This window comes from Pinus tabuliformis, chromosome 6, assembly GCF_031772625.1.
Source record: "Pinus tabuliformis cultivar Carrire ecotype Pingquan chromosome 6, CPIR1, whole genome shotgun sequence".
NCBI classification, from domain to species: Eukaryota; Viridiplantae; Streptophyta; class Pinopsida; order Pinales; family Pinaceae; genus Pinus; species Pinus tabuliformis.
Window position 1 is genome coordinate 811,094,486 of NC_142292.1, and position 72,089 is coordinate 811,166,574.

A 72,089-nucleotide genomic window follows, 5' to 3' on the forward strand; every position below is an offset into this window, starting at 1 on the left:
GTAACCAGCAGCAGTCAGCGAAAAGGAGCTCCCGTGCCTGTGCACGAAGCGGCAGCAAGCGGATCCGTCACCCTCATCCTGAAGCATGAGAAAAATAACGTCACAGCCGCACAGGTAAGTGCCTCACCCTGTTTCGTCAAATTACATGAATAATGCTTTAAAATGTGTGTAAATATGAAAATGAATGGGTTGAGCAAGTTGGGTAGCCATTCAACTGGCCACCACAACCAGCCCGACGGCCTCGTCCGATCCGAAAAGCTTTGGATGTGTCGACGAGGCAAGAAATGGACACGTGGGAAGAGTCTAGTCGGAGAGAAGCGGCGATCTAATAGGAGTGGCGGTGGTAGATATGCAGGGAATGATTCGACGGTCAGGCAGACATGCAGTGGAATGATCACAGGTGACGTCGGCCAACGGGCCAACGGGGACAGCTCACCCCCGCGCCACGAGTTCCGCAAAGATTCAAATCTACCGGCTAGATCGCGTATGGTGCACTACACTCATTTATTCCCAACCGCTTTGCAGCCGAGTATTCATCCGCAATTTCCTGAAGGTTGATACTCCGAGTTCTCGGCCTGTTCAAACGTCCTGTTGTTGCACAGAAGGCCCAGAACCACTGAAGCGCTCCCCAGAACCCGTGCACGACTTCTACAGGAAGCTGTGCTACAGGAAGCTCAACATTACGGAGAAATTAAACTATTCACATCAAAGGTGGCAAGTCTGGAATGAGGTAAGCCTGAACATAGTCCTCCCATGCAATTGGTTCGAAAGGTGGTGAAGTCGACGTATCAAAGGGGTAGAAAACCGTAAATTTCAGTCTGTGCATGAATTTGCAAGTGTCTTCTTATTTCTGCATGAGAATTGTAGTCGTAGTGTATATGCGAGATTTTTTACAGGGTTTGGTTCATAATTGAGCCACTGTAAAGGCTCACCTGTAGACAGTCATGAATTTATAAACTGTGTGCATGATAGAGGCGTAACTCTGCGCTCTGTCTGAGGAAATCCCAAATGTCCATCTTTTTATACACGCCAGCCAGCTTAGGCCACCACAGCAAGCTTTTACCATGTCGGGTGGTTTCATTAGGAAAGAGCCTACAGACTCAAAGAAGCTATGGGAAACCCCTGAGGTGGTAGACCTGTTTTCTCGTGCACGGTGGATGTCATTCTGTGACAAGCTTCAAGGTCACGATGATGAGGTTGCAGAGGAATTCTTGCGATCCTTGCAGCCAAAGTCCAAAACATTGGCTGTTGTCAACTTCAGAGGTTTGACCCTTAGACTTACCCCATAGTTCATTAGCAGGGTCACTGATCTACCGATGGGGGTACCTTGGGATAAGGAGGAGAGAAAACTAGGCCAAAAGGCTAAGAAGGAATTCTTTTTGCCGAAGGAGAAATTCTCAGAAGAAAAGAATGGAGTGCGAAGAACCAGCCTACAGCCGTTCTGGAGTGAGGTCAGCCTCCAAATTATGAAGTATATCACGTGCGAGGGGCGATTCAGCATCGTGTATGGATACCATTTTCGGCTGCTCACAGAACTTAGGCACCAAATGGACCTACCCTCAGAGAAAAAGTTGAGCATCCCTTACTTCCTCCTGCAGTCCATGACCAAGTGTGCCACTAAGTTGAGAGAGGGGACGCCAGATCAGATAGCCCATCATGGGCTCATTAAGCTCCTCGTGGAAGATGCACTTCACACGTATACCGTCCCTCTCTCCTGGGAAACCTTCCGAAATTTGACTAAGGATGATGACATCCGAGTGCTGGCTGAGGAGCTCACCTCCTCCAGAAGTGAGGAGAAGGAACCAATTCAAACAGAGAAGAAAGAGAAAGGCCAAGAAAACATGGCCAAAGCACCAAAGAAAGAGCATAAGGGAAAACAAGAGGAAAAACAAGTTTCCAAAACAGAGGGTGACACGACCACATTAACCCCAGGGAGAAACGAATACAGAGCAAGGTGGAAAGGACTGAAAAGGTCCATGTCAGTGAGGGCACCTCTAAGGCAGCCTCAGCAAAATTGAAAGAAAAATCACCCTCAGCCAAGCAGGCTAAAATGGTGCCATCTGTTTCTACAGGAAAATTGAAAACGGCTTCTACAGGAAGCTAGAAATCAGCCACTACAGGGATTTCTACAGGAAGTCCTGAGAAAAGAACACAGAAGGAGAATACAGCCGAAATTCTTGCTCGGGAGGCAGCATCTGTGCTGGCCACCCTAAGTACCTCTCCCAAGCCAAAGGAGAAACGCAAAAGGGGGACTCCTCTGTATTTCAAAGCGAGGAGAAGTGTGAGAATTAAAACTGGCAGGCCCCAACCTCCATCTAAAGACCCAATTACCATCAAAGACACCCCTACCTCGCCAAGGGAGAAGTCCCCCTCCAAAGTATCAGTCACTTATGAGCGGGGGAGCCCTAAGACAACTACCTGGAGGGAGAGAATGGAAAGGTCAGCGTCAAAAACCCCTCTACAGGATGTTGAAGCAGTTCTACAGGAAACTTTAGTCAGGCTCAAGGAGACCGAAAGAATGGAGGGGGAGGCAGCCACCTCACCACAAAGGGAAGCAGAGGTAGAACACATCATGGAGCCTAGCCCCCAGCCCAGCTTGAGCTCTTATTATAACTTTTTGGAGGCTAGGAAAATTATCCCACAAAAATTCACAGTACCGCTCTTCTTTGCATTGGAAGAAGAAAGAGTACGGACCCACACGTGGATGAGGATAGCTAAATCTAAAGGAGTAGCAGATATAGGCCCCTTGGAGGAACAACTCAAGGAGGCAAGAAGGGAATTAGCTATGGCCAAGCACGTGGGAAACTGCCAGCGAGTATTTCTACAGGAAGAGAATGAGAAGCTCAAACTGCAGCTACAGGAACAGAGGAAAGAAAGGGGCACAGCCTCAAAGGACACTATAGAAGAACCTCAAGGCAAGGAAGGAATGCAAGCTGGTCTTGAGGAACTAAACCAGCATCTACAGGAAAGGGAACTGCAAGCAAACATAGAGATACAAGCTCTCAAATAGCAGTTGCAAGAAAAAGAGGCACAACTGGCCTGCATGGCCAGTTGGGCTATGGATGCTCTACAATGAAGGCAGCCGGCCAAATCTTATGGCCTATACCTACGGAACCAGTGGCTGCAATTCCAGATTAATGCATTAGCACAGAGGGGTATCTCCCAGATCCAAAACCCCCAGCAGTTCACACATTTATGTAACAGTAGCTCCTCAGAGGACAAGGCCAAGCTATCAGAGTTCTACCTCCATAATTTGGCCCTTCCTAATGTAACTTCATGGGATCCCAACACAGTTGTGGGAGATATGCAGCTAATGGCATTTACCTCATGGTTAAACCACGAAGAAAAGAGAGCGGCAGAGGTCAAAGATGTTATGAACCGGGAGTTACATGAACCACTGTTAATCCGAGCAGAGCCAGGAGACCCCACTGCATTGATATCCACCCACCAACACCTAACAACCAACCCGCAGGCTTTACTAAAATATATGGATCAGCAGGCTCAGGCTATAGCACATTTCGAGGATATGGAGCGACTACTAGGGGACAATTGTGTTCATGCTTGCACCCGGAGGTGGAACACATTGTCCCACAGCCTCAAAATCAGGGAGTATCACACTCCAACTAGAATGAGGGAGGGCCTAGTACGGGTACCTCTCTACAAGAAGTCCATGCAGAACCTCCAGGCCAGCTGGATCGGCCTCAAGCTAAGCCCACCTTTGCTTCTGGGATTGGTAGAAGGAAGCACAGAAAAAGAAGAACATAAGCAATGGGAAGAGGTGGAAAAGAAGGCCGGGTTCCATGACAGTGAGGAGGATACTACTTCAGAAGCCTGGGATGTGAGAGTGGCGGTTAAAGCAATGAAGGACAAGGAGCTGGATTAGTTGCTCAAGGATGAGCAATCATTTTAGCAGGGGGGTGATGATGAGCCCCAAATTTGGTAACATTTTGGGCTCATTTGGCCTAACTACCCTTGTTCAATCCTTCATTTTTCATAACTTATGCATTATTTTCTAGTATGTTTATGTCATTTGTACGAATAATGGTAGTCACTATTCCCAGGTGGCTAACACGTGCTCATTTCAGGATTTTTTGACACATGTTGAAGCAAAACCGAGCAGACACGGGCTAGGAGATAGCCAAGCTTTGGTTGAGGATTCGTAGGGGGTTTGTCTATGGCATTAAATAGCCTTCCTTGGGATCTTCACCCCCAACTCCGAGCTCCAAAGGCCACCAAAACCGGATCTAGAAGGCAGCCAAGCAGATTTCTTGAAAGGAGTTGTTCACTCACAATTTGGGCAGCCAAGTCCCATAGATTTAGGAGGCCAGCTAGGGCCTCGTAGTGTATAAATGTTAAGGCTTCACCCTTCGAAAAAAACTTTTGAAAAACTCTTGCATATTCTGCACTACGTGCTGCTAGCTCTGTTTTGTTCTTTTGTAGCCATTATTGGCATAACTCTTGACTTATGATTATTTTCTGATAATGGGAAGCAGTCAGATTTGATATCAGCTCTGAGTTTTTTATAGGAGCCATAGCTCTCAGGGTTGGGCCCAACCTGAGAGCCTAGGGCCTCCTTATTTGTATTGTTATCTTTCCTTTCAGCACTGTGATTTTCCTTTTTTGCATCTGAAACGAAGTTTGTTGAGCTAGATTTAGTTGTGTTGGTTAAGTAGGTTATTCTTGACGAATAGAATTACTTCAGATGTGTAGAACAGATTGATAAGATAAAGATTGATAAAAGCTCCATAAAAGGGTTGCCTGCACTCTCAGTTTCACCTCTCCCTTATTGGATCAGGGGCTGGAATTGTGGAGCCAGTGCTGCTCAACAAAAACACTAGTTTGCTTGACCATGCTGTCATGCGGAAAGAGTCAATTTTGCGGACAAAACCGACCTCCCTAGAAGCTAAGGCTTTCTAGTGACAAACAAGATAATCAAGCACTATCTTTCCCTAAATATGCATTTAAAATACAAGCATCCAGGTGTTTAAAGCATACCTTTAGTCCAACGTTGTTTGTAGCAGTCCAACCTCCCCGATCCAGATGAACTCCTCCTTCTCTTTGAAACCTGCATTCACTAACAAGAAAACGATTACATAGCACCTGAATAACTCATAAAATAAAACATATTCATCATAAAGACCAAGGAGTATATGAAACAAATTATATATAACAACTTGTTGAGAAAAATGAACTTAATTGTATTAAGTGGAAACAAAAGAAACCATTACAACCAGTGCCTTGGTGTTGTGCAGGTCCCTCCCAGTGTCCAGCAAGAGTTCTCCTTTACTTTGATCAGCTCACCCACTTCCAAATGAAGCTAAGAAAGGATGGGAATCTCTCCTCTCAAGCTCTATAAGGGAGTCCTAATTTCAGCAGCATCTACCCTTAGGAATGTTCAGCTTTCAACCTCTCCTCCCTCTGGCCCAATGCCTGTATTTATAATGCTTTGGAGGAAGTTAATCAGGTCCACCATCAATGGGATAAGCCCCTCTTTGAATGGGATAGCTCCCCTCTTGATGAGATAAGTTCCTCTTTCATAGGGATACATGAACCATCTGGAGACGCTCAATACACGTCAAACCATCTTCTAGAATGCTCTAGAATCGACCACAAGTAACTTTTTTGAAGTAAAACTCGCGCCTTTTGACCTTTACAGGAGTACGCACCCACCCCTTTACAGACAGAGCGTACAAGTACGCAGGTATTGTGAACTTGAGGTGCGTACACGCAGGTAAGGTTAAGAGAAACTGCGTAACCAAAGTTAATTGACTTTTTAAGGACTTTCTCTCTTTCTTGGAGTTTGACATGAGGAGCAGAGGTATGAGACTTGCCAAGGAGGATAGTATGACAGTTGATGGAGCCATACTAACTGCAAATAGTCATGGTGACAAATTTTAGTGTAACAGATTGCCCCCTAAAGTGCGAAGCCTGTAGTAGATTAGGGTTTCATATCATCTAGGAAGGGTGAAGTACTTTATCATTTCAAGGATTATCTTGTGGAGAGCCCAGTCGGAACCTGCAAATATTCAACACAAAATACATATATAAGATCATATCATTGCTGAGGTAGGCATTCCCATACTCAGATTGAAAACTTTAACTAACAAACTAACTACTGCTCTAATATAGGAATGATTTCGCAGTACATCATAATCATAGACTCATGTAGACACAATATGGACGTAGCCATCTGTTTATAATTAGTCTACTGTATAATGAATACAAAACTCCTCGCAGCCTGGATGGTGGAAACTAGATCCAGGGTCTTCATTTCTACTTCCCGAAATGGTACGATTCTATCCATGCGAATAAATGAGTTGATGTCGAACATGGTAGAAACCACTTGATTACCAGTCGATGATGTAAACTGTTAACAAGTGTGAGAGAGACCACTAGTGATGTCAATGGTAAACAAAGTACCCAGTACGATCCATGAGATGTGAATGAATGTGTTGATGTCGAACATGTCACGGAATCCTTCGATCGAAAGTCAATGATGTAAACCGTCGTCAAAGACGAGAAACCTGCCATTGATGCATGCAGATTTCAAGGTACTGACGATTTCTAGGTCATATTTCTAGATAATGTGCTGATGTCGATAGAAAGCGACCCGTTGCAGGCAAGCCCACAACACGAAATCATAGATCAAGTTGAAGAAATGTAGCTGTAAGGACTGACTCAAGGATGGTCAAGATGGATGACAGGTATTTTGCATATGAATGGTTTATTTGCAGTGGCCTCTTGAACACATAACGACACGACAGATGGTTTGGTGACAATTTACCCAAAGTTAATACCCGGAACCGGCTGAAGATTTTCAATGTGTTTTGATCAACTGTTAGGCAAAGGATTTCCCAACCCAGGTGAATGAAAAGTGTCATGTTCAAGAGTGGTGATAAGGTTTCTTCTGAGACAAAGGATAACAAATAGGCTCATTTTTCTCTCTTTTCCCCCAACATTTCTGGCAAGTACCTCTTTATTTTTTACAAGCTTGAGGAGGATAACATATGCTTGATTATAAGCTCATCCTTCGGATGAGTCCAACTTAGTTTAGATTCGAACCCTAAGAAGGAGTGGTCCGTTCCTGTTTGTAATCGAACAAGTCCTTTACTGTGAATTTTTAACGAGTCCAGTATAGGAGAAACTCGGCATTTTTCAATTTTAGAGAGTCTGAAAAAACTTAAGAAGACTCCAGGGTTGAACTTTTTCGTAAATTTGTGTCTCCCAAGCCCCAAAAAGGAAAAAATAATACTTGAGAGAACCACTTAATCTTTTACGACCAAGGAGTACTTTCATGATTAGTGTCTCCGATCTGAAAAGTAAAAAGCGATCAAGGACACGTCGTTTTATTTCCAATATCGAATTTGAAACGACAAAAATCCGGCAATCTTTTCATGTTTTTACGGTCAGAAAAGGGCTGTAAGAGGACCGTCTTTTAATTCCATTTTAATGAGTGTAAAACAAACGCTCGGCAATCTTTTCATATTTTAGGAGTCTGAAAAGGGCTTAAAAGAGAACTCCAAGGTTTCACTTTTTCGTAAGTTTTAACGAGTTCGAAAAAATGATAAAAATGTACTCATGGTTTTCACTTTTTCATAAGTTTTAACGAGTTCGAAAAAATGATAAAAATGTACTCATATGGCCGACTTTCAATTTAATTTACGAGTAGGAAAAGACGGAAAGAACTCGGCATTTTCATTTGTTTTACGAGAATGAAAGATAGCAAAATAATCTCGGGATTTTCATGAGTTTAACGAGTCTTGAAAATAACTAAAGTTGACTCGAGATAGGTTTCATTTTTACAAAAGCTTGAAACAGAGAAAAAACTATGCTTCAAAGTAGTTTCATTTTTACACAAGCTTGAAACAGAGAGAAAACTGTGCTTGATGCCCCCTAAGCATAACTGCTAGAGCGCATGCCCCCCAGCTTCATTTCATTCAATTAGTTGGATGAAATGAAGGTTGAGTTACGAGATCATTTGAAAGACTCGACCTAAAACTGTAAGAAAATTATGCAAAAAACTGAAATAACTAACCTAAATATACAACTTAATATTTATGAGGTCTAGTCAAGCTCTCGACTCAATTAGAGGAGGATTTGTTTCATTTTTTAACGAGCTTGACACAGGAAAAGAACTATGCTCGGATTCGATTTCATGTTTACGCAAGCTTGAAATGAAAAACTATGCTTGTTACAGTTCACATGCCCCCAGCATAATGACGCAAAACGAGGTACATGCCCCCCAAGCTTCATTGCATTCAATGAGGTGGATGGAATGAAGCTTTACTTTCAAGATCTTGGAAAGACTTGTGGGAGTTGTTTCATTTTTTAGTGAGGTTGACACAGGAAAAGAACTATCCTCAAAACCCTTGTTTCATTTTCTAAACGAGCTTGACACAAGATAAGGAACTATGCTCATAACTACTCTCTACAATCCACCTAAAAAAAAAATTTACTCTAAAAACCTTGATTCATTTGTTAACGAGCTTGACACAAGACAAGGAACTATGCTCATGACTCCTTGTTTCTTTTTTTAACGAGCTTGACACAAGACAAGGAACTATGCTCTAAAATCCTTGTTTCATTTTTTAATGAGCTTGACACAAGACAAAGAACTATGCTCATGACTACTCTCTACAATCTACCTACTTAACCTACCCTTGTTTCATGTTTTAACGAGCTTGACACAAGACAAGGAACTATGCTCAAGACTCTTTGTTTCATTTTTAACGAGCTTGACACAAGACAAGGAACTATGCTCAAAAAGTTCGCATGCCCCCAGTATAATGATGCAAAGCGAGGTACATGCCCCCAGGCTTCATTGCATTCAACCAGATGGATGGAATGAAGGTTTACTTTCAAGATTTAACTTGAAAAGGGAGTTGTTTCATTTTTAAGGAGGTTGACACAAGAAAAGAACTATCCTCATCCCTGATTCATTTTTTAACGAGGTTGACTCAGTAACAGGAACTATCCTCAAAATCCTACTTTCTACAATCTACCTACATATCCTAAAATCTACCTGATTCATTTTTAATGAGGTTGACTCAGTAAAAGAACTATCCTCATGCTAGCTTGTTTCATTTTTTAACGAGGTTGATACAGGAAAAAACTATCCTTGTGGCAGCCTGTTTCATTTTTTAACGAGGTTGATACAGGAAAAAACTATCCTCGCACCAACTAATCATGGCTTCCAACTGGAAGAAAGACATGTCAATGGACACACCTTGATCATGGCTTCCAAGAGGTCTTCATCAAAAGGAAGAATACTTCTTTGGAAGGAACACATGTCAAGGGACTCAAAAGGGATAAGAACGTCGTGTTCAAATAATCCCATAGAGTTTTCCATGTCAATTACCGGATCTAAATCAAAGGAAGATGAGCAAACAGTAAGAGGCTCACGTACATCGGTAACTGAAAACATGGGACCGGTTGCCACATAATTAACCCGTGGCAGGGTAGATACCACTTTAGAATCAGGAACATTTAGGGGTGTCATATGATTGGTAGTTGAGACAAGACTAGGGAACGAAAGCTGGTCTACAGTCACAATACTGCCATTGTGAGGGAAAGACATCACGCGAAAGAGTGTCGATACGACAGCTTTCATTGCATAAACATAGTCTCGCCCAAGGAGTAAATTGAAATCCAAGGTACCTCGAACTACCATAAGATCAATACAGACAGTTTTACCTTCCAAGGAAATAAAAAACTTAGGAAGGATCCCTAAAGGTTCACTAATGGTTCTGTTAAAAGCTTTCAGATTCTGCGTAATAGGCGCAAGCTGAGGGGAACCCAAAGCTTTCCAAACAGTTGAGGATAAAATACTAACATAAGCACCTTCATCTACCTGAGTATGATGTATGTCCCTACCACCAGCCTTGACAATGATTTGGAAAGGGATGGAGGAAGGAAGACGAGGTTCTGTCAGTCTATTCCAATCAAAGGAAAAGACCTCAGTACTTGGAGGGGGTTCTGTAGAAATAGGTGAAATGCCCACCGGCATAGAAGAATCTAATGTAACAAGAAGAACCTGAGCGGTATGAAGTTCACTCTCCAAAGGGAAAGTGTGATCGATCGAATGTGAAATTGAATCGACCACTTGATCAACTAATGGATCATCAACCTGAGTGACATGAGTTTCACTCTCCAATGGAAGAGTGTGATTGACTGTACTTGAAATTAGATCAATCACTCCGTCAGTTGACGGTAGGTTGGGAGAAAGTTTACGGTAACCAGTTGGAAATTCTTGCTGTGGAACAGTAAGATTTTCCAACAATTTTGAGGCTTCATCCATGTGAGGGCAAATGTGAGTTTGATGACTCCCTTTGCATAACTTACAAGGAAACCTAACTTTACCCTTTTTCCTAGGAACCTGACTATCACTGGTTGATGGATCAATGGAAAGTTGATGAGATTTTTCTGACCATACTTCCAAGACCTTTGGAATACCAGGACAATTGACAAGGAAGTGGTCACCCTTACAAAGCCTGCAAGGGTATTTGGGTTTACGATGCATGTCGGAGTTTTCCTCAACACAACTAACACTTACAGCCATGGTTGGTTGGTTGACTTCTTTCTTATCTTGCTTCTTCTTCTTCTTCCCTTTCTTCTTCTTCTTAGACACTTGGTTACTAGCGTCAAGGCTTTTACCAAGCGAAGAGGAAGAAATGGAGGAAGAAGAATTAGGTGAAGAAGGTAAAGGGTCAACAGAAGGTTGGTGATGTTGAGATGGTGAACTCTGTTGAGGTGAAGCATTCGGTTGAGGTGGAACAATTGGAGTATTTGGGGCCAAAGAAGTTGAAAATAACCATATCGGTAAACCTATTGTAAATTCAGGTAATGACAAAGTAGCCATGTAAGGCGCACCAACATTTCCAAAGTAAGGAAAAGTACTAGGATTCTCGTTAGGAGGGGTTCCTAGGTTGGTAAATTCTGGAACATTTGCCATTATATTCAACTTCAGTGAAATTTATTAACAATTTAAAACTAAAATTAACAATGCACAATTCACACCTAACAATTAAAATTCACAATTCACACCTATGGTCTCTTAAAGTAAAAACAAACAAATTAACACGTGCTATCAAATCTAGGAGTCAAACCACACACAAACAGTAACCTTCCAGACCGAAAACACTAGTTGGTGATGAAATCCAACATCGCAGAATTCAGTACAGAAGTGGCGGGTGGAACAGTTACCCCGGCAACCTGCTTAATGAATAGACTGGACCAAGTTCCTCCACTTTAACCGTCTCGAGTGAAGTGAACCCCCCAGGAAATCCAAGTGAGTCTAGCCAACGTCTATTCCAGGTACAGTGGGATCTTCCCTCCACCGTCACCTTGGGTAGAACCCTAAAGATAATAATCACTAAGGTCACCAACAGCAACAAATATACCTGGGGGAACAGTCTACGATCCGATACCACGCAAGGGCAGAGTAACAAGCTCAATCCCCTTGCCGACTCCTTGACAATAATCCAAGGTTTACCGACAAGTGACCCCAGGCTCCTCGACAATGGTTAATCCGAGGTTTACCGTTTGTATTACGTGTATATCTGCCGTCATTCCCAATGAAGGAGGATTGATTCCCTCACTGGTTCGGACACGATCTCGTGCTTCTCCTTTAAGAGGAGCTTTCCCAGAGTATAAATGTAACAGTTGGATTTATCCTACCACAAGATGAGCTGCTTGTTTGGTTTTGCTGTCTTGGAGAGTTAATTACTCTCCTACTCCAAGACACTAGCCTAAGCTATGTTGGTGTTTCAGAGCCCTAGTAATGTAAAAATTACTAGATGAATTTTAATTAAGCGCTGTGTTATTAAGGCTGTTATTACTCAAATGGGTAAATGGATATGAAACCAATGGTGTTATGACCCGACTCAACTAAATGCAATCGAATATGATAATGTAATCCTTTCAATTCGATGAATCCTAACTAAAGTAAGGAGAGAGTTTCCATTCACTTCCAACAATGCAAAAAATTGATCACTAAGAGAAAATATAACAAATTCTCTAATGCACTAATTTCATCAAGAAAAACTAATGCAAATCAATTCCAAAATAATTTTTTTATTTTTATTTTAACAAAGCATGGAAAACTACTTAACAAAAATCAATTTTAAAATCTATGAAAATCTAAGAGAAATTTACTTAAAAGCAAAATCAATGAGGTGAAAGCCTGCAAAATATAATTCCAGGTTGTTTTACTCAGTTACAATTCAACCAAGGACTAGTTCATGCAGAATCATAAACCAGTCAAAAACAAAAATCAAAAACTTTTGTTCTTTTTCTTAAGAATGAAATTCACAGCTTTAACAAACAAGCTTTCTCAAAATTCCGCAAAGAGACAACACACAGGTAGGTTTCTCGCAAAGGTGGATTTTATGAAAGGTCCGACTCCTAAGAAGACTAAAAATACCAGGGATATCCAAGGTTTTACAACTTCTAAAGCCAAATTCACTACAGGACCAATGCAAAAATCAAACCTAGGGCTAGAACTTCTATGAATTTCACTAAAACCCTTGATACTAATGAAACAAGCTTAGATGAAGACTTCTGACAGGTAACCAGTGGATCTGGGCAGTAAAAAACAAATTATAAACAAAATCTAAGAGGCAAAAAGGAAAAAATGGAATTTTCTCAACTTTTGACAGGGTACGCAGGCAGCCTGTTTGCACAGGTGCGGCCACGCTCTCTGTACAAAGCTGTTGTGCGTACAGGTACGCACTGTGCTTAACGCAGAGGATGTGTACTGCTAGCAAAACCAAGAAAAATAAAATCTAACTTAACCCTAAGCTATTCCACCCAAATTCACAGTCAATCAGCCAAAAACCAGAAAGAAATCGACTTTTCTCAAATCAAAGTATCAATCAAAAGAGAAATCAATCAAATCCATGGATTCCCCAGTGGAGTCGCCATTTTGTCATGCGGAAAGAGTCAATTTTGCGGACAAAACCGACCTCCCTAGAAGCTAAGGCTTTCTAGTGACAAACAAGACAATCAAGCACTATCTTTCCCTAAATATGCATTTAGAATACAAGCAACCAGGTGTTTAAAGCATACCTTTAGTCCAATGTTGTTTGTAGCAGTCCAACCTCTCCGATCCAGATGAGCTCCTCCTTCTCTTTGAAACCTGCATTCACTAACAAGCAAACGATTACATAGCACCTGAATAACTCATAAAATAAAACATATTCATCATAAAGACCAAGGCGTGTATGAAACAAATTATATATAACAACTTGTTGAGAAAAATGAACTTAATTGTATTAAGTGGAAACAAAAGAAACCATTACAACCAGTGCCTTGGTGTTGTGCAGGTCCCTCCCAGGGTCCAGCAAGGGTTCTCCTTTACTTTGATCAGCTCACCCACTTCCAAATGAAGCTAAGAAAGGATGGGATTCTCTCCTCTCAAGCTCTATAATGGAGTCCTAATTTCAGCAGCATCTACCCTTAGGAATGTTCAGCTTTCAACCTCTCCTCCCTCTGGCCCAATGGCTATATTTATAATGCTTTGGAGGAAGTTAATCAGGTCCACCATCAATGGGATAAGACCCTCTTTGAATGGGATAACTCCCCTCTTGATGGGATAAGTTCCTCTTTCATAGGGATACATGAACCATCTGGAGGTGCTCAATACATGTCAAACCATCTTCTAGAATGCTCTAGAATCGACCACAAGTAACTTTTTTGAAGTAAAACGCGTGCCTTTTGACCTTTACAGGAGTACGCACCCACCCCTTTACAGACAGAGCGTACAAGTACGCAGGTATTATGAACTTGAGGTGCGTACACGCAGGTAAGGTTAAGAGAAACTGCGTAACCAGAGTTAATTGACTTTTTAAGGACTTTCTCTCTTTCTTGGAGTTTGACATGAGGAGCAGAGGTATGAGACTTGCCAAGGAGGATAGTATGAGAGTTGATGGAGCATACTAACTGCAAATAGTCATGGTGACAAATTTTAGTGTAACACATGCAATCATAGGTGTAATGTTTTTCATTTGTAGAAGTTAGTCATGCGTTTAGACCTTTTTAGATGTTCTTTGATTAAGTGTTGTACATGGTTCTCTTTGGAAATAAAGCTGTTGTTCATTTGTTTCATTGACAGTTTGGATAGATTAGCTAAGATTTCGATTGTATGCAGGATTTGGTTGATTCAATTAAGTGCACACCGTGCAGGGCATATACATCTTTCTCTCATCCACCTAAGCTTCGTCCAGGCCAGCTGCTCCATCTCCTAGTCAGCTTCTTCGTCTCGCAACTCCTCTTTTGTCCACGTAACCCTACCTTCTTGCTCTTCCATTGCCTTAGCCTTCCTTAAGACAAGTTAGCTCTCCACACCCTCATCACTTCATCCATCAGTCACTGGGTCATCTCAGACCCCTACCCTACCTCCCTATCCATTCATGCATCCTCTTTCACTCACCCATCTTCCAAAATCCAATGTCAGAACATCCTGTAGAAATTTCTGAACATCCTGTAGAAATCCCTGAAACATCCTATAGAACCCCTGCAGACTTCCTGTAGAAGCTCACAAGTGAGGTTGATGGATAACCAAACTTGGTGAAACTCTCTGGAAGAGTGCTAGGGACTCCTTAGACCCTCTCTGAACCTTCCCAACCTTTTCCAAGCATTTCTCCTCCTTGATCCACCCCTGCACAGTAAGAAGCCAGTTAAAAGTACATGTATGATAATTTCGATAACGTAATCAAAAATACAAAAAATATGTGTTCTTTAGATAGAGATAGCATAGGCATGTGCATTTCACCTTTGTAGAAGTAATGGCATCTTTTTCAATAGTTTGCATCCTCTCCTTTGCATCAGTAGGACTAGCTGGTAGAATTAGGGTTTGCTAGGGTTTATGTTACTCTTTGACTTTCAGTTTCTTTCTGCAAGTAGATCAGCTTCCTTTGAGTTAGCTTCCATCCATTAGGTACAAAGCTTCTTCTAAGAGCTCATAGAAGTTGGCTTGAGCCCCTAGCGGACTTGTGCCAGCTGACCAAGTGACAGCTGTGGCAAGAGCTAGTACTTTTGCATACAGCACCATCGCTTCCAAGTTTGTTACGAACTACCACGTTGATAAGAGTAAAGAAGGGAGTCCCAGGAGTTGCAACATTATTGCTGCAATACTGGAGCCCACCAATACTGTGCACACATTGTGCAGGTGGTGGTGTGTACATGTGGTACTGGTGTACATGTGGTATTATGTGCACATCATGCATGTTGTGTTGCGGGTATGTGGTACTATGTATGTGCATTGTGTAGTTGTGGTATCGTGACATGTGTACTCATTGTGTTGTACTCTGTGTAGTACATGTACTGTGTTGTGTTGTACTCAGGTGTAGGGACATGTATTGTGTGGTGTTGTACATCGGGTATAGATGTATTATATTTTGTTGTACGTTGGGTGTAGGTACATGTATTGTGTGGTATTGTACATCAGGTATAGATTTATTGTGTAGTGTTGTATGCCAAGTGTAGGTACATGCATTGTGTGACCGTGTTGTACATCAGGTATAGATGTATTGTGTTGTATTGTACACTGGGTGTATGTACATCTACTGTTTGGTGTTGTACATCAGGTATAGATGTATTGTGTTGCGTTGGTGTTGTACATCATGTATAGATGTATTGTGTTGTGTTTTACGCCAGGTGTAGGTACATGTTTTGTGTGGTGTTGTACATCGGGTATAAATGTATTGTGTTGTGAGGTATGTCAGGTGTAGGTGCATGTATTGCATGGTGTTGTATGTCATGTGTGGTTGTATGTGTGTGATTGTTGTTGGGAAAAGTATCCAATACGGAATGACCCTATCCCACTCTAAGGGTGATAGTACCTCAGCAACAACTGAATGCAAAGCTATTCAAGATTACTTCTTTATGGTATAAGAGAGGGAAGAAAAGGATGATCTACTAACCGTTATCTTGCGCTTAATAGTCGATCCAGTCTTCACTCCTTGCTGCTTGCTCCTAGCTCCTTGCTCTTTCACCGGCCCAGCTACACAAAGATCCTGTAAAAGCACAAGAAAAGGAAACTACAAGAAGCATACATCCATAATCGATTCAGGGATTAGTATAAATCAAATATACAAGCATCTATTCACCATAAAGACACATGCATATAGAAGAACCTCAAATACTTTATTGATAGAAGAAGCAAAGTTCTGAGAGAGTTACAACCATAATAGGCCCAATCCAGCAACACCTCCCAGCAGAAAGAAATCTCCTCTTCACCTCCTTCAAGCAATCACCCAATAGCTCTATACACAAACCAACAGCACTTCCTTGCTTGCACAAAATTCCAGCCTCCCTAGACCTCATGAGAGAGCTCTATATATAGGGTTTTGGAGAAAGGATGAGTCATCTTGAGACTGGCATAAAGCTGACTAGTGTCCTCTCCCACTTTAGTTAATCTTCAGTTCTTGAGTCCACTTGGAGATTCTTGCTTCCACTTGGAGATCAAGACCCTCTTACTCCTCACAAGGCGAATTCCTTGACCCAAGTGTCAGTTTGGAAGCTTCCTGGGCAGTTGACACCTTGCAGAATGACTGTGCCACTTGGCCAATCTCACCCAGCGCAGGTAGCCTTCATTAGATTTGACATTCAGCGCAGGTACAGAGTGGAGCAGTTGACATTCAGCGCAGATGCTCAGTGGAGCAGCTGACATGATCCAGAAACTGCTTGTTTTTTAGTGTTTTCAGGTGGAGAACTGATTTTCAATGCTGTGGTTTGCTGACCTTGTTCCTCTAGGGGTAAGAACAACATGTTTAGGGACTTTGGATCCCTCAGATTATTGACATTTCATGCTCCATGCTGTTAGGCACAAAAATGTCTATAACAGTTGCCCCCTAAAGTATGAGGTCGTTTATCGGGTGAAATGCTTTATCAGGAGGATCCGAAGTTCATTCAATCGCTGAGAGGTGCCCTGTAATAAAATACAATACAATACATTATTTTTCATTCTGCTTTCATGATCTAGCTGAGGCGGGCATTCCCATGCTCAGCTTTATAAATTCATTTTGGTACATAGAACAGACGATCGTCTGATGATAGACTGATAATTCTCTGCTGAAATTATCATCCTTTGAGTAGGATGATCATCTGCTGCAATGATGTACATATCAAATGTCTTTATATCCTGAATATATATCGCAGCCCGGATGGATGAAACTAGATCCGGGGTCTTCAATCTCGTTCGATCTTCACTCTAAGTACAAGTCGATCCATGTGAGAATTGCGCTGAAGTCGAACATGGAAAGACATCGCTTGATTACCGGTCAATAATGTAAACCGTTAACAAGCGCGAGAGGAATCACCAATAATGACAATGACCCTCAAGGTACTGCAGTACAATTCACGTGGTGTGAATAAAGGACTTAGCGTCGAACACCACGCAAAATCTTCTGGTCGAAGGTCATTGATGTATACCTGTCGCCGGAAGTGAGAAGCTTGCCATTGAGGCATGCAAGCTTCAAAGTACTGGGGGGGGTGTTCCTAGATCAACTTCTTGGATAATGAGCTGAAGTCGACAAGAAGCGATCCGTCAAAGGAGGGCCTTAATGAATCCCACATCAATGACACGGAACGGAGCTAATGATTTTAGTGGAGGTGAAAACAATCTGTGAAAAATGATTCAGGGTGGCGATCATGGGTGGATGAAAGATGATGTATGGCAGTGGATGGGACACAGTTGACTCTTTCTGAACACATCTCTTGAACATATAACGACACTGATGTGATGGATCGGTAGCATTACCCCAAATGTGGATGGTTTGGCGAGGACCATGGTGATGAGACCGGCGAATGAAACAACCCAACCCGATGTGATACGGAGGACAAAGTGTCATGTTCAAGAGCGACTTGCTACCATCAAAGCTTTGAGGTTCTCCCAATTTTTCCCCAGTCATTTCTGACCAGTACCTCTTTATTTTTGTCAAGCTTGAGGAGGATAACATATGCTTGTTCTATAACCTGCCCTTCGGGCAAGCCCATCGCTATGTTTTAACGAGCCTAGCGATAGGGAAACTCGTTCTCGTCTAAAGACAAGTTTGTCGCTATTTAATCATTTTAACGAGTCTAACGACAAGGAAAACTCGGTCCTTTTCATTTTTAGAGAGTCTGAAAAGGTACATAAAGTTAACTCCAAAATTCCTTTTTCGTCATCTAATCCCTTAAGTCCGAAAAAGTATAAAACGATACAGAAGGGATGAGTTTTCGATAGTTTTAACGAGCTGAACAAAACAAGCGCTCGATCTTTTTGTGTAATAATCCCTCGGGTCCAAAAAGATTAAAATCTAGAGGAGGGATAGCTCTTCCGGTCACTTTAACGAGCTGGAAGGCCAAAACTCGACAAACTTTTCATGTTTTACGAGTCAGGAGAAAAGAGCTTAAAGAAGACTCGTCTTTTGAGGAACGAGTGATAAACAGGGATAGCAGCAGATTCCAGGTACAGGTTGGAATTTTCCAATCACGGCAGTGTCACAAGGATGGCTAAGTGAAATCACTCCTCGCAGCTGTTCCTCAAAATGGGCAAACAATCATATGGAGGTGAACGATTGGCCAAATGAAATGGAGGTGGCGGGTGCAAACACGACCAAGGCTTTTATGGCTAATAAATTTACGATCACAATGGTTATTTACCGGTACTGGGTTCATTTTTTAAAGAGCTTGAATGCGCCAAAACACTGCTCAAAAGCTTATGTTTATTTTTTAACGAGCATGAACTATGACGCTAAAACTGCTCGGATCTCGCTTTTCTATTTTTTAACGAGCATAAATTCCGCGGTAAAACTGCTCGATTATACCAGTCATAAGATAAGAAATGTCTCTTGTGAGATAGCTATTTTTTATGGAGCTTTATCTCACGAAGCTATGCTCCTAATTTGGCAAATTTTGACCTTTGCCCCACATCCTCTCTTTATGCAAGTTCGGAAAACGGCTAGTCCCAAAAACAGATAAATAACCGCTCCTAGCTTGCACTCCAAAAGGTTTGCATGCCCCCAGGTATAAAGTACAATTTCAAGGCTGCCCCTACTTATCCGATAAAACATTTGTTTTAAAGGGTGAGGCTTGCCTCTTTCTGGTTACCCAAAGAATGGTTTTATTTGCTGCCGCAAATGAAACTTCTTTCTTCGGCGATGTCTATCATTAGGTTACTCAAAGATGGTTACTATTTGTTGCAGCAAAAGAATCTCTTTCTTTGGAGGCTGCCCCTACTTATCCTCTAAAACATTAGTTTTAATGGGTGAGGCTTGCCTTTTACCCAAAGAGGGTTACAATTTGCTGCCGCAAAAGAATCCCTTTCTTTGGTATTGCCTACCTGTTTAGACAAAGTTGAATGACCTTTGTCAGACAAGTAACCTTATCAAAAGAATCATGTTCCAGAACAACCCCTCTTCCTTTTCGGACGGGGTACGGACTAGTCATATTCTTCCGCGGAAATTCTACCTTATACCTAGGGTTTCCTCTGCCCGAAGCAGACCAGGATGCATGCCCCCTGGGTCCCAATCCCATCTTTCCGAATCACTCGCATTCATCGGGAAGGAGGACTGGGGGTGGAGACATTTCTTGGGTGAATAGACCATTGAGGGTTGGTATTTGACTATTTGCGATGCGTGATCCCGGAAATGAAAGTTGGTCTACGAGCTTGACCATTCTTCCTTCGTGTGGAAAACACATTACTCTAAAGAGTGAGGAGACTGTAGCTCCCATGCAATATATATAGTCTCGTCCAAGGAGTAGGTTATAATCCAAGGGTCCTTGAACGACCATCACGTTCATTTGAACGGTCTTCCCTTTCAATGTAACAGGCACATTGGGGAGGATCCCTAACGGTCGACTGGTTCCTTTATCAAAACCTGAGAGATTTCTCATCTCAGGCAAAAGCGCCGGGGAACCCAGTGCTTTCCAAGCAATAGAGGAAAGGATACTCACAGATGCCCCTTCATCGATGATAGTTCCAGCCATTATCATTCTATAAATTTGGACTATAATTCTGAATGGTATACTGGCTGGTAACCGGGGTCTGCCTAGTTGGTTCCAATCAAAGGACACAACCAAGTTGCTTGGTGGTGGGACCGAATACATGGCCGGATACAATCCTGACGATGTTCCTTCCTGTGATAAAGGAATGGGCGCATTGCCCTGATGTTCATCAGAATCTGTGTTGATGAAAAGAATCTAGATGGTGTCATCCTTTTTCTCTTCAGTGAGGGTGTCACTTGAAGATGAATCTTCAGTGACGGTGTCATTTGAGGATGAAACCTCTGAAGGAAGAACCGGGTCAACTGCCGTATCGACCTTTAGACTTTCGTCTGGTCTGGATTCAGTAGGTTCATTTTCAATGACTGACGCTTCAGCTGACCATTTGAGCAGGCCAGCTGTATTTTCAACCAACGAAGGACTTGGCACGAGTTTTTTGTATCCAGGAGGAAGTATTACCGGTGAAACCGGGTGATCTTCCAAAACTCTCTTCGCTTCGTCTAAGAAGGGACAACGGTGGATGGCGTGACCGCCTTCGCACAGTCTGCAAGGGGATCTTACTCCCTTTCTTTGTCTTGAACCTTCACTTTCGCTGGTTGACGGTAAGCAATCAACATGGCTATCAGAGGTTGATGCTCCCGAATTGTGCAAACGAGGTGACCAGTCCCTTAGTATCCGGGGAATACAGGGACAATCTCTATGGAAGTGGTCTCCTCTACATATGACACATGGCGATTTAGGCCTGGTCTGTGCTGTGTGTGGGTTTTTGTCAGATGTCTTTTGCTTGCCCCCAGTCGCCTTAGGCTCCTTCTTCTTCTTTTCTTTCTTCTTCTTTTCCTTCTTCTCCATGGGAGCTTGGCTTTTGCCAGCCCCACCTTGCGAAGACGGAGGATTAGAGGAAGAGTTATAAGAAGTGGAAGGCTGGTGGGCAGCTCTAGACTGATCTAACAGTTGACTCGACTGTTCAGGAACCATGGTGGTCTGAACTACATTAGTTGAGAACAGCCAAATAGGCAGGCCAATTGTCAGTCCTGGAAGTGACAATGTGGCCATGTGGGGCGCACCAACTTCTCCCCAAGAGGAGAATGGACTAGGACTTCCATCATGTGGAGTTCTTTGGTTGGGGCGTTCCATGTTCTCAACTTAAGATCAACGCGGGAATAGGAGGTGATTATGTTCCGTTTAAAATAAATTTTATAACGACGCTTAGACACAACTTTCTTTTTCACTTTTTAAGAGTCGAGAAAAAGCTAAAGATGACTCTAGTCTCCTTCGATGTTTTAACGAGCCCGAAGTGACAAATGCTCGGATGGACTTTTTCAGTTATAGAGTTTGAAAAAGGCCAAAAGAAACTGCTCTGGAGTTCTAGGCAGAGGGTGTGCCAAACTTTTCGCAAAACCACAGAATACGTTTTACGGTACGGGTGGTCGATCTTCGTGAATGCTGTGTTCACTGCATTGCGATCAGTAGGGCGGCCGACACGGTTTCCTATTGGATAAAGGCTTTATTCCTATAGGGGTCTCCCAATATATACGCGACGGTACGTGGGAGTACAAGTCCGTATTGATACTTATCGCTTCACCGTGGAGGAATCACCCAACCACTCAACGCTAAGATATCACGTTTAACGACGCCGGAACACGTCTCTAGCTTAGACCTCTAGATGTTTGCGTTATGTTTCAATGCATTGTTATGTAAATTCAATTTATTTTAAGGTTGATCTTGTTTAGCAGTTTGCCTTTATGGATCACCACGAGATGTATAGTAACACTCCTAAATGCAGTCTAAGATGATAAGCAAGCTTTTCAATCTTTCAACTTTGAAAACCTTAACTACTGAGGGAAAAGAAAGATGACACCTTTTCACATAGATCATAGAGCACACACTAATGCACTTTTCCTAAATCATCATGCAAACTGTCATAATGCACATGCACAATGCAAGTATTTCTTTTCTCTTTCTTAATGTTGGTGAAATACAAAAAGAAAGCTGTTGTATAACTTTGAATTCAATTTCAAGTGAAAGCAAACAAGCTTGTCCAAAATCAAAAGACACCTTAAGATTTACTTGTTTCGACACTAGAAATATCTAAATTCAAACCATATGACAAAAGTAAAAGCTCAATCAGCTATGAACAGCAAACAAACTAACTCTTAAGATCAAAACGACACTTTATCACAGGTCTAGATCTAAGAGGCCACAGCAAGACTAGTTCACTTTCGTTATGGGAAACTGTAAATGTACAAGAAATACACAAAGAACAAACACAGTTTCTTTATACAACCGAGGCGGAATAGTGACAAGGAAAGTTGGTTTCAGATAGGCCTACTGACTGGTAACAAACAGCAAAAACAAGAGTGAAAACAAGGCAAGACACAGCAGGAAACCCCAGCAGCACAAGGCAGGACTGGTCCAGCGCAGGTGGAACACTGCCTGTTTGACCTTTAGCGCAGGTAGCCCCTTCGGGAACTACGCTGAAATGCAAACAGCCTTTGTACAGCCTGCACTGAAGAACGAGACTTTCGTCCCTCTTGGTTTCCGGGTCACATATTGCTCAAAAATTCACAGTTTTTGCTCAAATCAGAAGCTATCAGTCAAGGACACACTAAGGAATGACAAGGAGGATGAAAAGATATCACTAAGAGCTTATTAGAGTCCTTGTGGATCAGCTCTTCAAATTATAAACTTGCCCAGAAACTGAGCTAGAGTAGCTGCCCTCTACTTTGTATTCGAAAGATTCGAACACAGTTCGATTCGGTACTCCCTTTGTTTATAAAATGAATAGCAAAAAACACAAGTAACCAACAAGATACGATCCCCAGTGGAGTCGCCAATTTTTTGTTGGGAAAAGTATCCAATACGGAATGACCCTATCCCACTCTAAGGGTGATAGTACCTCAGCAACAACTGAATGCAAAGCTATTCAAGATTACTTCTTTATGGTATAAGAGAGGGAAGAAAAGGATGATCTACTAAATGTTATCTTGCGCTTAATAGTCGATCCAGTCTTCACTCCTTGCTGCTTGCTCCTAGCTCCTTGCTCTTTCACTGGCCCAGCTACACAAAGATCCTGTAAAAGCACAAGAAAAGGAAACTACAAGAAGCATACATCCATAATCGATTCAGGGATTAGTATAAATCAAATATACAAGCATCTATTCACCATAAAGACACATGCATATAGAAGAACCTCAAATACTTTATTGATAGAAGAAGCAAAGTTCTGAGAGAGTTACAACCATAATAGGCCCAATCCAGCAACACCTCCCAGCAGAAAGAAATCTCCTCTTCACCTCCTTCAAGCAATCACCCAATAGCTCTATACACAAACCAACAGCAATTCCTTGCTTGCACAAAATTCCAGCCTCCCCAGACCTCATGAGAGAGCTCTATATATAGGGTTTTGGAGAAAGGATGAGTCATCTTGAGACTGGCATAAAGCTGACTAGTGTCCTCTCCCACTTTAGTTAATCTTCAGTTCTTGAGTCCACTTGGAGATTCTTGCTTCCACTTGGAGATCAAGACCCTCTTACTCATCACAAGGCGAATTCCTTGACCCAAGTGTCAGTTTGGAAGCTTCCTGGGCAGTTGACACCTTGCAGAATGACTGTGCCACTTGGCCAATCTCGCCCAGCGCAGGTAGCCTTCATTAGATTTGACATTCAGTGCAGGTACAGAGTGGAGCAGTTGACATTCAGCGCAGATGCTCAGTGGAGCAGCTGACATGATCCAGAAACTGCTTGTTTTTTAGTGTTTTCAGGTGGAGAACTGATTTTCAATGCTGTGGTTTGCTGACCTTGTTCCTCTAGGGGTAAGAACAACATGTTTAGGGACTTTGGATCCCTCAGATTATTGACATTTCATGCTCCATGCTGTTAGTGTTATAGACATTTTTGTGCCTCGCATCATGGAGCATGAAATGTCAATAATCACAGGGATCCTCAGTCCCTAAACATGTTGTTCTTACCCCTAAAAGAACAAGGTCATCAAACAACAGCACTTCCAATCAGTTCTCCACCTGAAAACACTTCAAAACAGGCTTATTTTGGATCATGTCAGCTGCTCCACTGAGCATCTGCGCTGGAATGCAACTGTTCCTCCTTGTACCTGCGCTGGAAGTCAAAACTAATGAAGGCTACCTGCGCTGGGCAAGATTGGCCAAGTGGCACAGTCATTCTGCAAGGTGTCAACTGCCCAGGAAGCTTCCAAACTGACACTTGGTTCATGAGATTCGCCCTGTGATGAGTAAGAGGTACTTGATCACCATGTGTAAGCAAGGATCTCCAAGTGGACTCAAGAACTGAAGATTAACTGAAGAGGGAGAGGACACTAGTCAGCTCTATGCCAGCCTCAAGCTGACTCATCCTCTCTTCTTCTCTCCTATATATAGAGCTCTTCTATGAGGTCTAAGGAGGCTGGAATTTTGTGTAAAGTAAGGAGGTGTTGTTGGTTTACAGTTAGAGCTATTGGGTGATTGTTTTACTAGAGGTGAAGAGGAGAGTTCTTGCTGCTGGGGAGGTGCTGCTGGATTGGAGCCATCATTGGTTGTAACCTTCTCAGAACCCTGTTACTTCTATCAATAAAGTTTTGCATGTTCTCCTATATACTTGTATGGCATTGATGTATTGTATTTACATGTATATTTGATTCATCCTAATCCATGCTTCAGTTATGAGTACATGTATCTTGTAGTTCGCTCTCTTGTTTTGTGCAGGATCTGTGTGTAGCTGGACCGGCAAAGAGAGCAAGGAGCTGGGAACAAGAGACAAAGAGAGAGGATAAGGATCGACTAAGCGAAAGACACCAGGTTGGTTAATCTTTCTTCATTCTCTCTGTACTTTCATAAAGGAAATCATCAAAACTTTACTTTCAGTTGTTGCTAAAGACTGTCACCTTTAGAGTAGGGATAGGGTCATCCGCATCGGATACTTTTCCCCACAACAAACTGGCGACTCCACTGGGGAGCCTAGTATCTTGTTGGTGTTTGTAGTATTTTGCTATTCATTTCTTGAAGAAAAGAGTACCAAATCGAAAAGCTTTTGACTATATCAAAAGCGAAGTAGAGGGTCTGTTACTCTTGCTCCTTTGCTGAGCAAATTCAAGATTTAAAGAGCTAATCTACAAAAGACTCTTTACTCTTTGTGATAGATCTTCATCCTCTTGATCATCCCTTAGCCTGTACTTGACCTATAGCTTTTTATTTCAGCAAAAACAGTGCATTTTTGAGCTTTTTATGACCCGGAAAACTTTGTAGACGTAACTCTCGTGTCCCAGAGCAGGCTGTCCACAGGCAGTCTGCATTACAGCGCAGGTACTCCCTTCGGGAACTGCGCTGAGAGTCAAACTGACAGACCAGAGCCTGCGCTGGTCCAGTTAGCCTTTGTCTTGCTCAGTTTTCCCATTGTGTCTTGGCCCTGTTTTCACTGATTTTTTGCTGATTGCTTGCTGGTCATTGTACTTGCTGTAAACCACTTCTCCTTGACATTATTCCGCCTCAGTTGTGTGATGAAACTGTGAATGTTCTTTCAGTATTTCTTGTTTCAGTTATAGTTTCCCATTGTGAAAAGCAAACCAGTATAGCTGTGACCTCTTAGATCCTGAACTGTAAAAGTGTCTTTGTGATCTTATGAGCTAGTTTTATTACTGTTCATGGCTGTTTGAGTTTGTTTGCTTTTCATTTCATGGTTTGAATCTATACATTTCCTGTGTTTTAAACAAGTCTATCATAAGGTGTCTTTTTGATTGTGGACAAGCTTGTTTATTTCTACTTGAAATTAGATTCAAAATTATACAACAGTTTCCTTTCTGTCTAGCATCAACATTAAGGATAACGAAAAGAAATACATGCATTGTGCATTTTGCATTTGACTGTATGCTTGACGATTTAGGAAGATGTGCATTTTAGTGTGTGTTCTTTGATCTGTGGAAAAAGTTGTGTCTTTCTTTTCCCTCAAGTAGATTAAGGTTTTCAAAGTTGAAAGATTGAAAAGATTTGCTTCTCATTCTTAGATTGCATATAGGAAGTTGTATATATACATCTCGTGGCGAACCTGAAAGGCAAACTGTTAAGAAAGATCAACATTAAAATAAACTCAATTTACATAACAACGCTTTGGAATTTAACGCAAACATCTAGAGGTCTAGGTAGAGACGTGTTCCGGCGTCGTTAAACATAGTGACTGTCGATCTCTACGAAGGTGGGTGATTCCTCCTGAGAGTCGGTGGCACTAACACGGACTTGAGCTCCCGCGTACCGTCGCGTATATTGGGAGACCCCTATAGGTTTTTATCCTTTATCCTTAGGAAACCGTGTCGGCCGCCCTACTGATCGCGATGCAGTGAACACAGCATTCACGAAGATCGACCACCCGTACCGTAAAACGTATTCTGTGGTTTCGCGAAAGGTTTGGCACACCCTCTGCCTAGATCTCCAGAGCAGTTTCTTTTGGCCTTTTTCAAACTCTATAACTGAAAAAGTCCAGCCGAGCATTTGTCACTTCGGGCTCGTTAATACATCGAAGGCGACTAGAGTCATCTTTAGCTTTTTCTCGACTCTTAAAACATGAAAAAGCAAGTTTGTGTCTAAAAGCGTCGTTAATAAAATTTATTTTAAGCGGAACATAATCACCTATTATTCCCACGTTGATCTTTCAGTTGAAAAGTATGGAGCCCACCAACCAAGGAAGTAACCTTGGCGGAAATCCAAACCCTTCTCCTCTTGGGGAGATGTTGGTGCGCCTCATATGGCTACATTGTCACTTCCAGGATTGACAATCGGCCTCCCTGTATGGCTCTTTTCAACTAATGTAGTCCAGATCGCCACTAATCCTGAGCAGTCGAATCAACAGTCAGAACAATCTAGAACTACCCACCAGCCTTCCACTTCTTATGATACTTCCTCTGATCCTTCATCTTCCCAAGGTAGAGCCGGCAAAAGTCAGCCTCCCAAGGAGAAGAAGGAAAAGAAGAAGAGAGAAAAGAAGCAGAAAGAGCCTCTGGCGAAGGCGACTGGGGGCAAGCAGAAGAAAACTGACAAAAACCCACACACTGCACCGACCGGGCCTAAATCGCCATGTGTCATTTGCAAAGGGATCCATTTCCATCGTGATTGTCCTTGTATTCCCCGGATACTGAGGGACTGGTCCCCAAGGTTGCACAATCCGGTAGCATCAACCTCTGGTTGTCAAGTTGATTGCAATCCGTCAACTAACGAGAGTGAAGGACGAAGAAGGGGACCAAGATCACCCTGTCTATTGTGTGAAGGCAATCATGCCATCCACAAATGTCCATTCTTAGATGAGGCAAAGAGAGTTTTGGAAGATCGTCCGGTATCACCGTTACGACTTCCTCCTGGATACCAAAAACTCGTGCCTAATCCCTCGATAGTTGAAAATCCAGCTGGCCCACTCAAGTGGTCAGCTGAAGTGTCGGTCATTGAGAATGAACCTACTGAGTCCAGGCCAGACGAAAGTTTAAAGGTCGAAACGGCAGTTGACCCGGTTCTTCCTTCAGAGGTTCTATCGTCCAATGACTCCGTCATTGAAGACCCGTCTTCAAATGACACCGTCGCCGAAGGGTCATCTTCATGTGACACCCTCACTGAAGAGAATAAGGATGACACCATCCAGGTTCTTTTCATTAGCACCGACTCCGATGAGCGTCAGGGCAATGCGCCCATTCCTTTATCGCAGAAAGGAACATCATCAGAGTCATATCCGGCCGTATATTCGGTCCCACCACCAAGCAACCTGGTTGTATCCTTTGATTGGAATCAACTAGGCAGACCCCGGTTACCAGCCAGTATACCATTCAGAATCATTGTCCAGATCTATAGAATGATCATGGCTGGTACTATCATTGATGAAGGGGCGTCTGTGAGTATCCTTTCCTCTGTTGCTTGGAAAGCACTGGGTTCCCCAGCGCTTTTACCTGAGTTGAGAAATCTCTCAGGTTTTGATAAAGGAACCAGTCGACCATTAGGAATCCTCCCCGATGTACCTGTTACATTGAAAGGGAAGACCGTCAGGATGAATGTGTTGGTAGTTCAAGGACCCTTGGATTATAACCTACTCCTTGGACGCGACTATATTTATTGCATGGGAGCGATAGTCTCCTCACTCTTTAGAGTAATGTGTTTTCCACACGAAGGAAGGGTGGTCAAGCTCGTAGACCAACTTTCGTTTCCAGGATCTCGCATCCCAAATAGTCAAATACCATTCCTAAATGGTCTGTTCACGCAAGATTCGCCTCCGCCCCCAGTCCTCCTTCCCGATGAATGCGAGTGATTCGGAAAGAAAGACTAGGACCCAGGGGGCATGCACCCTGGTCTGCTTCGGGCAGAAGAAACCCCGTGTATAAGAAAGAATTTCCGCAGAAGAATATGACTAGTCCGTACCCCGTCCGAAGGAAGTGGGGTTGTTCTGGAATAATGATCTTTTGTTAAAGTTATGTGTTTGACCAAAGAGTCATTCACCTTTGTCTAAAAAAGTGGGCAATGCCCAAGTAGGAATTCCCTTATTGCAACAAGTAGTCACCATCTTTGAATTCAAGCCTCGCCCATCGAAACATATGTTTTGAAGGATAAGCAGGGGCAGTCTACGAAGAAGGAGACCGTATTGTCGTGACAGAGGGTAACCATCTTTGGACAACCCAATGATAGACACCGCCGAAGAAAGAGATTGATCTGCGGCAGCAAATCGAACCGTCTTTGGAATAATAAGAAAGAGGCAAGCCTCCCTCAATAATACCAATGTTTTATCTTTGAGTGGTGTTCTTCTATTGTCACAAATAGCTGTTTGTTAAAAGTGGGCCGACGGGAAGCCTGAGTACTGCGTAAGACCCCTTAGAATAACGAGAAGACAAGTATCGTTAGCATTAGATTGGCAAGATGACAAGTAACTGTGAACACCCAAAGAAAAGCAGAAGTAGGGGAGAGGAGGGGCAGCCTCGAAATTCTATCCTATACCTGGGGGCATGCAAACCTTCTGGAGTGCAAGCTAGGGGCGGTTATTTATCTGGTTTTAAGATTAGCCGTTTCCAAACTTGCATGAGAGAAGCCTGTGGGGCAAAAGTAAAATTTGCCAAAAGTGAGCATAGCTGTGGTAAGGCATAAGCTCTATAAAAATTGGTCCTTACGGGAGGCGTTCTTTTTATGACTGGTATATCGAGCAGTTTTAGCATATAGTTCATGCTCGTTAAAAAATAAACGCAAAATTCGAGCAGTTTTATGACTGAATCTATGCTCGTTAAAAAATAGAAAAGTGTGAGCAAAAGTTTCCCCCAGAGTTCAAGCTCATGGAAAAAATGAACCGGTAAATAACCTTTTGAGATCGTAAATTCATCAGCCATAAGAACCTTGATCGTGTTTTCATCCATCACCTCCACTGTTCATTTGGCCGATCATTCACTTCCATTTGTGTGTTTACCTCTTTTGAGAAACAGCTGCGAAGAGTGATTTCACCTAGCCATCCTTATGACACTGCCGTGATTGGAAAATTCCAACCTGTACCTGGAATCTGTAGCTATCCCTGTTTATCACTCGTTCCTCAAAAGACGAGTCTTCTTTCAGCTCTTTTCACTGACTCGTAAAATATGAAAAGTTTGCCGAGTTTTGGCCTTCCAGCTCATTAAATGACCGGAACGCTATCCCTCCTCTAAATTTTAATCTTTTTGGACCTGAGGGATTATTGCACAAAAGGATCGAGCGCTTGTCTTGTTCGGCTCGTTAAAAGTACCGAACAGCCATCCCTTCTGTATTGTTTTATACTTTTTCGGACTTAAGGGATTTGCTGACGAAAAAGGAATTATGGAGTTGACTTTCCGTACCTTTTCAGACTCTCTAAAAATGAAAAGGACCGAGTTTTCTTTGTCGTTAGACTCGTTAAAATGATTAAATAGCGACAAACTTGTCTTTAGACGAGAACGAGTTTCCCTATCGCTAGGCTCGTTAAATCATAGCGATGGGCTTGCCCGAAGGGCAGGTTATAGAACAAGCATATGTTATCCTCCTCAAGCTTGACAAAAATAAAGAGGTACTGGTCAGAAATGACTGGGGAAAAATTGGGAGAACATCAAAGTTTAATGGTAGCAAGTCACTCTTGAACATGACACTTTTCCTCCGTACCACATCGGGTTGGGTTGTTTCATTCACCGGTCTCATCGCCATGGTCTTCGCCAAACCATCCACATTTGGGGTAATGCTACCGATCCATCGCATCAGTGTCGTTATATGTTCAAGAGGGGTCATTTTGAAAGTGTCAACCGTGTCCCATCCACTGCCATACATTATCCTTCATCCATTCATGATCGCCACCCTGAATCATATGTCACAGTTTGTTTTCACCTCCACTAAAGTCATTAGCTCCGTTCCGTGTCATTGATGTGGGATTCATTAAGGCCCTCCTTTGACGGATCGCTTCTTGTCGACTTCAGCTCGTTATCCAAGAAGTTGATCTAGGAACACCCCCATCAGTACTTTGAAGCTTGCATGCCTCAATGGCAAGTTTCTCACTTCCGGCGACAGGTATACATCAATGACCTTCGACCAGAAGATTTTGCGTGGCGTTCGACGCCAAGTCCTTTATTCACGCCACGTGAATTGTACTGCAGTACCTTGAGGGTCATCGTCATTATTGGTGATTCCTCTCGCGCTTGTTAACGGTTTTCATTATTGACCGGTAATCAAGCGATGTCTTTCCATGTTCGACTTCAGCGCAATTCTCACATGGATCGACTTGTACTTAGAGTGAAGATCGAACGAGTTTGAAGACCCCGGATCTAGTTTCATCCATCCGGGCTGCGATATATATTCAGGAAATATAAAAGCATTTGTCATGTACATCATTGCAGCAGATGATCATCCTATTCAAAGGATGATAATTTCAGCAGAAAATTATCAGTCTACCTTCAGACGATCGTCTGTCATATGTACCAAAATGTATTTATAAAAGCTGAGCATGGGAATGCCCGCCTCAGCTAGATCATGAAAATAGAATGAAAAATAATGTATTGTATTGTATTGTATTGTATTACAGGGCGCCTCCTCAGCACTGGAATGAACTTCGGACCCTCTAGATAAAGCATTTCACCCGATAAACGGCCTCATACTTTAGGGGGCAACTGTTATAGACATTTTTGTGCCTCGCATCATGGAGCATGAAATGTCAATAATCACAGGGATCCTCAGTCCCTAAACATGTTGTTCTTACCCCTAAAAGAACAAGGTCATCAAACAACAGCACTTCCAATCAGTTCTCCACCTGAAAACACTTCAAAACAGGCTTATTTTGGATCATGTCAGCTGCTCCACTGAGCATCTGCACTGGAATGCAACTGTTCCTCCTTGTACCTGCGCTGGAAGTCAAAACTAATGAAGGCTACCTGCGCTGGGCGAGATTGGCCAAGTGGCACAGTCATTCTGCAAGGTGTCAACTGCCCAGGAAGCTTCCAAACTGACACTTGGTTCATGAGATTCGCCCTGTGATGAGTAAGAGGTACTTGATCACCATGTGTAAGCAAGGATCTCCAAGTGGACTCAAGAACTGAAGATTAACTGAAGAGGGAGAGGACACTAGTCAGCTCTATGCCAGCCTCAAGCTGACTCATCCTCTCTTCTTCTCTCCTATATATAGAGCTCTTCTATGAGGTCTAAGGAGGCTGGAATTTTGTGTAAAGTAAGGAGGTGCTGTTGGTTTACAGTTAGAGCTATTGGGTGATTGTTTTACTAGAGGTGAAGAGGAGAGTTCTTGCTGCTGGGGAGGTGCTGCTGGATTGGAGCCATCATTGGTTGTAACCTTCTCATAACCCTGTTACTTCTATCAATAAAGTTTTGCATGTTCTCCTATATACTTGTATGGCATTGATGTATTGTATTTACATGTATATTTGATTCATCCTAATCCATGCTTCAGTTATGAGTACATGTATCTTGTAGTTCGCTCTCTTGTTTTGTGCAGGATCTGTGTGTAGCTGGACCGGCAAAGAGAGCAAGGAGCTGGGAACAAGAGACAAAGAGAGAGGATAAGGATCGACTAAGCGAAAGACACCAGGTTGGTTAATCTTTCTTCATTCTCTCTGTACTTTCATAAAGGAAATCATCAAAACTTTACTTTCAGTTGTTGCTAAAGATTGTCACCTTTAGAGTAGGGATAGGGTCATCCGCATCGGATACTTTTCCCCACAACAGTTAGGCACAAAAATGTCTATAACAGTGATGCACACTATGTGTATGTGCACATGGTTGAGGAGAAGACATTGGGTGTTTGTCAGGTGTGGCAACCGGTCTGGTGTGCATATGAAATAAGGACAAAGGTACAAGCTAAGGATTGATTGAAGGATAAGTATCAATATTTTATTTCAATTTTATTATTATGCATGTGATTTATGATTTTGGTCTATGATGATTACATGTGACCTATGATTCTCATTTATTATTGTTACATGTGATTTATGATTTTGATCTACAATGGTTGTGTTTTGAGCTAACTTAATGTGATATGTTTATACATGATGATTTGGTCAAAGATGATATTTTGACTTGTTGTGATAGGAAGCGAACATAATTGCAAGTGTACCTTGTTGATGGGCCACCAACGAGGTATGATTTGAAGTTATTTAAATTTATTTTGAATCTAATGGAAGTTATGTGCTTGGAACAAGAAGCATGCAAATGTCTGGTTGGGTGGTTGAAATTGAATACACAAATTAGCAATGTCGGTGAAAGGAATTGGGACATGCAGCAATATGTTGGTAAAGCATCCAGGAGCAAGGCCATTGTAGGAAATTGGTACCCAATAGTGTCCATTTATTTCCATGAGCATGTTATGACCGGTATGATGGTTTTAAGGCAGGGATGGTGGTGCCAGCGAAACTTGGAAGATGTGTGACTGCACAGAAAGGGTTGACTAGATTTCTTGAGGGACTGTGTAGCAGAGAAGGGAAGGTTGGGGATGGATTTTTTTTGGTCATTAGCATTTCCATATGGAATCAGATGCACATTGGGAGTGTTCCCTAGAATAATGAGCTGGTAACTATTCACTGAGAGGACAAGTGGTGCGGGATTATAGCATTGAACATTGGATGTGGATTTGAACTAGCAGTGGATTCTAGACATCTTAGGAAGGAGGTGAATCCTAGTATTACTTTGAGGGTGGAGGTGTGAGCCTCTGGATTCCTTTGTTGCAGATGCGGGTATCATATCCTTTTATTTGTTGGATGAGAAAATGTGCATAAGTATATATGTGTATATCATTGTAAATATTATATCGAGTTGGATTTATAAAGCTCCATAGACATTATGGTTATTTGTTGGGTGAAGAAAATGTGTATGTGTGTATATGTGGTTATTTTTTTAAATACCGTAATGAGTTGTGTTATAAAGCTCCAGTAAACAATATGCTTGTCATGTTTTAGCAAGATGTTCATTGTAAGCACTGCAACAAGCTAGGTTATAAATCTCCATGGGCAGCATGTTTTGTTTTCAGTGGTATTTTTAGTTATAGGTGACATTAAACGCTGAGGATGGTGTTCCCCCAAGGGAGAGGGTTCTGTAATAGACCTGGTTAAAAAATTCATGTAAAAAATATATAAGCCCATGACCATGGGACATGTATTCCAAGCTAAATGGTGGGAAAAACATCCTAACAGGCTTTCACTTTGGTTTATGATGGCTAAAGGAAATTGGCAAAGACAATGACAAAGGCTTTAGAAATGCATGAGGCATTTATTGGCATTTTATTTATGAAAATGATGGAAATTAGGATATAAGGGAGGGGAAAGGTCACAGGTTGCATGTGAGGATGAAAATGAAGGAAAATAATGGAAAGTGAAGAAAATAGAGGCCTTATTGATAAAAAAGGCTTTTGAGGATCAATTGGCAAGACTTGGTCAGTTCATTTTTGGAGCCCTCTTTCTATTCTCTCCCTCTCATACTCTTGGACACTTAAAATTTTCTTGGAGTGCTCTTAGAGAGAGTGGCATACTTGGAGTTTTGGAGCAAAAAGGAAAAGGAAGAACAGGAAAGCATAAGAGGACATCAGGATCAACATCTACAAAGAGTTTTGCTTGCAAGTACTAAGTTGCATGTACATTTTCCTCACTAGATTTGGCATGCATGGTATATGCATGTGGTTTGTTGGTAATGATTTGTCATTGGCATGGAGGATTGCCTGGATTGACAGTTGATTTTTCTAGCCATGCCATTTCTTGGATAGCCATGGTGTTGAGGGTTTATTTCTTTGTTTTTCTAGTTGGTTCTCATGTTTCATTAAGCTTGGGTTGAGTTACTAGTTCCTCGAATCCCTAGCTAGACAAATGCTCTGGCAGCCCTGTAATAGCTTGGGTTGAGTTATTAGTCTTGGAAGCCTTGGTTGGACAAATGCTTTAGAATCCCTTGGTGGGCTAAGTTACTAGTCCTGGAAGCCCTTGGTGGGTTGAGTTACTAGTCCTTGAAGTCCTGTTTGGACAAATGTTCTCGAAGTCAGACGACACCTGTGGGTAGATTTATTGGTCGTGGAAGCCTTGGTTGGAACAAACGCTCTGGAGCCCTAAAAGGCTTGGGTAGAGACAAATATGGGATGGTTTTGTGATGTTAGTTCATGCGGTGGAATCATTATTTTAAGGGTTGAGGTGGTTTGGCCTCTGGAAGCACTGAATAGTTTTGATTGATGTGTTTTATGAGATCCCACATCCATGCTTGGAATATGGCACAAGGGTGATTGGCTAAAGAGAGATTTGGCTAAGCCAATCTATGGTCGGATGGAACATGGTAGTCCCATACTGGGTTGGAGTTTGCATTCATTATGTGTAAATGTACTAGTTTATATGTGGATTTTATGGCAGATGTATCTTTGGTATTTCTATTGTGTTATTACGTTGGTTATAAGCATGTTTTATGATAGTGATGATATATAGCTCTCCTCATGTTTTGATTTGTAAATGAATGAACAATGTATATGTGACCTAATAGATGATAATGCAGTTAATGATATAAGGCAACAATGTTTCTTAGCGATTCTCAAATAAGTATGAGACCCCTATGCTTAGATCTGTTGTTTACACCTATAGATTACATAATTGTGATATGTTTAACAAAATGTTTGTCATGGCTAGTAGGGGTCCAGTCAAGGGTTTGTTTAAGTAATTGCATTTGTATCATCATTCTGTTGTTATCTTTATATTTTGAAGGTATCATTGAATTCTAGGCAACGACCTGGGCTTTGGGCCTAAAATAGTGGCTTAAATCCCGAGGACGCTAACACAACACTGAGTAAAATAGTCCCTAGGTGCTAGCATACCATGTTGTGGGAGCATCCAAAGCCTATTGGACGTTGGCATACCATGCTATGGGAGCATCTAGAGCCTTCTAGACGCTGGCATCCCCATACCATGGGAGCGCCTGGGGATTAATTGGTCTGAAAACTCAGTGGGACCCAGGGGCTAGTTACCTAAGTGGTTAGGATGGTTCCTGGGAGCCCTGTAGCTAATGTGGAAGGTCTTTATGCTGTGTTTCTATCAATTTCACTTCCTTAAGGTTACATAGGAGGTTGAATCCCATCTTAGTAGCCTCTCGTCACATGTTTACCCTAGTTCGCTGGCTACTTGGGTAGATGTGGGAGGAGGGCATCACAGTTCTCATGTGGAAGTTGAAGGTGTGGTTGTTGGGATGTGTCTGTCATGAATGCACGTAGGTTGAATATGCATATGTTGTGTCTGTCATTTACATATGTATTTTTTATGCATGTCAATGCCTATATGTTGTTATACATGCATTATTATGAGCATGGTTGTCATGCAAGAGGCCATGGTATGCAGTCGTTATTGTCATGCATGATGTCAATATATTATTTGAATTATGATTATACATGTATTATGTTAATCTCATTGATCTTGTATACAAGATATCCTCCCCTGAACTATACTGAGGTATGTTAATTATGTTTATATTTTGGTTTAGCTGACATGTTATACTTGCAGGAAGAAGATCAAAGATGACTAGAAAGATGGTAGACCACAGTTCATGAGATTCTCCCTATAGATTAGAAGAATAGCACAGTGATCAGTACTCTCCTGACATAGCAGCCACATTGAGAAGTTTGAAGGTAGAAATAAGAAATTGCAAAGCAAATAATGACAAGGTCATTCGAGCATAGGAGAAACAAGCATATGTTAATATAGTTATCCTTCAGAGTTTTCCAAACTTACAATGATAGGGACCACTTAGAATCAATCATGGAGAGGAGGACAGGACTAATGGGGCATATGGAAGTAGGTCTCATGATGGGCTCAGGTCATATAGGGGTGACATGATCATAGATGGAAAGTTCTTGGATACGCTGGATAGGAGAGGTGATGGACACAGTTTCTATTCTAGTTATAGTTCAGACAAGTATCATGGTCATCATCATTATCATCCTTACAAGAGGAGTGACAAGGGATATTTGTTAGATGAGTTTAAAAAATCCAAGCCACCTACATTTGATGGAGATTTGAAGAAACCAGAATATGTATAGGCATGGTTACTCGGGATGAAGAAGTTCATTGAGTTGCATGACTATATATATAATTTGAATGCAAGAATAGTTATCTTTAGCCTCAAAGGGAAAGCCAACATATGGTGGAACAATGTGAAGCAAGTTAGAGACATCATGACAAAGGAGTTTAGTTGGCATGAATTCAAGAGACTTTTTAGGAATAAGTACTTGTCAGAAAGGTATTATGACAGTAAAGCCAAGGAATTCTATGAGCTAAAGATGGGATCAATGAAATATGAGGAGTATATGACCAATTTCCTATTATTGTTGAGGTATATAACATATCTGAAGGATGAAAAAGCCAAACTTCATATATTTATCAGTGGATTTCCATTAGCATTTAGAGATCAGATTTTGTATGATGAGCCTTGGCCACTTGAAAAAATCATTGGAAAGTTAAAACATTGTTATGAGCAATCAAGGTGTAAGACAAAATCTTAGCAAGGTTGGAAAGGGAAAGACAAGAATAAAGGTAAATGGAAGCAATTTGTTGACAAGGTAAATGGAAGCAAGGTAAATGAAATTTGAATGGATAGAGGAATGTGCAGTAAGTTTTGAGCAAATGAAGCAGTTGTTGACAAATGCTCTAGTTCTAAAGATTGTAGATACGGATAAAGAGTTCATGGTGTGTAAAGATGCTTATAAGAGAGGACTTGGTGGAGTCTCTATGAAGAAGGGATAGAAGGTATGTTATGAATCAAGGAAACTAAGTGAGCATGAGAAAAACTATGTGATTGTCCATGCATTGAAGTTGTGGAGACACTATCTTCTTGGTAGGAGGTTTGTATTGATGAGCGATCATAGTGGATTGAGATACCTATTTAACAAACAAATCTGAATGCTAGGAAAGCTAGATGGTTGGAAATGATCAGTGAGTTTGACTTCGATATCATGTACATTAAGGGAAAGGAAAACATGGTTGCAAATGCTCTTAACAAAAGTGTGCAAGTGAATCACATAGAAACTATGAGTTCTTATGGGAAATATTTACAACATCATATCATATAACGAGGATGACAGGTATAGGGAGCTTAGGCACAGGTTTTCGTAGTGGGGTACAAGTGATCAGGATGTGGACTATCGTCTCACAATGGATGGTTTGGTTAGATTTAGGGACATGATCTATGTGTCGAACAACAATGAACTCAAGAAGCTCATCTTGAGATAATTTCATGTTAATTCATATTCAAGTCACCCGGGATATTAGAAGACATTGACAAAAATGAAGAACTTCTACTATTGGCCAAATTTGAAGAAGGAAGTGGCATAATTTGTGGCTAGATGCTTGCATTTTCAATAGGTAAAATTAGAGTGGAAGCATCCAAGTGGATTACTATAGTTGATTCCAATTCCATAGTGGAAATGGGAGGTCATTTCTATGGATTTCATTACATGTATGTCGAGGAAATCTATACAACATGATTCTATTATGGTTGTGGTTGACAGGTTGAAAAAGGTAGCACACTTCATTCCTGTGAAGTCTACGTATTCAACTAGTGATGTAACACAGGTCTTCATCAGAGAGATAGTGAGGTTGCATGGCGTACCAAATAAGATTGTGTCAAACAAAGATGATAAGTTCACTTCTAGGTTTTGGAAGGAGTTATTTACAGGTTTGGATATAAAGTTGGCCTTCAACACAACTTATCATCTGCAAACAGATGGACAGACAGAGAGGGTCAATAGGATACTAGAGGATATGATGAGGATGTATGTGATGCATGAACAATGGAAGTGGGAAGAGTATCTTCTACTAGTAGAGTTTTCTTACAACAATGGGCATCAGGAGTCCTTAAGGATGAGTCTGTTTGAGACACTTTATGGGCAATGTTTTAATCTCCTATCAGATATAGTGATCCAGTGAACATGTTGTTGATAGGATCGGGCATGTTGGCATACATGGAATAGGAAATGCAATTTATTAAGAAGAATCTAAAGGTAACACAAAACATATAGAACAATTATGTAGATCATCATATGGTGTTTAAGGAATTTTAGGTTGAGCAACATGTGTATTTGTGCATCAATCCCAAGAATATCTCCTTGAGGATTGGGTCATGTGCGAAGTTGACACCTTGGTATTGAGGGCCTTTTGAGATAATTGAGAGGATTTGATCAGTGACCTATCAACTTGCATTGCCTCCAATAGTGAAAGTCCATGACGTTTTCCATGTTTCATTACTTAAAATATATGTGAAATATGTTGATCATGTGATTGATTGGTTTGTATTGTAGGTGAAACCAAAAGGAGAATTCTAGTTGGAACCTTAGTGGATTTTTCAAAGAAATATGCTCATGCTCTAGAACCGAGTAATCAAGCAGGTTAAAGTGAAGTGGAATCCCTTTGTGCCTGATGAAGTTACATGGGAGATCACTTATTTGATGCGGGCTATGTATCCATTGTTTTTCGGTTGAGGAAAAACATTTTTGGTATATGTATATATGTATATGGATGTAAATACCGCAATGAGGTGTGTTATAAAGCTCCAATAAGTGATATGTGTGTCATTTTGTTATGTTTTACATGTTGGTGTTTCTTTTCAGCAGGTTGATCATTGTAAATATTGCATCGATCTAAGTTATAAAGCTCCATGGATAGCATGTTTTGGTTTTCAATGGTTTTTTTGGTTGTAGATGCCATTAAACACCGAGGATGATGTTCCCCTAAGAGGGAGGGGTCTGTAACAACCCAAGATTAAAAATCCATGTAATAAAGTCAATAAAGGCAAAAATAAGACCAAATTCATGGGACACATATTCCAAGCTGAATGTTGGGAAAAACATCCTAGTATGGGTGTTCATTTGGTTTATTATGGCTAAGGGGAAATTGCAAAAGGCAATGGCAAAGTATTTGGAAAGGAAAAGAGGCATTATTTGGCATTTATTTATGAAAAATAATGGAAATTAGGAGAAAAGGAAGGTCAAAGGTAACATGTTGCATGTGAGGAGGAAAATGAAGGAAAAATAATGGAAATTGAAGAAAATAGAGACCTCATTGATAAAAAGGCTTATGAGGATCAGTTCACAACTTTTTGTTAGTTTAGTTTTGGAGCTCTCTCCCCATTCTCTCTATTCTCTCACACTATTGCACACTTAGAGCATTCTTGGAGCATTGTAACATTGGAGAAAGGAAAGCAAAGGAAGGAACAGGAAGGCAAATGAAAGTAAAGACCAAGTAAGGTAGAGTTGCATCAGGCGACTACAACAAGATTAATTGCAAGTATCGAGTTTCATGTATGATTTCCTTGCTTGGCATGCATGGCACATGCATGTGTGTATTTGGTTCTCTTGTTGTCATTGGCATGGGTTTTTCCAGGTGTGACAGTGATTTTCATCCTTGCCTTGCCATTTTTGGATAGTCATGGTAAGATGGGGTTCTTTCATTTGATTGAGTTGGATTTTTGGATGGTCTCGAAACTAAGTGACGTTGTCTCAGAAAAAATCACAAGGCCTAGGAATCCTTGGACAGGTAAAGGTGGGATTGTGGTCAAGCCTGGTTGTGTATACCTTGTTGGGACTAGGAATCCTCGACCAATAATTGGCAAGATATACGATAAAGCCTAGAGGGCAGAGATAGACAAATTCCTTATAGTGTAGGTATAATATCTAGAGGCATCCATGCTTATATAGACCTAGTGATCCCTGGACTGGTATATGGTGGGATTGCGGTAAATCCTAGTAGTGTATGTTTCTTGTTTGAGCCTAGGAATCCCTTGGTGGGATATACGATAAAATTTGGTTGTATAGATAAGGTCTTGGGCCTAGGAATCCTTGACCGATATATGGTGGGATTGCAGTAAATCCTGAGGAAGCCCTGGTTGTTTTGTTGTGAGTCCCACATTTGTGCTTGGAATATGGCACGGGGGTGATTAGCTGAAAGAAATATTTTGTTCAACTGATATATGGTCGAGTGGTATGTGGAAGTCCCTAACTTGGTTGGCTTTTGAATATGTTTTTAAGATTTATTTTCCTCTTGTGTATTATGTGTAAATGTACATGTTATTATGTGGATTTAATGGTTATATCATTGATGTTTATGTGGTTATATGATGGTTATAATCATGGTTTTATGACAAACTTGAGTTATGGATCTCTTCATGTTTTGATTAATGAGTGAATGGATAATGAATGAATTACCTAGTATATGATAATGCATCTATTGTGATAGGGCATCATACCTTCTTGAAAAATCCTAGATAAGTATGAGGTCCCTGTGTTTTTATGACCTTTACATTACATGTTCATGATGTGTTTGATGAACTTTATGTCATGTTTAGGATGAGTCGGGTCAAGTCCTTGCTCAAATTTTGCATTAGAGGCCTTGTCTTCTTGTTATTTATCATTTGTGAGAATTTCATCAAGTTCTGGGCAGAGGCATGAGTCTTAGCCTTGAAAAAGTGGCTCAGATTTTAGGGTCTCTAACACATAAATACCTGAAAAGACTGCAGTCACATGGAGGCCTTGTTGTAGGAGTGATTGGAGGGTCTCAGTCACATGGAGGGCTTGTCATGAGCTCAAATAGGGGTATAACTTATCAAAAAGGCAAGTTAACTCAGCAGTTGGGCACATGGAGTGGTTGGTTAATCCCGGGGGTCCTGTAGCTCCTAAGGAGGGCTAGTTTGGTTTTTGGTTTGTCTATTCCACTTCCTTACGGTGATCTACGAGGTTGAATCTCACCATAGTATCTCTTCGTCACATATTTACCCTGACGGACCAGTTAGATTGGGTAAGTGTGGGAGGAGGTTGTTACGCTATCCATATGTTCTATTTCAAAATCAAAATTAACAATAATAGTTAAAATATATATAATAGATGTTAACTTGGAAAAAGGAAAAAAAATATCGCCTAATTCAATTCCCTCTACCTAGGAATAACCTTTTTTTACTAACCTATTTTTGTATTTCTCCACTTTTCCTTATGAATTAAACTTCTCATTAAACATGCATTTTCTACCAATGGAATTTCTTCCAGCTAGAAAATCCACTAGACCACAAGCCTGATTCTTGTCCAAGGCTACTAGTTCTTCAACCATGGCTTTTTTCTAAATTTTTCCATCCTCTAAATTCACTGCATCGCTAAACGTTTTAGTATCATCATCAGTAGTAAATAAATCAAAATTGGAGTGGAAATCAATGGAGTATATCTATCTATTTTCTTTATTTCCATGATCGATATTACCAATACCATGGTATGAGGTTCTTCTTCTTTAGATTCTTGTTCTTTTATATAATTGTATTCATCATTTTTCAATTCAAACATTTTTTTTTGGTCGTTTCTACCTTGGTAAGACTTCTTATTTGAAAAAATCTTTGACTTCTTTAAATACCACATCTTGATTATAAAAGACCTTATTTTTTTGTTCCAAAGCTAATAATATTTTAGATCATATTTATGTCTAATAATGATGCACCCTTTATCTTTATTATCCCTCTTACTCCTACTTTCCTTTGGAACATGTACATAAGCCTTCATAGCAAAATACCCTTAGATGTTTATGATATGGTTTCTTACTATTCCATACCTTATGTGGAGTCTTTTAACCTAATTCTAATGAGTTAATTGATTTATTAGGTAACATGCAATATCCACTACCTCTACCTAAAATTTGTGTCCTAACCTAGCACCACTTAGTATGCTCCTTGTTTTTCCATAAGCATCATATTCACTCCTTCTATAATTCCATACTATTGAGGTGTATATGGATTAGTATTATTCCTTTACTATATTACTCCTCCTATAGAATTTCTTAGATTCATATCTACAAAATTATCCATCATTATCCATCCTCAACATCTTAATTTTCTTCTTTGTCTAATTTTTTCCAAGAGATTTAAACTCTTTAATTTTTTCAAAAACTTCAAATTTATTCTTGAGAAAATAAATCCATGTGTTTCTCAAGAAATCATCTATAAATGAGACTTAGCACATATATTTACTTAGTGATGGAATTAACATAGGTTCAAAAATGTCAATATATTTACCTAGTGATGGAACTAACATAGGTCCAAACATTTCATTGTGCACTAAGTATAATAATCCCTCTTCCCTCATAGTAGCAAAGGAGAAACTTACCTTAATATGCTTCCAATATAAGCAATTTTCATAGAAATAAAAATCTATAGAGAAATTAGACATAACTTCAACCATACCTTTAATGTGTAATACTTGAAGGCCCTTCTCTCTGAAATGTCCTAGTATTTGATGCCACAACATAGTCTTTTCTTTATAGATTGTAGGAGTTTTTCCTTATTCAAATCCACACTCAGGAACAATGAAACTATTGCACCCGTATGATAGTGCTTCTTACAATCTTATATAGAGTTCCAATCTAAACTACCCTCAACCCATTTCCCCTCAAAGCATCCTACAAGTTTCCTTTTCAAACATTGTTTTTACACCTGCATTGCTTATCTTGCTTATAAAAATCAAATTTTTAGCTATTCCTGGGATGTAAAACACCCAACTATTCTAATCCTTCAAATCCTGTGATCTAATTTGGCTTTACCTCGTACTATATTTTTCCTATCAAGCCACATCCTAGGAAAACATCAATACCATCATATCATTCACAAAAAAAAAAAAAAAACACTCCCTTTGAAAAAGATGCACCTAGGTCAACCAACCATGCCTCATGATGTGTATGTGTGCTTGAAGAACCCAAGCACACATCCCCTCCCTTTTTTGAGGAGGTTTTTGATTTTTTAAAATAAGCACCATTATATTTGTTCTCTTTATCATTACTTTTAGATATACATTGTTTCATGCAATTCCTTTCTTTTCCACATCTCTAATGTGCCATTTCTAAATTTTCATAGAGATTCAGATATTCCTAAATTTAGTTCTCCAATTCAAGGATTTTTTTATTTATATACTAGGCTTTTCCTCTTACAAATAAGAAATATGCATTATAACTTAAATTTTTCCATATCATCTCTTCTAATAACAAGGATACGACTATTTCATCAAAACTTAAAGCAGTTGCATTACTACCTATGGTATCAACTAGATAATTTCATGAGTTTAGTAAAGAACACAACAAACTAATATACTTATCTTAATTTAAAATCTTAATATCAATAGATAATGGCTTACTTACCATAGTATTTAAGTAGTTCATATGCTCTATCATCAAGTTTACATCCTTCATCCTCAAGCTATACAACTTCTTCTGTAGGAACAATTTGATCATTGTGGATGTAGACTAATACAATAACCCTAACATGTTCAATGATGTCTTCACTATGTAATATTGAATCTAAGAGACTCAATTGCATTGTTCTCTTTTCCTAGCTATTACAGATCCATTTGGGCACATCAAATTCCAACATTCAGATCAGTGTTTTAGGACTTATCAAACCCTAAATTTAGTGGTTTCATTCCCTAAACAAGTCAACCCTTTGAATGCCTCCTTCCTAGACAGTTTCATGAATTGAAGACATCCAAAAATTGCCTCTAAAGGTGTGCTGCAAAGCAGTTAAGTCCACTGCTAGGGTGCTCTGCAGAGCACTTAGGCTTCCTTTCACCTAAGTTGGGCGAGAATGAGTGAAATTCACATAGGGTTTGGGGAATATTCTTATCTTTTGGAGTCTTCTAGAAGTTTCCCTGTCTTATCAACTCCTATGAGCTCGAAAATCAATTAGGAATGAGTTAGGGAGCATCTTGTCCTCTCATCCCTTCCTCCATGGAACTAATTCTAAGTATGGAAGGCCATTCAATGTCACCATTAATGATAAAACCTCCTTCATATTCTTATAAATTGACCACTCATCTAAGTGATCAGGGGGTGGATTATGTTGAATTGTAAGGAGATAATGCTACTATGAGACTTGACTTTGGAGCAAATGATGTGATGCCACAAGCTTGTCTTGCTTTTGATGTGATGTGGATGGGATCCAAGCTGGAGGAATGACTTTGAATTAGACATTAAAGGTTGTAATTCCTTCTTCTATCTATTAAAGTGTTTGAACCTTTTTCCATATGATGTGTTCTTTCATAATGATTATATGTATGAATTTCTTTTGATTCCTTTCATTTATATTCAATGGATTGCAAGCTTTGATCAGTTTTCATTTTTTATTGTGTTGACAAGGTACTTTTCAAGCAGATTAAGTACGGGAAGGAGTGATGGAATCGATACAAGGAAGACGAGAGGAAAGAAGAACTACATGTAGGCCTTCTATCCTCTCTTCTTATCTATTGCTTATAGGGAAAGTCTAAAACACTTTAAACTGTTGTTCTAGGCACAACTACTTGTCTAGTGAATTAGTGTTTATTTGTAGATCCTAAATTCTCCAAAACAAATTGGCGACTCTGTTGGGGAAGAATCCTCTTTCCTAGTAGCTTATCCACCTCCAAAGACATCCTTGTAGACTTTATTTGTGTTCATATATTGTAATTCAGTTGTTTACATTGAAAAATTGGTCAAAACTATGTCAAATTGCCTCTTGAAATGGCTTATTGTCACTAGCGCAAGCTTTTGAGGGACACAGTGCACTGCAGAGCATCCCTGGCTTAGGGACAGTGCTCTGAAGTGCACTGTCTCCCACTCTGGACTGCACTGATCCTCCTAGGATCAGTTTCCCACCTTTGGAAATAGTTTTTGCCAAATTTTCTTTGTTTGATTGTTTGTTGATTGATCAATATATGCTATGTCTCAGAAAAGGAGTGTTTATCTCCTGGTCTAGCCAGAATTTGATTGGATTGATTAATGTTTCTTCATGTTTTATTTGTCATTATCGATCAATAGTCAAAGTTAGGATATAATTGATTAATCTTCATTCGAAAGAAAGTGTCGTGAAGTCTTCTCTTCCTTCGAATTCAAGTTGTGGAAAATTCTTTGTTCATATGAAATATTGATTGATTGTATGTGCATATTTCCTTTTTGTTCATATTCACATTAAGGGAATAAAAAAGAAATACATGCATGTTGCATTGAAAAATTTTGTGTGCTGATAGGAATAGTGTAGGGAAATTGCATTTAGATTGTGTTCTTTGCTCTTTGATCAAAAGAAATCTGATTGCTCTATCCCTAAGTAGCTAGGATTTTCATCGTTAAATTGAATGAAAAGAATGATTATCATGATAGTTACATTCCTAGGAATTTCAGAATACATCACATGGTGAACTTGAAAGGAAAAAAACTAAGCAAGATCAACTTAAAATAAACATCAATTTACCTAATGGAGCACTGTCGTTAACGAGAACATTTAGTGGTTGTTCCAGCATCATAAAATAAAGCAGTTATCGCTAACTTGTCTGCAATACATCCCGAGTGTGACACCTCATTCCACGTATGTGAGTATATCGTAGCTCATCCATGTACCTTCAGGTATATAGGGTGATGTTACAGTACGTAAAGTATATGGGAATGCTCTCACTATGCGGTTTTGCATTAGGCAGCGCCTATATGGACCGGGCCTCCATGTACCTTTGGGTATATATGGGAGGACAACTCTAGGTTGCTATCCATCCTTAAGTAACCAAGTCGGTCGCCTTGTAAACTATGATACACTGAACACAACATTCGGGGAGATTCCATGCCTGTACTTCTTAGTTCACTATGAGGTATTCTGTAATTCACAGTTGCTGGGTAAACCTTTTGCCTAGTATACACCTTTTTCTTTATTTATTTTTGATAATAAATTTAATCAGCAATCATGGAGGAACAACCCATATGTAGTCGTTTGTGGAGAACAGTGAGCAAACTGCCTTTGCCTCCCGAAGCGACACCAATTCGAGCAAAGCGATCTCACTTAACTGAGTCTAGTACATCAAGAAATCCTAGTTCTTCATCTGAATTACCTGAATCATCTATTTCGGTAAGTACTGAGACTCCTGTTACTCCAACTATTTTTGGCCTTTTTGTTTCTGAAGAAGAAGTTTCACAATTACTTGAGGACATTAGCACTGATCCTAGTGAAACAATAACCGAGGTTGTTCAACAACAAGTTGATCCTCAACTTGAAATTTCTCAACAAGAAAGTACTTATGAACTTGAATCAGTTCAACCAGAAGTTAATCCAGAATCTATCCTAGTTAAAACAGAAGTTACATCTGAACCTGAAGTTATTCAAGAACCTTTTTTCTAAAACTGTTCTTCATTTACCCGAACATCTGGACTTCGAATTTGAACATTCAGAAGTTGTTACTTTACCGAAAGACGATCAATCAGTTACCCCTCAGACATCAGTAACTATTGAAACTTCAACTTCATCAACACCAGAAATATTTTACGGCCCTGATGATGAAGTTCTTCCACCAGTTTTAATTGCTATAGAGGAGGAATTGGAAGAAGATTCCACACCTGCAACCCCATTTCACTTTGGAACTGGGCTTTATCATTACCCTCATACTCTTAATTTGTTTGCTCCATTTGATCCTACTTCTTTTCAAGTACCCGTCGATTCTTTAGGACAACTTTTGGGTCAGTTAACTATGGCTGAACAAATGTCAACATCTCAGATTGTATCATTTGATGCAACTGCAATAGATTCTTCTGTTGCAACCTCTTCGATGTTTTCTACGACACCTCGCCTGTATGGTGAATCATCTATCCCGTTGGTTACCAATCATTGTCTGGAACCCACTCAAGGGTTGCTTCTACACCATGGTCATCACCCATGTCCTCAACCAGAATTTTACCTGGTTCTTCTCTAACGGGAACTCAACAGTTTGATCCTGCATATCAGTATCAAGCTAGGCAATCTGGTCAACAAAGACCTATGTATCCATTAAATACTGGATTGCCACCATATGGAGAGCAATATGCTTATTCACCTTATCCTCCATATTCTGGAGGACTACCATATGGTAATATCCTGCAATATTTAGGTCAATCTAGAATTAGAGTTTGTCAATGGCAACCAACAATTCTAGTTCAACCGAGGCTTGTGTATCCAACACAACCAATTCAAACTGTATCAGCTATTCCTACTACACCTATTGTTACTACTATACCACAGTCACAAGTTCAAATTGTTGTCTCTCAACCGGTACAAACTGGTCCTTCTACCTTGCAACCACAATTTTCAGGTCAAGAAGTTCAAGTTCCTCAGGCTGTTGTACAACAACCACTTATTTCTGGAGTTCAACAACAACCTCATGTTAGTATGCCCTTATTCGGATTGACCCAGGCTTACACTAGTATAGTTTATTCACAACCTGGCCAACCTTTCATTGCTGGACAACAACAACCGTTAAATAAAAAATAGTTGTACCAAAAACAACAACAGTTGATTCAACAACCGTGGCAGCCTCAATTTCAACAACCCCAATTCCAGCAATTCCAACCCCAGTTTGGACTTGTTCCATAGGCTCAACCTGGTTTTAGTCAATCTCAAGATTACTAAGGTCCTGGTCAACAAGGTTTTGCAGGTTATGGACAACCACACATTCAACCTAGTTATCAACAACCACCTTATACTGGTTTTGTTCAACAACCATACCAAGGTTACCAAATGCATATGCCCTATGTCGGTATGCAAAGACCTATTGCTCAGGCAATTCCATCATATCCCGGTATGCTCAACCTTACTTGAATCGACAGTTGCCGTTTGTAGCAACTTTAGAATTGCCAGATTTAAATCAACACACTAATGATCCAATCTTATATGCACCTTGGTGGCCGATAATTCCACATAGGTTACCATCTAACATTTCAAAATTTAACGGAAATCCTCGAGAAGACCCATCAAATCATGTCATGACCTTTCATTTGTGGTGTTCATCAAACTCCTTAAATGATGATTTGGTTAGACTTCGTCTTTTCCAAAGAAAACTTACTAGTCCAGTTGCTAAATGGTACATTGAATTACCAAGAGCTTCTTTCGATAATTTCACCACTTTAGCCACTACATTTTTGACCCACTTCCAGTTACCCTTCAGATACGAGAGTGGAACGGAACTCCTAACCAACTTTAAACAGACTACTGCTACCTTGCATATATCAGATCATATTCATCAGTGGCGGTGTCGTTGATGAATGGTTAAGACATATGTTCTCAATTATCTTTTAGCTAAGTGGTTCATAAAATCCTTGTTGCCATCAATCACTAAGGATGTGGCAAAAGGTGGAGTTGTCACAGTAGAGCAAGTTATTGCTCGTGCCCAATACTTGGATTTGATTTACACACAATCCAGCACGCTTTATGATAAAATTCCCAATTCACCTTGACCAGCTTTCATTGTTCCCCCTCCTCCACAATCGAGTAAGGACTCTCATGCCAACAATGGTGTGATCGGTTCTTCAATCATGCAAATAGCAAGAAGACCATCTAGTCAAACTCTTGCTATTTCCAATCAAACTACCAATGCATCAGAAAATACTCTTACCTATGAGATTAATGTTGTGTCATCCGAAAAAGAAAAAATCTAAAGCAACCAGGGAGCAAAAAAAGGGGAAGAACAAAAAGAAACAAGATAATTCCCCTCTAAAGAAATCATTTGATTCCTCTACTTCGGCAAGGAAACCTCGTTATCCATGTATGATCTGTAATGACGAGCATTTTACAAGAGATTGTCCACACTGCTCTAAGGTCTTTAAACTTTTAAAGACTTCAAACACATTAGCAGTGTTGACTGATCCGTTTCCAACCCCAGAGACACATTTGGTTGCAACAGACCATGCTTCCACATCCCAAGTACTCATGTTATCCATCACAAAGCCACAAAACAAAGTTTTGGTGTCAACGAGAAACAAAGATTATGGAAATCTGTCGTCATCGTTGAATAATCAGGCCACTAATCAACCTAATCCTTCAACTTCAACTTCATCTGAAAATGTTCCACCCATTGTACCTGAATTGACAATAAAACCACCAAATGGAGTTGTACACAAATCGACATTCAACCCTTGAGCTCGAGCAACTCAAAATTATAACATGGTGGAAGATCTTGCTCAATCACCTTTTGCTATGTCGACACTCGAGGTGTTGCAAAACTGTCCCTCCCAGAAGTAGGCTTTACTATCAGCAATAGGTGAATAGATCCTACGGATTCAAATCTTGTGGTTTTTAACCATGCGGAATATACACCACAGTTACCGGCGCAGTTAGCTTTCCTAATTCAAGTAAAATCTCTCAATAAGAATGTTCATCGAACTATTATTAACGAGGGGGCATCTACTTGCATTATGTCCATGAGCTGCTGGAAAACACTTGGGTCACCATCATTGTAACGATCATCGACCATGTTGAAAGCTTTTGGTGGAAGAACATATACTCCATGTGGGATTTTAAGTAACCTGCAGATCGAACTAGGGGGAAAATTGTTACTGTTGAAGTGGAGGTAGTTGATGGACCCCTCGATTACAACATTTTACTAGGAAGGCCTTGGGTATATGTTATGGCTGTTGTGATTTCCACGTACTTTCATACTATTGCATTCCCTTTTAAGGGTGGAATCACAGTCATTGATCAGCTAGCCTTCTTTGCCAATAGTTCACAGGCTACGAGAAGCATTTTGTTGGTACACAGACCCCCACTGTCACTTCAAAGTGTTGGAGTAGGTCTCTTTAAAGATCCTTCCCTAATGGGTACTTTTACCCTACCATCACCATCTAATTTGGTGGAAGTGGCAAGAGTAGAGACTTGCAACATGATTTCCTCCACCTCATCTGATTTAAGGAGGATTACCAACAAATTTGAAGTTGATAGTAATATTGAGGTGATGCCATTAAGCCCCATTGAATCATCATATCAACCAATCTTTCGGGGTTGTGTGGCAAACCCAAATCCACACTCAACAATTGTATGGGTAGATAGGTCGTTAGAATATGGTACCTCTTCGAATCCTTTTTCATGTATACATTCTACGGATAAAGGAATCATCCAATCAATGATGATAGGAGAGGAACCATGGGAAGATTATCATCATCATTCCCATCTTCCAAATGACATTGAATATTATTCAAATGAACTAAACCACCAACCAGTCATTGATTTCCTATCGAATTCAGTTTTCATAGACACAATCGAATCTGAGTGAAACCTGTCAAATATTGAAGAACCGATTTCTATTAATATTTTGACCAAGCCTAATGTTGTAGAGAACATTCATGTCGGTGAATCTTGTTCTCCATTGGAACTTGATAATTACCGTACTTTCTTTCGTGAATTTAGAGATATTTGTGCATGGTATTACAAGGATATGACAAGCATTGAATCTAGTATTGTTGAACACGAAATCAAAATGTACCCTGATGTCAAGCCAATTCAATAGCGGCTTCTAATTGTTCATCTTAAGAAAGCTACTCCAATTAAAGCAGGAGTTGAAAAACTTTTGCAGGTTGTTTTTATTTACCCTGTTCCTCTTATTGACTGGGTTTCCAACATTTTTCCTATCATGAAGAAACAAGGAACAATACGAGCGTGTGTCGATTATAGTGATGTAAATCAGGCATGTCCAAAGGACAATTATCCTACTCCTTTTATCGACCAAATTATTGATGAATGTGTCGGATGTGAAATATTCCCATTTATGGATGGATTTTTCAGCTACAATCAAATCAATATACGCCCACAGGACCAATCGAAAAAAACTTTTATTTGCCCATGGGGCACATTCGCCTATAGGAAACTCCCATTCGGTTTGAAGAATGTTGGGGCCACATTTCAGAGGGCAATGAATTATGCTTTCCATGACATAAGCACATTGTTCAAACTTACCTTGACGATTTACTTGCTCATTCACGAAAGTGAACTAATCACCTGCAACACTTGAGAGAAATACTTTTATGCTGTCGACACTACAAGATTCTACTCAATCCACACAAATGTGTGTTTTGCGTTGGTTCTGGTTGCTTGCTTGGATTTGTAGTGTCTCGAGAATAGATTTGACTAGATCCATTAAAGGTTCAGGCAATTCTGGATTTGCCTCCACCTTCAAATATTTTACAGTTACAGAGACTCCAAGGGAAAGCCAACTTTTTGAGGTGGTTCATTCCAAATTACGCTGAAATGGCTAAAGGTTTGACAGGTCTTTTGAAAAAGGAGATACCCTTTCATTGGGATCAGGTCACGTAAGCTTCCTTTGACGCTCTTAAAGATACCCTGACTAGAGCTTCATTAATGTATTCTCCTAATTACCAAAATGACTATTACCTATATCTCGTCACTACAGATACAACCATTGGCATGGTTTTAGTCCAGGAAGAAAATGGGATTGAACATCCTATTTATTACTTGAGCCGTAATCTCAATGATACAGAAAGTAAGTACTCTTATGTCGAAAAACTAGTTTTGGCAGCTGTTCAAGCTATTCAAAGATTTCGCCATTATATCCTGTTACAAAAAACAATTGTCATTTTAGATTGCGACCCCATGACATACATTTTGTCACATCAATTGATGGGGGGGAAATATTCCAAATGGATAGTTATTATACAGGATTTTGATTTGGAATTCATCAAGTCTAAATCAAAGAAATCTCTAGCTTTCGCTGAGTTACTATGAGACCTTCCCTCGACCTCCATCGATTCAACATCTGAACAATTAATTTTGGATGAGTCTCTATGTCTAATTTCATCATCTAATGCCTGGTATGGAGATATACTTATTTATCTCCAAACCCAAACTTTCCGACAAGATACCCCTCACTCGCAACAATGACGTATTCGTTACCAAGCCAAAGATTATCTGATCATTGGCGACACACTTTACCATCGTGGTATCGATACAGTTTTACGGAGGTGCCTCACACATGAGGAGGCCGAGGAAGAATTGAATGATTGCAATTCAGGTGCCTGTGGTGGACACTTATCTCGATATGCAACCGCACAAAGAATTCTTCGTGCTAGTTACTTCTAGCCAACTATATTTAAAGATTGTATTATTGTTGTCAGAAGTTGCCATGCATGCTAGATATATGACCGAAAAACCAGATTAAAACCTGCACCATTGCATCCAGTCATTACTGTTGGCCCATTCGCCAAATGGGGCATTTACTTTATGACATGTAACCCCACCTCAGCTGGGGGGCATGTGTATATTATAGTCACCATTGACTATTTTACCAAATGGGCCGAGGCGATGCCAACATTGAACAATAGTGGCAAAACGGCTTCTCTTTTCTTTTTTAACCATGTGGTTGCCCGGTTTGGTGTACCACAAGCCATAGTTACAGATCATGGGTCATATTTTCGTAATCACATGATGGCTGAGTTGAATGCTAAGTTAGGACTATCACATGATAGTTCTACCCCGTATTATCTGCAAGTGAATGGAGAAGTTGAGGCCATCAACAAAGTCCTGAAGTAGATGTTGCAAAGAACGATAGGGGTTCATAAAATAAACTGGCACTTAATCATGTACTTTGCCTTGTGGGTATATCGAACCTCGGTGAGAAATGCAACTGGATTTACACCCTTTTAGTTGGTGTATGGTTTGGAAGAAATCTTACCGATACAATGCGAAATTTCATCGCTCAAACTCATGATTGACCTGGTACCCAACACTCCTGAAGAAGAAGAGTGTTTCTTGGAATTAATCCATCTGGATGAAACCCGTCGTGATGCCGCATTGGCTAACGAAGCGCATAAGAAATGTATTAAGGCGCAATATGATAGGAATCTCAAGCCTCATATCTTCTTAGAAGGAGACCTAGTCTTGCTTTACAATCAGGAACCTGATAAACTTGGAGCAGGGAAATTTGAACCAATGTGGATGGGTCCTTATGTTTTCAAGCGTGTTATGGCAAAAGGGACCTACGAGTTATTAGATTATGATGGGATTCCATTGTCACAGCCCCGAAACAAGGTGTACCTCAAACGTTACTATGCTTGATTAATTTTAGTAAAACTCACTGTATATATGCTTTCATTGCATGTGTGTGTGTGTGTGTCTTTTAGAGATTTTTATCTGGTTAGTAATCCTCTTTGCATTTGTTGCAGATGTTAGAATCTTCGGAACCTTTTGTTGGTTATGTCAATGATTCTAGTCATAGTACGCAGAATTTGTCTTCTGCAGCATGGGCCATTTTCACTCCAAGTGGCGAGTTAGTGAGTTTTCAAGGGATTTGTATCGGTCGATCGACAAACAATATTGTTGAGTATAGTGCGTTGAATGAACTAATCTATGATGCCATTTCACTTGGCATTCGTCGAATCATCGTTAGGCTGGATTCACAACTCATTGTACTACAACTAACAAACATTTATACTGTCCGAAATCCAACAATTTTTCGTATGTTCCTTAGAGTTTTTATTTTGGAAAGACGTTTTGAACTCATTCAATATCAACATATTTCCAAAAATATTAACACATTAATTGATTTTCTAGCAAATTATGTGTTAAATAGACATCTGCAACATATGTAAAAGTAATATTTCCAGTTCACATCAGCAGTTGAATAGGATTGCATATAACCATAAAAAACTCTGAAAGTAAAATAGATAGGTGTTTTAAAAGTTTTTACAAAATTTGTGCCCAAGACACATTTGGTAATCTGACCCAAAACTCAAAAATGCATACAAAATATCCTAAGTAGATCTAGTGGTGCTCGTGGTAATAGGTCACATCCTGTGCTATCATGCGCAAAAACCTAGCCCAACAATTAGGAACACCAATAGTGTGGCGTTGTAGCCTCATAGGTAACTCCTCGATTTGGATATCTGGAATACCAAGGGTTAATCCCTCTATTTGATCATGCAACTCTACTAAGGTCTCGACCAAATCCAAGTCCTGGAGAACTGCTCTCCTGATGTTTCTCTGTACTGGCCCACCTGCAACCTATTGGCATACTGTAGGTCAAATAATACCCACATATATATGCATAAGAGTAATTTTAGTTTAGTTTTCGAAACATTAAAAAACACAAAAAACATGTAGAAACTTGAAAAATCAAAAAACACTTTGATCAAACAACTTACCCATAGCACCCAATTGTGCTCCAACTGGTAGAATCAAGTCTGGATCTCCACAATAATACATCCCTGAGTATGAATGCTTCTCAATAACAACATGTTGTCACTCAAGCCAGCTGAAAAATGCAGGGGAGAAAATGATTGTTGACTAACCAGCATGTCAAGCCATCAATTCAACCCACCTCTGCATATGTGACTCTCTAGGACCAGCCACACCCAATGATACATGTTGTGGTTGCATCAATGGGATTTTCTCTAAGGCAAAAGCAACCAGGATCGAACCATAGCAGAAATTCTTCGTCTTACCGCTTTTTACCTTAGTCAGTTGTTCTTTCAGCAGTGAATGTACAGCCTCGCACTAGTTGAAAAATTTTGGCTCTAAACACTCCAGTGCATACTGCATATAAGATCTGTTCGCCAGATGTAGTGTCACACTGCCAGCCAATTTTGCGATCACAAAGAGGATATTTCTTAAAGTAAAATCACTTACATCCCTGATGTTTATTTTCCCATCCGTGCTAGGCTGTGTACCTGGCCGACAAAATTGTCTGATGTAATCTCTCACTGATTCACCTCCACGAGAAAATCCAGAAAGTGAGATGGGGGCACCTCACCTCAACAGTCCGGTAAGAAAGGAAATATCCTCAATAGTAATAAGGATCATCTTGTCCCTAATGTGAAATTTCTAATCTATCAGATACCATGCACAAACAAGGAACTGCAATAGTTTTATTTGTTGCCTCATTCCGAACAACTTAAAGTATTTGAGTAACCCGCAATTCCTGAGGGCCTCAACTGTACCTAGGTTATTTAGGGTTACCATGTCTTATTCTTCATGCTCTCTTTCTCACCATGTAATCGACACTCTGATCCGACGAAAGCTGAAACACAATCATAAGCTAAATTAGGATCCTTTCCATGCAAAAAATAGGGCAAATTTTGAAGCAAATAGCTAAAACAAACTTGGGAAATGCACTCAGCGCAGCCTAGACATAGAGACAGTGCACTGCAAAGCATTTGGCCTTCTATTTGGGTGCTCTACAATGCAGTTTTCGATGTGAAAGCCTGCGCTAATCCCAGGGCAAAAAAATGAAACCCCAGGGGCCCAAAAAAAACCCTAAAATTTGCATGAAATGACAAAAGAATGGATTGAAAAGAAAGTAGAGAGGTTTAGTTCCTACCTGGTCCAGACGGCTCGAGAAATGGTCCACAGAATCTTTCACAATGAGCTGGTGAAGTTTGAGGTAAAAACTGAGCTCAGAGCACAAAACTGGATGGTAAGTTCCAAATGGTAAAAATGATATGGTAAAAACTTGTTTTAAGTTTATTTCATGTCAATTAATCAATTAGACATTAGTATTTGCCTATTTTTGCCGATGAAATAGATATTTTTAATCCATTTGGTGATGTTTTGAGCAGGTTTTACAACTGATTTGCAGAATTCAACGTGCTCAATTGTAAGTTGTAATTTTGACCACAAAGCACCCTTTTATCTCTTTTTCGAGCTTTGTTAAAAATGAAAAAGGAACCCCCTTGGAGTCCTCTTTAAGCTCTTTTCAGACTCTCTAAACATGAAAAGATTGGCGAGCACTTGTCCTTTCCAGCTTGTTAACGGATTGGAAATGATATCACTCTTGTATTATTTTACGCTTTTTTAGACTTGAGAGATTAATTTACGAAAAAGAACTTGTGGAGTTTTCTTTTTGTACCTTTTCAGATTCTCTAAACATGAAAAGGACCAAGTTATCTTTGTCATTAAACGTGTTAAAAACATCAAATAGCAACAAACTTGTCCATCTAGACAAGACCAAGTTTCACCTTCGCTAGACTCATTAAAACATCAAATAACAATGGATTCGCCCGAAGGGTGAAATTATACAACAAGCATATGTTATCCTCCTCAAGCTTGATAAAAATAAAGACGTATTGCCCAGCAATGACTGGGGAAAATGGAAAAAGGGGAAAACCACTTTATGGTAGCAGGTCGCTCTTGAACATGACACTTTCACTCCATCACCGTGACTATCTGGGTTGGGTTATTAGCTTGATGGTTATCACACCATTGGTCTATCATACCATCCATTGCTTTGTTTTGGGTAAATGCTACCAATTCACTTTAGTGTCGCTGACATGTTCAATAGAAGTCATTTAGTCAAAATCCATCTTTTGCAATACCATAAACCTTCATTTTCATGACCGCCATTCCTGAACCTTGTGTCGTTAATCAAATTCCATCTCTAAAATCACTACACTCATTTCGTGTTGTTGATGTGGGATACATCAAGGCCCTCCTGCAATGAGTCACTTCTTGTCGACATCAACTCATTATCCAAGAAGTTGACTTAGAAACACCCATTCAATACCTTGAGGCTTGCATGCATCAATGGCAGGTTTCTCGCTTTCGGCGATAGGCATACATCAATGGCCTTCGACCAAAAGACTTTGTATGGTGTTCAACATCAAATCATCCATTCACACCATGCAGAATGTACTACAGTACCTTGAGGATCATTATCATTATCGGTGATTTCTCTTGCATCTGTTAACAACTTACATCATCGGCTAGTAATCAGATGGTGTCTTCCCATGTTCGACTTCAGATCACATATTCACATGGTTAGACTCATACTTGAGTGAATGATTGAATGAGATTGAAGACCCCATATCTAGTTTCATCCATCTGGACTGTGATATGAGGAGTACTAAATCATATGTACAATGGCGTTAGATTGATAGTCATTCCAATCATGGGTCTATATTTGTAGATGACTGTTTATGTACATGTAATGAAATTTTATAAGTTGAGCATGGGTATGCCTTCCCTCAACAATTCATGTAAAATCAAATATCATGATATATGTATTGTAATTGATGCAGGTCACCTTCCACTGCGATACCTCCTCATCACATCGTAAAGCATTTCATTTGATATTGGAATTTTTCCGACTTCATGCTTTAGGGGACAACTATTACAGATCCATTTGGGCACATCAAATCCCAACATTCAGATCAATGTTTTAGAACTTAGCAAACCCTAAATTCAAATTTTTCATGCCATAAACAAGTCACCCCTTTGAATGGCTCCTTCCCAGACAATTTCATGACTTGAAGACATCCAGAAATTGCCTCTAGAGGGACTTCGGTAAGTAAGCCCTTACGAAGGTGTGCTGCAGAGCAGTTAAGTCCACTGCTAGGGTGCTCTGTAGAGCACTTACGCTTCCTTTCACCTGCGCTGGGTGAGAATGAGTGAAATTCACATAGGGTTTGGGGAATATTCTTATTTTTTGGAGTCATCTAGAAGTTTCCTTGTCTTATCAACTCCTATGAGCTCGAAAATGGATGAGGAATGAGTTAAGAAGCATCCTATCCTCTCATCCCTTCCTCCATGGAACTAATTCTAAGTATGGAATGCCATTCAATGTCAGCATTAATGACAAAACTTCCTTCATCTTCCTATAAATTGAACACTCATCTAAGTGATCAGGGACTGGATTATGTTGAATTGTAAGGAGATAATGCTGCTATGAGACTTGACTTTGGAGCAAATGATGTGATGCCACAAGCTTGTCTTGCTTTTGATGTGATGTGGATGGGATCCAAGCTAGAGGAATGACTTTGAACAGACACTGATGGTTGTTCCTTCTTCTATCTATTAAAGTGTTTGAACCTTTTTCCATATGATGTGTTCTTTCATAATGCTTATATGTATGAATAGCTTATGATTCCTTTCATTTATATTCAATGGATCATATGCTTTGATCAGTTTTCATCTTCTGTTGTGTTGATAGGGTACTTTTCAAGGGGATTAAGTACAGGAAAGAGGGACAAAATTGATACAAGGGAGATGAGAGGAAAGCGGAACTACAGGTAGGCCTTCTATCCTCTCTTCTTATCTATTTCTTATAGGGAAAGTCTAAAACACTTTAAACTGTTGTTCTAGGCATAGCTACTTGTCTAGTGAATTAGTATTTATCTGTAGATGCTAAATTCTCTAAAACACTAGCGATCCAACTTGGCCCAAAATTATACCGACATCTCAATCAGTACAATACCTAGATCCATAATGATCCATTGATCTTTGTCCACCAAAATATCTTCGATTGTGAGATTCCACATCTGAAAATCGTATCCAATGAATTTATTTATCTCTATTTTCAAATTAATCGTCATTTCCTTTGACCATAAGAATCGATACCATAGAACTCCCATTGTAACAAGGTTTTCCATAAGCCTAATCCAAAACACTTAGGCACAAAGGTGTCTCCTTGAAGCCAAACTACTATAATATCAAATGTAGTTTTTATCCTTGTACAATTAATTGTTACAAATGGATTATTAATACAAATAGAAAAGATCCAATAACACACATATACACACATGCATGCGAACACACACACACACACATTTTAACACAAGTATTTTTTCCTAGAAACCCGAGCTAGGAAACCTAAAAATATTGTTTAGTATATTATGTCCTTACAATGTTAGAATTCAATATAAACACCCAAAGTGATGACACTATATTAAAATACAATTATAGTTCCTTAATAGGAATTACATTACCATGGATCACAAAATTGTGTGCCACAAGACCACCAAAAAGAAAAAACGATACTAATAAAAACCGCTTGATAAAAATCTATGTGTTGTTTTTCACTCAAAAATCCCCTTCAGGATCCCACATAGGGGATATTCCCCTCCTAACAAGAGGGGATCTACCCCCGTTATGACCCCCCTACTACACCAAGTGCAATGAATCATGTGTGGGGATAGTAGTGCAAAGAATACAACACTCACCCAATAGTTGGATGGGTATTCACTTAGATTTCCCTAAAATTTTGTAATATATTAGGCAAGCTTAGTTAGAATGGGTGCCCAAGACATGTTGTGTAAGATGTAGTCATCAGTCAACTTTTTCAAATCTAGGAAATTAAGAGAAACCATATATTAGACGTTGGAGGTGTGTGGGGGTGGTGGAGGAGGGTGTGGAACATTGGCCATCGAGCCTAACCAATGGAATTTGGTTCCTTATAAGGATGAGATTCTAAAATGGGTCCTAATGGAAGTTGATCTCTATACGGAGGCCTAATAATCTCTTACCCTAGTGATGTTGCACCCAATTATGAGTCTAACAAGGATATTCTAGTGATGTTCACACTAATAATGGAACTTAGAAGTATAGATACCTTGTAGATTATTTTGTTAATTTGCTTCAAAAAAATACTTGTTTCCTGCAAATTATGGTTTTGAATGCATAGTCTTTTATTTCAGAAGCACTTTTCCTTTCATTATAGATAGTATAGAAGAGTGCATGCATTCTTTCATCCATTACAAGTAGCTTAGATTTGTGTGTCATTTTCCTTTGAGCAAGTCATTTTTTGCAATTGTATTTTTCATGTAGCATACATTAGTTAACTTAGTCTCTTCTAGCCTTCATTTCAATGTTTCCACCTACATAAAAATGAACGAGAGAAAGAGATACACTGGAGAAAGGTATTGCAAACCAGGAGAATGGAAAGGTAATTGATGGTCTTCAATTATTCCTAGTTATGTAGATGGTGTATAAAACTCAAAAGGATGGTCATTAAACTATTCTCTTCAAGATATATGGATTTAGGAAAGGAAATATATATCAATGAAACAATTGAGATAATGACAATTTTTATAAATTTACTCTACTTTAGATGAAAATATGTGTTTAGATGCAGGGGGGATTTTTGCACATGAGGGTGTGAAAAATAAAAATCATGTGTCTTATGAGAACTAATGTCCTTCCACTCAAATGGCATTGCACCTTCTAATAACTCACAAAAGATGGGGCATGAACCAATTAAAGATGGATAGTGAAGGTGCAAATGGTTTAGTTATAATGTAGTTTATTCGCATGAAATATAGTGAAGAAACAAAGAAGACAAGGGAAAAGAAATAAACCCTAAGAAAGATCTCTTTGATAATAGAAAATAGAGAATTATATTTAGTTTCCTATTAAAATGGGCGACCTCCAAAAGAAATGCTCCAAGTATAATAATTTTTTTTGAGAAAACATTATATAACCTTCTACTCTATATATAGCTAGCCATAGAGAATATTAACTACCTATGGGCCCCCTATAATGAGTTTTTACCCACTAATTTGGGCCTCACCCATAAAAAGAACTATTTTCATAATGAATGACAATTAACTAATTATTTAATGGGACTTATTCATGGAAGGTTCCCCAATACATTAGTAAAGTGTTTAAGAGGGTTAGGGTAGGACCCTAATATGTCCTCACCTTTAAGAAGCAATTTCTACCTCAAGTCTAAAGCTGAGGAAATTGTTGGAGAATCATTATTGGTTCCATGTGCCATATTCTACTTGCATATACTTCCGCTATATCAATACTTATTTGATAATGCCATGGCATAGTTAGTACTCTCTATTATCCACTACTGCTTCTAGCTAGAGCCAAATGGAACCTTATTTATCAAATTTAGGTAAGTAGGTCTCCACTTTGAAATTTTATCCCACATACTTCTTCCAAAAAGACAGATAATGACTAGAATAATCTTAGGGAGTGTTGGAAGATCTAGCTCATAGGAAACCTAATTGATACAATGCATGATCCAAAATCGCCTATATAGCTTAGGAGCTAGTTTATAGTGAGCTTTATCTTCAAGTGATGTCTATTTATGAAGCTACATGTGAAGGAACACGTGATTCCCTTCAAAATTAGAATGTTGAGATATATGTTAATAAATTTGTTGTTTTATTTGATTTTGTGCCATAACTGAGCTATCTATGAGGATATAGATAATAGATTCTTCAATGTTAAGTGTTTTATCTACTACATGAACCTTGAACATCCCCATACATAAAATTTCATGGGTGGGTATTTTGGCCATATACTACTTCATAGGTGTCATTTTGGTAAATCCATGAGAAGTGGTATTGTATCACCATTTAGTAATGGGAATTCATTGTGCCCAAAAGTGAAACTTTTCAAAAGAAAAGAATCTCAAGTTTCCAAGAACTTGTCGACCACTTATGTTTGAACATTAGTTTGAGAATGATATGCAGTGCTCATATTCAACAATGTACCTTGATTTTTAAATATATCCTACCAAAATTTTCTAGTGAATGTGGGATCTCACTATGAAAAAGGGAAGTGGGCATACTATGTATCTTAAATATCTATTACACTAAGGAAGGAATCAAAGGATCAGCTAAGGTACAAAAATTAGCATCTTTTGAATATTTTCTACCATCACCATGATGACTTATTTTTTCCCACTTTGGTTAGTCCCACAATAAAATCCATTGATTTTTTTGTCCATATATGTTTTAGGATTGGTAGAGTTTTCACTACCCATAGCATAATTACTTTGTCTCCCTTGTCTCCTTGGAAATCATCACAATGGGACAAAATATTGTATATTTTCCTTCATGCCTTCACAAAAGAATGAATACTTTGTTCTTTCATGATTTTTATGAAATCCAGAATGACCTATTTTTGGTAATGAGTGTATCTCATCTAAGACTCGTTATTTTAGGGTTGAATATTTTTCAAAAACAATGCACCCTTTATACCATAATGTATCTTGTTAACATAATTTTTAGGAGTTTTGAGATCTATTTGAAATTACTATATCAACTTCTATAAAATATTTTGTAATATCCATTCTATACAATATTCATCAAGCCATCTTAGACTCGATAATGAGAAGGAAGGAGTGATGCAAACTCCTCAAATTTTATGGATAAGGAATCAACCACAATGTTATATGTACTCTTCTATTGTATGACCTCGTAATCATAACCCAACATCTTGGTGACCCATTTATGTTGGTATGGTGAAGATTACCATTGTTCGTGGAATTACTTTAGAATATGATGGTTAATTTTGATCTGAAAATCACCTCACCATGACATATGGTTTCCATGTGTACACTACATGACGGATAACCATCATTTCCTTATCCTATGTTGATTTTCCCAAATTGTGGTCACACAATTGCTTACTAGTGAATGCTAAGGACCATCCTTTTTATATCAATATTGCTCCTAGACCTCTTCCCTAGGCATCATATTTCAAGACAAATGTCTTATCAAATCTAGGCATTGATAATATTAGATTAGTTCACGTGGAATCCAGTAATGTAATGGATGCCTCTATGGCCTCCTCACTCCCAAAACATGCATTTTTTTAGTGAAGTTAGAGAAGTTGAAAAATTTTACCATAATTTTTCACAAATTTCCTATACTATCATATAATTCATAAGAATCCCCTCAATCTCTTCAATGTTTTGGGATGATGATAATCTCGCATATCTTCGACAATATTGAGATCAAACCATACTATTTTCTAACATATAATGTAACCCAAATATTCAACCTTAGAAGCCCCAAAAAGCACATTTGGAGTGCGTCATGAATAATTGGTTGTCTCTAAAATGGTACAAGGAATTATCAACATGATCTATCTATGATTCTCATGATTTACTATAGATTGAGATAATCAAATGATACTAACACAAACTTTAATATGAAGGTTCGAAAAATCTTGTTCATGAGGCTCTAAAAGGTGGATGGAGCATTAAAAGGACTAAAAGGCATCACTAGAAACTCATAATGACCTTCATAAGTTCAAAAGTATGTCTTATGGATGCCTTCCCCTTTCATCTTGATTTGATGGTATCTTGAATGTACACCAAGCTTAGTGAAACTATTTTCTCCATGAATTTCATCTAAGACATCATCAATAATAGGGATGGGAAATTTTCCCTTGATTGTCAACTTATTGAGAACCCTAAAATTAGGACATATGCACCAAGTTCCTTCCTTATTTAACACCATGACTATTAGAGATGAGTAAGGAATTATATTGGGATGTATGACCCCTACCTATAGTAGTTCCTAAATGGATTTTTCTATTTCTTTATTTTTTTTAAAGGTGTTGATAAGGATGTAGATTTGGTGGTTGATTTCCTAGAATTAAGTGAATGTCAAGGTCATGCTCTCTTTGAGAAGGGGTAAACATTTTGGTTTCCCAAATACCTAATGATGTTGTGTTATTATAAGTATATCATAGAAATAAGATAGTTTATTAGCTTATATATAGTTAGTTTTATGTATACCTTATCGGACTTCTATACATCCAAAGGTATGTGAAAACAATATTTCATATACATGTACTATCTGATGTGGTACTACACAAACGGGTGGTAGTAGGGGTTACATGAATTTTCAACCAAGTAAAACAATGTGTAGTCCCATATTATTCTTCCCCAACCATAGTTTTACCCGTTAAATGACAAATCCCTATGTTTTTTAAAGCTGCAAAAACACATCTCCAAAAAAAATTTCAAATGAGATTTCTAACTCTAAAAAAAGATCTTAAAACTGCTAAAAAATTATCAAGGTAGGGTTTGAGGCCAAAAATGTAAAATAATCAAAATTGTTATGCTTCTTGGATTGGTTAATATGACCCCAATTATGAAATTACATATCATCTCTAGATATAATGGCACTAGTTTGATTAAAACCGATGATTCTATCAAATGATATTAATATGTGATATTCATGACCTTCTTGTAAAAAACCGTAGAAAAAATGATGATTTTGAATTGTGGATAACTTCACTTATTGTACAACATTTTGGAAAAAGAAATCTTTTGAAACTAAGTATTTTTTATAGTAATTTATTTCTTGGAATGGATTTTTCAAAATTTAACAAAAAGTTTCATAAATTGACTTGAATATTTTTGTCCTCTTTTTTTTTTCAAAGTTTAGGCAAAAAAATTCCCACTTTATCCCCAAAAAATCTCTCACTACATGCCTAAGAAAGAGCCCTAATACCACTTGAAGTGTAATTCACATGAAATAACATAAAATATAGTATAAACCTAAGAATACAAGAAATAAAAGAGTTAAACCCTAAGGCATATAGGTTAAATCTTAGCCATAGTCAAAATCAACATCTCTGCATATTTCATTGTTTGTCCTATATCTTTTAGTGTTCTTTTTAACTGCCCATTGGTACCATTTATTCATGGTTAAATTTTTAAGGTTGTTGATCCCCTATAATAAGGCCCTAATAAGCATTCATTATTAGTTTATTTGTTATATTAGTAGGCCATCTAGAGCCTTCCATTGTAATTGCAATTTTTGTCTGTGCATATATTCCAAGAAGAGCTAGTCTTAGGACCATAATATCTTGTATTGTACATTTTATTCATTGTAAAATGAAGTCCCCCCCTTAAAAAAAATTGTAATCATTGGATTTTTATCATTTTTTAGGTGCATGGTTCATAGCAATTGGTATCAAAGCATATGAACCTAGTGTTATCGGGAAAACTAGTGTCCATTCAGAGCTGCTAGTCCCGCTAAGACGGGTAGCTATCTTAGAAAGAAAAAAACTAAAGTCACTTGTGTTTTCCTTTATGAGAGATAGATGAGAGAGAAGCAGAGAGTACCAACCTCAGTATTTCTCTAGTCTTCTTTCCTGTTTCCTCTCTCCCTTGATAGAGATTTCGCCACTCCTTTCTCACTTGTCCTGCTTCAAAAAACACCTATAGAGTCAAAGCAGCAAAATACCATCAAAGCATAGAGATCTATAACCATAAACAATGTAGGATCAGATGTACATTAACCATATAAATGCATATACAAATACAAGATTCAGAGATATACAAGCATATGGAGGAAAACTCAAATAGCTTTATTGATAGAAGTAGTAGAAGAGAGGATTACAACCAAGCTGTCTGATCCAACATCGTCCTCCCAGCATTAAAGCCCTCTTCACCTCATACAAAGCAAGATCACCCAACAATGTATTCAAAGAGAAATCAACAACACTTCCTTGCAAATTACAAAATTCCAGCCTCTAGATCTCTAGGATGAGGGATCCATATATAGATGTTTGTAGGAGAGTGAGTCAGCTTCTAGGATTTCGATTAGTGTCATTTCACTGATAGTTCTTGGTTCCACTTGGAGATATCAGATCTCTTACTCATCCCTGGGCGAGTTCAGAGAGGCAAGTGTCATATGAGCAGTTTCTAGAAGATTCTTTGAGTTTCCACCTAGCAAACTGCTTCTGCCATTTGTCTGCTCTCGCTCATCACCCCCCCCCCGTGTGTAATAGGTGAGATGCATTGCACCCTCAGCATGGAGCAGTCTGTATGGTCCAGTTCTGAGTAGTTTTTCAGGGAGAACTTCTGGGAAATGATGTAATTAGTTGACCTTGTTCATATGAAACAACACTTTTAGGGGTTTATAAACCCTTGGTTTATGGACATATGTGATTGGGGTTGCAGTGCCCAAATATGTCTATAACAGTTGCCCCCTAAAGCATGAGTTCGTAAATCTGTTGATGTCGGGTGAAATGATTTATAATGAGGATCCGAGGTTTTTCGAATTGGAAGCCAACCTGTAAAATACAATAAATTATCTTCATAATATTTTCATGATCTAGCGGAGGCGAGCATTCCCTTGCTCAGCTTTATAAATTCATTTTCATGTACATAACACAGACAATTGTCTGTGTGGCAGACTGATGATTCTGGTAGAGTCGTCATCCCTTGGCTTGGATGATTATCTATGCAGTAATGATGTACATTTGATGTCTTTATTTTCCTGAATACATCACAGCCCGGATGGATGAAACTAGATCCGGGGTCTTCAAACTCGTTCAATCTTCGCCCGAAGTACAAGTCGATCCATGTGAGAAGATGTTCTGATGTCGAACATGGAAAGACATCGCCTGATTACCAGCCAATGATGTAAGTTGTTAATAGGCACGAGAGGAATCACCGATAATGATAATGACCCTCAAGGTACTGCAATACAATTCACGTGGTGTGAATACATGAGTTGATGTCGAACACCACGCAAAATCTTTCGGTCGAAGGCCATTGATGTAAACCTATCACCGGAAGTGAGAAACTTGCCATTGAGGCATGCAAGCTTCAAAGTACTGAAAGAGTTGTTCCTAAGTCAACTTCTTGGATAATGAGCTGATGTTGACAAGAAGTGACCCATCGTAGGATGGCCTTAATGAATCCCACATCTACGACACGGAACGGAGCAAATGATTTTGTGGAGGTGAAAATGATCTGATGATACAAGGTTCAGGGTGGTGGTCATGAAAAATGGAGAGTGAAGGTATTGCAACGGATGAGGCGTTAGCTAGGTTGGTGAATTCTCTAAGTGACTTCTCTTGAACATACCGATGACACTGAAATGGATTGGTAGAATTAACCCTAAGGTGGATGGTACGGCGGACCAATGATGATATGACCGGTGAATAGAATAACCCAACCCGACTCAATCATGGTGACAGAGTGAAAGTGTCATGTTCAAGAGCGACCTTCTACCAATGAAGTTATTCAAGTTTTCTTCCCTTTCTCCCCAATCATTGCTGACCAGTACCTCTTTATTTTTGTCAAGCTTGAGAAGGATAACATATGCTTGTTCTATAATTTTCCCTTCGAGCAAACCTGTCGCTATGTTTTAATGAGCCTAGCGACAGTGAAACTCGCTCTTGTCTGCATGGACAAGTTTGTCGCTATTGTTTTAACAAGTTTAACGACAAAGATAACTCGGTCCTTTTGAATTTTAAAGAGTCTAAAAAGGAACAAAAAGGAAACTCCAGTGGTCCTTTTTCATAATGTAATTCCTTAAGTTCGAAAAGGTATAAAATATTATGAAAGGAATGACTTTTCGATAGTTTTAATGAGCCGAACAAGACAAGCACTTGATCTTGTTGTGTAATGATCCCTCAGGTCTGAAAAGATTAAAATCTAGAGGAGGGATGGCACTTCCAATCGCTTTAACGACCTGGAGAGGCCAATTGCTCGGCAATCTTTTCATATTTTACGAGTCATATGAAAAGAGCTTAAAGGAGACTCATTTTTTGAGGAACGAGTGATGTTTTTGGATAGCAACTAGTTCCAGGTAAGGTTTGTAACTTTTCAATCATGGCAGTGTAAAGAAGGTGGCTAATAGAATCACTTGTCACAAATGTTCCTCAAAAGGGTAAACACTCAAATGGAGGCATATGATCGGCCAAAAAGGAGTGGAGGTGATGGTAAGAACACGACCAAGGTTCGAAAGATGATAATTATGTGATTGCAAAGATTATTTACTGAAGGTGGGTTCATTTTTTAATGAGCTTAAACTTTGGGGAAACATTTGCTCATTGCTAAGTTTATTTTTTAATGAGCTTAAACTTCGTGTAAAACTGCTCATGGCTAGGTTTATTTTTTAACGATCTTGAACTTCACATAAAACTACTCGTTCCACTCGTATAATAAGGATGTCTCATCAGTAGGTTCATTTTTTAGGAGCTTGCCCCATGCGCAACTTTTCTCCTGAGCCTTTCATTATGCAAGCTAGGAACGACCAACCTACAAGTTTAAAGGGTTAAGAGCCTACAAACTAAGAAAATAAATGGTCATTTTTCACTTGCATGCAAAAAGGTTTGCATGCCCCCAGGTATAAAGTAGAGTTTCCAGGTCACCATATGGAAGTTCTTGCATTAGCAAGATTGTCCCATCCACATTGTACACAAAACACTTCCTTGGTGATGTCCATCGAAATGGACAAAGGTGACTATTTTCAATGCCAATCACATAACCTTTGATGAGGGAATCTTTTTCCAGTCTGATCCATTTTCCTAGATGGACAGGATTGTCAAACTAGTCATATTCCTACGTGGAAACTTACCTTATATCTGGGGTTTTCCTGCCGAAGCAGACCAGGGCACATGCCTCCTGGGTTTCAGTCACAATCACTCGCAATCATTAGGTGGACGGACTGGAGATTGATGAGACATTCCTTGTGCAAAAATACTAGTTAGGGATGACATTGGACTAATAGTTGTGTTTGAACTAGGGAATGAAAGCTGGTCAATTAGGTGGACCACTCTGCCTTCATGCGGAAAACACATCACTCGAAAGAGTGAGGAAATGATAGCTCCCATGCTATAAATGTAGTCACACCCAAGGAGTAGATTGTAATCTAGACGTCCTTGGACTACCATCACGTTTAGATGACCAATTTTCCTTCTCAATGTTATAGGCAAATTTGGAAGGATCCCTAACGGTCAACTGGTTCCTTTGTTGAAGCCTGTCAGATTTCAAATCTCAGGCAAAAGCGATGGTGAACCAAGCGCTTTCCAAGTAGTTGAGGAAAAGATACTCATAGAAGCCCCTTCGTCTATAATAGTACCAACCATGATCATTCTGTAAGCTTGTACTATGATTCAGAATGGTACATTAGATGGTAGGCAGGGTCTGCCTAGTAGATTCCAATTGAAGGAAATGACTAGATTGCTTGGAGGTGGGACCGAATAAACGGCCGAATAAACCTCTGACGAACTTCCTTCCTGTGGTAAATGAATGGGTAGATTTCCCACATGTTCATCGGAGTCTGTGTTTACGAAAATAATTTGAACGGTGTCATTCTCATTCTCTTTGGTGACAGTATCATCTGAAGGTGGACCCTTTGAAGACAAGATTGGGTCGACTGCCATCTCGACCTGTTGACTTTGGTCCGGTGTGGACTCAGAGGGTTTATCTTCAATGATAAGTGCTTCAACCAACAACAACAGTGTGTCGGTCAGATTTTCAACTAGCGATTGACTCAGCAAGAGTTTCTTATATGCAGGAGGAAGTGACACAGGACGGTTATCCAAGACTCTTTTAGCTTCATCTAGGAAAGGACAACGTGGAGGACATGATCACCTTCACACAGTCTACAAGGAAATTTAGATCTTCCTTTCTTTCTGTTGGCTTCGTTTTCACTAGTTGATGGTGTGCTCTCAATGTGATCGTCAGAGGTTGAAGACACCAGATTGTGCAAGCGGGGAGACTAGTCCCTCAGGATCCATGGGATGCAGGGACAATCTCAATGATAGTGGTCTCCCTTGCAAATGACACATGGAGATTTAGGTTTGGAAGGTGCAGTGTGTGGATTTTCGCTAGATGATGCATGGTTGCCCCCTTTCGTCGTTGGATTTTTCTTCTTCTCCTCCTTCTCTTTCTTCTTCTTCTTAGTTACTTGGTTTTTAGCGTTACTAGCTTCACCAAGTGAAGAGGAAGAAGGAGAGGGAGAAACAAACGAAGTAGAAGGTGGGGAAGCGACTTCAGGGTCATCAGGTTGCTGATTTGATTGTTGAGGAATTACGGTGTTTTGAATGACAAAGGTCGAGAAAAGCCATACTAGCAGGCCAATTGTGAGTCTTGGAAGGGATAATGTGGCCATGTGTGGAGCACCAACATCCCCCAAGAGGAGAAGGGACTAGGATTTCCCCCAAGGGGAAATCCTTGATTGGTAGACTCCATTTTCTCAACCTAAGACCAACGAGGGAACAGTGATGTTATTCTGATTAAAATAAATTTTATAATGCTTTGACGCAACTTGATTTTTCAATTTTTAAGAGTCGAGAAAAATCTAAACATGACTCTAGTCGCCTTCGATTTTTAATGAGCCTGAAGTGACAAGTGCTCAGATGGACCTTTTCTTTTAGGGAGTCTGAAAAGGAACGAAAGTGACTACTCCAGAAATCTAGACAGAGGGATTACCAAACCAATCGCAAAACTGCAGAATACTTTTTACAGTATAGCAGTCAATCTTCCTGAATGTTGTGTTCAGTGCATTGCGATCAATAGGGCGGCAGACACGGCTTCCTATGGATAAAGGATGCAACCTATTGTGATCTCCCAATATATACTCAACAATACGTGGGAGCACAAGTCTGTACTAGCACTTGTCGTCTCAAAGAGGAGGAATCACCCAACCTATGATGAAAGCGATAGTTACCAGGATTTACGACGCCAGAATATGTCTCTAGCCTAGACTTCTAAATGTTGTGCGTTAGGTTCCAAAGCGTTTTTATGTTCATTGAGGTTTATTTTACAGTTGATCTTTCATAAGAAGTTTTCCTTTAAGGTTCACCACGTGATGTAGATATGCAATTCCTAAATATTCAATCTAGGATGATAAACAGTCGTTTACTTTCTTTTGCAATGAAAATCCTAGCTACTAAGGAAAGAGAGATGAAATTCTTTCAACATAGAGCAGAGAGCACACACTAGATGCACTTTTCCTAAATCAACTTCAGCATGCAGTCTTAATGCAAATGCACATGCATGTATTGTTTTTCAGTTTCCTTAATGTGAGAATGACAAAAAGAAAACTAAGTATAGATCTGAACTATCTTCTTTCAAAGCGACAGTACTAACAATTTTCTCTTCAAAAAACGAAAGGAAGGCTAAGACGACACTTTGCGATTTTGAATTTAAAACTGCTTTCGACACTTGAAATACTAATGATTCAAATCAAATACAATGGAAAAAGTGTAATCGACTATCTAAAAGAGGAATGCTTTGCGACACTCTTTTTCTTGACTGAAAACGACACTTGAGACACTTTCAAATGAAAGGACGACAGTTCGATTAAGCTACTATTTGCAAAGGAGAACTATAAATGATGAAAAATACATAAAAAAAACATTCACAACTCCTTCTAATGGAGGCTAAATAATGCAAAGGAAGATGGTTTCAACAGAGATATACTGATCATAGACATCAAAACTACTGAATAAAGCTGAAGACAATGAAGAAAAAACCAAAATCTGGAGCCAGAAATAGTCTCATTCAATCATCACACCTGTAACACAGGAAAACAGGTATGCATCTCACCTGCAACACACGGGAGGTGCGATGCATCCAGATTGCCAAGAAGAGATAGTGCAATGGTCCAGGGACGAGACTGAGCTTGGTTTTCACTCACAGTTTGCAACTAAGTTCAGGGTTTTAGGCTGAGCTAATGATTGTCAGTAAACACAAAGTATAGGGGCTAATCTAATGAGGTTATTTGAGCTACCACTGGGGCACTTAGGATTTTTGAAAGCTAGATGTTCAGTTCATAAACCAACCTGGAGATTGACTGAAGCAGCGTTGATCTACTTTGCAGTTGCATAGCTGGCTTAACTTCAGACTCCATCTGTGGTTTATAAAGCAAACAACAGTAACAAAACAAACAAACTATTCATTCCCCAATGAAGTTGCCATTTTGTTATCGGGAAAACTAGTGTCCATTCAGAGTTGCTAGTCCCACTAAGACAGGTAGCTATCTTAGAAACAAACAGACTAAAGTCACTTGTGTTTTCCTTTATGAGAGATAGATGAGAGAGGAGCGCAGAGTACCAACCTCAGTATTTCGCTAGTATCCTTGCCCGTTTCCTCTCTCCCTTGATATAGCTTTTGCCACTCCTTTCTCACTTGTCCCATTTCAAAGAACACCTATAGATTCAAAGCAGCAAATACCATCAAAGCATAGAGATCTATAACCATAAACAATGTAGGATCAAATGTACATTAACCATATAAATGCATATACAAACACAAGATTCAAATATATACAAGCATATGGAGGAAAACTCAAATAGCTTTATTGATAGAAGTAGTAGAAGAGAGGATTACAACCAAGCTATCTGATCCAGCATCATCCTCCCAGCATGAAAGCCCTCTTCACCTCATACAAAGCAAGATCACCCAACAATGTCTTCAAAGAGAAACCAACAACACTTCCTTGCAAATTACAAAATTCCAGCCTCTGGATCTCTAAGATGAGGGATCAATATATAGATGTTTGTAGGAGAGTAAGTCAGCTTCTGGGATTTTGATTAGTGTCATTTCACTGATAGTTCTTGGTTCCATTTGGAGATTTCAGATCTC